At 27.3% G+C, this 72,089-nt stretch overlaps 4 protein-coding genes across 4 annotated transcripts; 1 reads left to right on the top strand and 3 right to left on the bottom strand.

Annotated features, from left to right (window-relative positions):
• Window positions 1–24,144: 24,144 nt before the first annotated feature.
• On the bottom strand, window positions 24,145–25,517 carry LOC145836733 (kelch-like protein 31). The gene is made up of 2 exons (XM_082944511.1): window positions 25,490–25,517; window positions 24,145–25,100 (listed from the first exon to the last, which is right to left on the bottom strand). The coding sequence occupies exons 1-2, from the start codon at window positions 25,515–25,517 to the stop codon at window positions 24,145–24,147; spliced, it is 984 nt and encodes a 327-aa protein (XP_082800637.1).
• Window positions 25,518–35,695: 10,178 nt separating this feature from the next.
• Window positions 35,696–36,637, top strand: LOC145836732 (ubiquitin carboxyl-terminal hydrolase 17-like protein D). Its single transcript, XM_082944510.1, has one exon. The coding sequence runs from the start codon at window positions 35,696–35,698 to the stop codon at window positions 36,635–36,637; it is 942 nt and encodes a 313-aa protein (XP_082800636.1).
• Window positions 36,638–38,912: 2,275 nt separating this feature from the next.
• Window positions 38,913–39,746, bottom strand: LOC145836731 (trypsin-like). Its single transcript, XM_082944509.1, has one exon. The coding sequence runs from the start codon at window positions 39,744–39,746 to the stop codon at window positions 38,913–38,915; it is 834 nt and encodes a 277-aa protein (XP_082800635.1).
• Window positions 39,747–45,363: 5,617 nt separating this feature from the next.
• On the bottom strand, window positions 45,364–47,583 carry LOC145836730 (cullin-3-like). Its single transcript, XM_082944508.1, has one exon. The coding sequence runs from the start codon at window positions 47,581–47,583 to the stop codon at window positions 45,364–45,366; it is 2,220 nt and encodes a 739-aa protein (XP_082800634.1).
• Window positions 47,584–72,089: the final 24,506 nt, after the last annotated feature.

The following is a 72,089-nucleotide window of genomic DNA, read 5'->3' as shown; positions in this document are numbered from 1 at the left end:
ATTTTTCTACAACTATGAAGCTCATAAAGTATCATTTGTTTATAAGCAGTTTATAAAAGCTTGTTTAAACTTAAAATTAAATATTTAAAACCATTTTAAAATACTTAAATTATGGTTAAAAGTTTACTTAATTATGCGGTTTTACAACAGTATTCTTTGAACATATGCTAACATTTTACCTATTCTAAAAACTAGAAAATAAACTAAAACGAAAGTTATTTAGAAGTTTTAATTTAAAAGTTGCAAATTTCACGTTTAATAAGAATGTATTTGTAATGTTTTTTGTTCAGTAAAGTTTAAACATTCTAAACAGTGGTTCTTAAGCTAAAAAGAAACTGTGCATATTAAACTGCTGAAAAAACCTAAATATTATTTAGTGAGCTGCAAATGGTAGAATAAAGTAAACACTTTTAATTTGCTTTATTAGGAATCTAGTAAAACTTCTGAGCTTCAACTTGATTGTTCCTTTAGGTGATAGTTATTTTTTACGTCAGACCTTAAATAAACTGAAGCTAGAATTTAAAAATGTTTTAGTCCGTCAATTACTATTTTATTGAACTTGTTTTTTATTTATCTTATTTTTACAATAATGTTTTATTTGTGTGGCTTATGTCTTACAAACTAATTAAATAAAAAGACTTTCAGTTTTTACCGAAACAAAATACTATTTTAATATGCCTAATAAGATAAAAACTATGTAGTTAGTTTAATTTTATGATTTTTTATCATATGATAGCAAATAGCTTATCACCAGTGTTTATAAAAGATGTTAAAACGAAAAATACTTTACTAAAAACTGTATCGTTTGACAGAACATGCACAGTGCATGACCACAAACGACTAACTGGATTGATCCTGAGGTATAAATAAGTCATAAGACATTTTAGAATCATCCCGTTTTATTTTTTAGGAGTTGATTTTCTTAATAAAGAATGATCAACATTAAGAGTTTTGCTACGACTTAACAAAATTAACTTAACCTGTCGACAACTAAATCTTAAAATTTTATAGGTAAATAAATCACTGATTAAACTTAAAGGTTATAATTTGAAATTTTATAATATCAATACTATCAGAACTTTTTGTTTACAAAAATTATCATTAACAAGCTTTGAAGAAAATAGAATATTAAAAGTTTTTGTAAAAAAGTTATTTTTAAACGTCCTTTTTAATAAGTATTCCACCTGTTTTTAATGCTTATAACAATAGCATTACAACGACTTTAGTTTTTCATAAAGTTAAAATATTAACTTTAAATTTTATTATTTTTTTATTTTTACTGATCAACATTTTTTGATATAATTATACAAGCCTAAAAAATTTTAAGGCAATACATAGTTTTCAAAACGTTATATAAAAAGTGACCTACAAAAACAAAAATTTGTTAACTTTGAAGAAATTTTATAGACAAAACTATACATCAAAAAGATTAAAAAACATTTTTATTTATGTATGGGTATTTAAAGGCAAAATAAACATTATTGCATAATTAGGCTCTATCAAACTAAGAAAATAATTCAACAAAGCTTCGTTTTTTGACGTGCTCAAAATAAATTTAATAAACATCTTCTTACAATTGTAAAAACAACAAGAATTTTTTTTTAATATTGATAAAGTTAAAATTATCAGCAATTAGATAGTTTTACATAAATACACCGACATACCTTATTTTTAAACATTTTATACATGTAGGGTTTTTTTTAATTTTTTACATATTTTACATATAATTTTTTAAAGAATATATTAAAGTTGTTTAGTCATGAAGAAAGCAAGCTGAATAGTTCTAGATTAATTTGTTTTGCCCAAATACAACAAACTGCATCTGATATGGCACTAAAAAGGTAAGTTAAAAACAAAATATATATTATTATTATTTATAAATTAAAAATAGTCTTGCTTTTTATAAAGTACCAGTTGTTTTTGATAGTTTAGTTGTTCATTATGTAGAGTTCAATTTAGATTAATACTTTAGTTTGACTTTTACTCATTTTGATTACAATTAATCTGTTTTTTGATGGGTTCTTGACGTCAACTTAGTTTTACAAAATATGTTTTAAACCGTTTATATTTTTTTTACTGGCACTTAACTGTGTTTAACAAAGACTAAACAATAAAACAATAAACTGATTTAGTGAGAGTAATTATTACTGCTGTAGAAATAAAACAGTGTGACAAAATTTAGGGTTAAAAATGAACATAATAATTAACGATTAAGAAGTAAGCTAAAATTTATTATAAATTAAGTTCGTTGATTTTTATTAGTATAGTACTATTGAAGACACTTTTATTGTTTATCCAATCTTTATTCTATACAGTATTTATAATAAAAATACTTAATCATTTTTTAAGCTATCACATAATACAAAACATTAAGTTTAGAGTGCACTTAAATACTACTTTTTAATTTCATATAATCTTTTGACAATAGCCATGTTTCAATAGACATTAATTTGAATAAAGTGTCGTTTAAAAATGATTAAAAGTAATAAAATTAAATTATAAAAACGTTGTTTAGATCTTTTGAACTACTTATTATATACTGATCAATTGTTTGAAAATCAAATAGTTGAAATAAATAAATTGAGTATTGTGTAGCTTTACGCCAAACAAATTGACAATAGTTTTAAGCAAGTAAATTCTTTCATTAACGTGAAAAATAAATTTTTATTGATGCTCAACAACATTTAGGTTATAATTTTTTGTATTTCTTTATGGGAGTTACTAAAACATTTTTTTTGTTTCATGTTATGTTCACTTAGATAAAGAACTATAAGCAACAGAGTTTATATTCTTAATAAAAAGTGTATAAAGCTTTATTATTTTTTTTTTTGATATCTTTTGTTTACTTTGTTAATTAAGTATAGTTAAAACAAATTAAAGATAAATTCAACAATAAAACTATACAAACGACGTGCTGCTTTTTATTTGTTTTATTAGTTTTATTTTTTAGTTTTTAACAATATAAAATATTTCTTCTTACTTAAATATTTATTTGTTTTTCATTGACTACTTAATTACTATATAAGGTTAAAAACCTTTTTTTTTGATGCTACCTTAATAACTGATGAAGTAGCAAAAATATATTTTATTAGACTGACTTATAAGTGAAATCATGTCTATGAAATAGTTTACTTAATTTTCATATAGTATTAAATCTTTCCGACATGATGTTTTTACAAACCTAGTAAAATTTAAATGGTATCATACTATTTAGCTTTTAGACAATAATAAGCTAATTCAAATTAATTTTAATTAAGTTTGAAGATTTAAAAAATAACATTTTTTTATTTAGAATTTAAAACAGCTGTTAGTGCCAAAACTTTTTTCAGAATTAAACGTTTTAATTGTAAGTTTTAAAGTTTTTGATGAGTTTACTGTTGTCTACAGAACAAATTTTATTAAACCCCAATAACCTTTCAAGAAGCAAAATTTCAGTTTTTGTTTTGCTCAAAGATTTTATTTCAGCATAAAAAATTCTGAAAAAAGTTTTGACTTGTTCAATTAATAAGTGTTTTTATTTATTAGAATTGTTGCATAAATAGTTGTAACGACCTGTTCATTTGTAGATAACATTTACTTTGTTTTAATTAACTATAAACAACGTAATAAAACATAACTATAAGCATTTTGCTTAAATTGAAACGTTTTATTTATTTACCTAATAAAAAATTAAATAAACTATTTAGCTTTAATTCTGAAAGTAAATAATATAATTAATTGATTATTTGCCTAAGTTTAGATTTTTTTTAACTTCAAAATTTAACTAAAACAAAACAACACGTATCAAAAAAAATCCATCAGTTGTTGTTTTACACTGAAAAACATTTAGAAAAAAGAAGTTTTGTTAACTTATTTAAAGAAATACCATGGAATTCAGTAATTCTGTAAAACAAGGTTAGAATATAATATAACTTAAATAAAGAGTATGGTAGCTTATATGATTGTAAACTGAATTTACTTCTAAAGTTTTGTATATGCACACAAGTATTATTTTAAGTAGAATATATTTGACTTACTTTAGATATAAATTTAGTACAAAATGCTTATATTTATTGTTTAACAATTTAAAATTTAATTCAATCGACCACATAAAATCAATTTGTTATACGAATGTTACCATTTAGACTAGAGAGTTTTTATATTTAAATAGAAATACTTTATATTATTAAATTATAAACAAGCTATATTTAACTTTTACTTGATTTCAACAGTTTTATTTAAGTTAGGTTAAAGTAAACTACCACTGGCTTTATTAAAGTATACAGAGTTGTATCTCTTAAGTAGTATTTTAATTAGTTTTTTTTAAAGTTAAACAAATGTAAGTTCAATTTCTAAATAAGGTATTCTCTAAGCAGATTTCCTAATAACCTGCCTAGCGTTAAGTTTACGTATGGTTTATAACATATGTTTATAAAATATGAAACAGGTTTTCCGTTCTGTTTTTATTTATTCGAAATCCTTTAAACTTTTTAAATAACAGGAATCACAAAATCTGACGCGAAAAACATCATGCGGCGCTTGAAAGCGAACAAGACGTTGCCGAAAGAAGAAAAGCAATTTGAAATCTGCAAGCATTTTGAAAAGAATATTGATGCCGACAACGCGGCGTTCTACTACCGCTTATCCCACCTTTTCAACCTGCCGAGGCTGTCGGAAATCGCGCTGCTTTTCATCGAGCGCTGCTTCCCAATGGTCGCCGGCTCTCAAAACTTTTTGGAACTGGACTTGGCTTGCGTGGAAAAGATACTTCTCAGCTCGGAGCTGCACGTCGATTCAGAGCTGCAGGTGTTCGATGCGGCAGAAGCGTGGCTCGCCCACAAACCGGCTGAACGCGGTGAGCACGCGCGATCGATTTTGCAAAGCGTTCGTCTTTCCGTGTTGTCAGTTGCAGCTTTGAACTTCATCCTGAACAAAAACTCATTTTTTTCAACCAATGACGAGTGCGTAAGTTTTATAAAAAAAGTTTTAAAAGATAAAAACAGCAGCCGTTCAGACAAACCCACGATCGAGGGCAGGTGTTGCAACCAGAGCAATTTTGGCATTTTAGTCTGCGGAGGCAGCAAAGCTTATTTGGACTTGTACGACGCTATGAGAGATGTTCGCATGATCGCAGCAAACAACTCGTTTGCCGTCACAACCCTACCGCCTCTAATCGAAGAAAGAAATCTGAGGAAAGCGGTAGCTTGTGTAAACCGCGAAGTTTACGTTTTTGGCGGGATTGATAAGGATGATGTTTGCATAACGTCCGTTGAAAAGTATTCGTTTGCCGCCAACGCTTGGAGTGTGGTGGCCGACATGAACGAAAAAGTCCGCGGCTTTTGCGTCACTTCATTCATGGGCAGCATCTACGTTATAGGGGGAGACCATGAAAACCGAGACGAAAGCAACTCTTGCACCGAGTTCAACACGAAAAGTCACGATTTCAGGAAAGTTTGCAGCACCAACGAACCGAGAGTTTTATCAGCGTGCGCAGTCTTTGAAGGCAGGATCGTCGTTTGCGGCGGGAATAAACGACGTTTAACGAACACTGCTGAGGTCTTCGATCACGTGGACAACTCGTGGACCTACCTGCCTGTCATGAACAAAGGAAAATGCTTACACAGTTTGGTCGTCGGCCAAAACAGGCTGTTCGTTATCGATACAACCTTATTCTCAAGTGAAGTCTACGATTCGGTTTGCAAAAAGTTTGTTATGCTCGGAGATCCTCCGATATTTGATATGTTTGCTCTTAAGGCCGCCGACGCTGTTTCGTGCGGAAACAAACTTTTATTTTTTTTCAAACGTCAAAAAAAATTTGTAGTTCTTGACTTTGAAACCGAAAAATGGTCGATGGAGTCTTGTGCAGTCTTTGAAGAACTGGGAGGATTTTCTTGTGCCAAAGTACCTTTGTTATCTTTATAAATATTTTTTCCAAAAGTGTTTCAAAATGCCTATTATTACACCTACTTCAGCGTAAAAATTTTCGATTCAAAAGCTTCTTTGTTCTGAAGAGTTAAATAAATACTTCATTATTTATAACGGTAATTAGTTAGCTAATGTTGCTTTTGTAGTGTACTTGCAAATCTATCATATTTAGTTAAACTTTACTCGAAGTCAAATATTTAATTGCAAGGCAAATTATCATGCCAATACAACGATCCAAATCGTAAACAGCCTTATAAAATTTAAGCAGTTATTTGTTTTAATTGTCTAATTGTAACATTGAAAATTAGTCCATAGAAGATAAAATAGGTTGATCAATGCTTCATGCGTACAAAAATTAAATACCTACAGGTTTAATCAAAAAGTTAAATATAAGTTATTTTATATTTCAAATAGTCTTATAATAAGGAAATTCATAACGTATAAATTATTGATAGTTCGATTTTTCCGTGTTTAGGCAAGCAATGAGTATATATTTTTTTGATAGTATTTAATAGCTATGTTTTTTCATTAGACACATGTCTTAAGTATATTACAGTATTAAAAATATCAACCTCAAATACTCCTCAAATAAAATCTTTAGTTTTATTTTCAGTTTATTTATTTCTTAATAACAATCTTCCATAATGTAACATTTTATTAGCTGGCTTGCAGTTGTGATGTATGTATTTTCTTAGAAGTTTATTGTTAAGCCGACTTTTTATAGCTTTTTATTAGTAGGCTTTATTTTTATTTTTATCAATATACTAATAAATATTTTTAAATATTTTTCTTGATTATTTAAGAATGTTCTAAAAATAGTTTTTTTGCACAATTTTTTTTATTAAATAGTTGACAATATCATTTTTTGTAGTTTGTTTATAATAACTACTATACATTTATTAGTTATACTTATTTTTATTGATCTAAAAATAGCTATATCATTTAAACCCTGTTTTGTAAAAATCAAAAACAAAACAGCTAAAGTAGGTATTGCTGGTTAGGAATGTTTCTTTTAATAATATTAAATTTCTCAATAATAGTATTTATATTATTTTTTAAAATTAAGCTAAAATAATTAATGAAATTCAAATAATGAAAAAAATATTTCATGGAATGATAATAAATTATTAAGCTTCTTCTAGAATTCGAATAGTTTTAAAATTTTTATAAAAAAAATAATTTATGTGTAGTTTTAAGATCGAGTTATTAAAATGAAGCGTATCAGATCAAAGTATTTTAATACATTTATTAAGTAAAATATATTTATTAAGATAATAAACTAATTAAGTAAAATAAGTTCGAAGTAACTGTTTCAAAAAATACTAAAATATGACAAAGTTAAACAATTAAAAAAAGTTTAAGTTTCATTAGAATTACTTATACTTGCAGCAATGTAAACTTAGTAAACAAAAATTGTTTTTACTACGTACAGTAAACTTTATATCTTTAAAAATGAATATATTCAATGAAACGAAAGTATCTGTTTTATTTACGAAAAAAATATCAATCTCTTTAATATACAATACAACAGTGATAACAAAACCTCATTGCACATAATTTAAATAATATCACACAGAAGTTAAAATAGACCAAGTTTATAACTGTTATTACAATTTATTACATCTTTGTAAAATAGTTAAAAGTATACTTTTTCAATTTAATTCATCTGTTTGTATTTGTTATCATGTAGATTGGACGATTAGCTTACAACTTACAATGAGTTCAACAAAAAATTTCTAGGTGTTCGTAGAAATATTTTAGAAGACAAATAGTCGTAGGTCTTACTAATAAAAAATCAAAAAGTACGTGACTTTATAATCTTCAATAATCTTGATGCAGACTAAACTTTACCTCCGTTCAGTTGTTTGTTTTTTGAAAGATAGTCATCATAAATTAGTTTACCAATTGAGTTTAAAAGTATTCATAAATACTTATTAAACTAAATGAGAACATCATGGTTTAACAAAGCAAGAATTCAACAATTATACGAAGGTTTTATCAGCTTGATTGAAATATATGTAAACTTTAACACTAAACATAGAAAATATCTGTCCCATATAAGAAACAAGTACAAGTTTAAACAAAGGAAGTCCAATAAATTGCTTTGAAGAATACAGAATCAAAACTTTAAAAATATCTATCAATATAACCGGAAAATATCATTTATTCAAGCTTAAAAGGTACAAAAAAGTTTTAATTTTATAAATGTTAACCTAACTTTCTACTGTGATCAACAGTCAACTATTTAAACATTATATTGTCCAAGTCATCAAAACCTTTCAAAGTATTAAAAATAATATTTTACAAACCATTAAAACCAACTGTAGCTAACTATGGCAATGCAAAAAAAAAGCTAAATTTTAATCAAAGATATTCAATCAATTATTTTTTAATTGCTGTTAAATTAAACACATGAATGTTTATTATCAAGCTGCATGTGCATTTCAATTGTCTTTTTTATAAAATTTTATTATTAAAATGATTTGTAAGTTTTTTGTAATGTTAAATTTCACTCAATAAACAGTTGATTGTAAAATAAAAAGCTACAATATCAGCGTTGTATACAGTTTAAATAAGCACATGTAAAGTTTAACAGAAAATACATTGCATTAAGAATAATGAGAAAATATTTAAAAAAAATTCAAAACTCGTGCTTGATTTGGATTTTTGAACAAAGTAAATTTTCCTTGTTCTCATAAAGTTTCACTTAATTACGAAGTACAAGAAAATAAAACTAAAGTACAAACAAAAAATCTTTGATATTTTTAATGATAAGTAGCATCGAACAATTTCGTTACTATCATAATAGAATTTCATATATAAAAAATAAGAGAAAGAAACAAGCAGTTAGAGTTTATTGCTTAACTTTTGTTTTAAAACATGTTGTTGTTATTAAACACAACCAAACCTGGGTTAGTACTTAGCTGTTATATTTAACACAAAATAATATCAAGTCGTAAACAAAAACATTTCACTAAAAAAGTATAAATTACGAAAAATTGTAACTTTTATTAACATTTTATAATGACAGACTGAAAAGAAGTTGTATATAATATCTTCTTTTTAAGAATTATTTTATTTTAATTCTTTACTGAAAGCTAAAATAAATAAAAACCTACATGTATATGTCCATTTAAATTTTTGTTTCCGAAAGAATATTTTATGATGAAAAGAAGTTAAAATAATAAAGCAGAGTTTTCATTATTTTAGTGCTTATTTATGCTAGCTGTGTTTATTATAAAATATAAAATTATTTTATTTGGTTTATAGTATTTGAAATTAACTTGAGTTGAATCACAAAACTGAATTATGTCAATTTTAAACAGTTTAAAAATATTTTTAGCAAATTTTTTTTGGTTTACAGTGATAACATTATACAAAGTTTGAAAAAATCTTGTTTTGTAATTCTTAAAACTTAAAAGAGTGAACAAATAAGTATTCAGTTATATGAAAAACATACGGTAGATTTTTTGTATTGTATCAATTTTTACATTAAAAGTTAGAGTCCCTTATAAGATAACAAAAGCCACATTTAAACAAACTCCAGAAAAAAAATAATCAATAACAATAAGACAACTAAATATAACAAATGAGAACTTGAAAACTTTGTACAGAAACTTGTGATTTTCCGCAAGTTCTGTTAAACAGCTGAATTGATTTTGCTTAACTTTGAAAACTAATTCAGATTTTTATCTAGATAATAATTAAATGTTTAATAAACACGATGATAAAAAGAAAAATGTTCTTAAAATTAACATGAAACTTGATTAAGAAATAAAACTTTATTAATTATCATCTATGAACATGCTTGAACATCTTTTTGTTTTATCTCATATTGTAATCTTTCTCTTTGCGAGTATTATTAATGTGTAATCAGCAGATTTAAGGGAACTTTAAACTTTTTTTCTAGGTTTTTGCTTTTATTTTTATCAATAACTGTACCTAGCCAAAACATGTCTGGAAGAAAAGATTTCCGTGCAAGTTAGAAATAATTTTTTACAAAATTTTAATGATAAATTTATTTGAATATATAGAAAAACGTTTGCAAATAAAAATCTAAGTTTGTAGTGAAAATTAACTTGAAAGATTCAAGTGGCATCTTTTGTAAGCAAAATTTTCCAATGGTTAAAACTTAATTATAATTTCATAGTCATTATAAAATAGTTTGATTACTATTAAAGTAAAACTAACTTTTAAAACATAAGTTATTAATTTATATATGGTATTTAAGTGATACGATATGGTTAATAAAATTTAGAACTATTAAGCGAAATAGCAGTGTGATATAAGCTTCTTTTATGTTTCCTACCTACTGTTAATGATATTTTATATTATAATCAAAAACATCATGTTGTTAAAAATAAAACAGTATTTCAAATGATTTATAAATTTTTCTTTACGCTCGAGACAATATATTTTCAAAAAAGTTCTACGTTTGCTTTTAGTTTTTAAGGAATAAAACTATTACAGTAGAAAAATAAACACACCAGCGCTGATGTTTTTGAAAATAACAATGGTAGTTTCCCTAAAATGAAAATACTAACATGACTTTTTACTTGCCTTCACATTTCACAACTAAATTGCTGGTTTTAAAACGAGATTACCTTGAGTGTAAGAAAAATTATAGACAAAAAACACACCATGTACAACGCAAATATACCAAACAAAAACAAAAGGAAATAATAATCAACTTGTAATAGATTTGTACAACTTTTAAGTACACTGAGTCAAATAAACAAAAATGTATGCAAAAAACAGAATGCCGATAAATTGACTCCACACTTGTTGTATAATATTTTATCCGAACCTTTTTGCTTTTAAAATTAATTCCTTTTTTATTTTCTAGTCTGTAAAAAAATATAAAAAAGTTAAAAGCAGTTTATCATAATTTTCTCTAAAATATTTATAATATGAAACTGAAATGTTATACATTTTTTCAAAAGTTTAATAGTTAAATTCTTTAATTAAAAAAAGCAATTTTACTTTTAAACTTAAAACTCTGAGTTATTTTTGAACATCACTAATAAATAACCAGGGGGAGTTAGTTTTGGAGAAAAACCAACAAAGCATAATTGCTTAAGAGGTAAGAAGTTTATTTATTCTAAATAAAAAATGCTAACAATTGTAAATACATTGTTCAGTTTGAAAATGTAGTGTAAAAACACTGTAGTATGAAGTTTTTTACACCATTTAAACACTTGAAAAGTTTTTAGCTTTAAAATATTTAGACATGTTTTTCAAAGAAAATAAACAAAACAGTTATATTGACGTTTAAAGTTAATTTGATTAAAAGGGTTTTAAATAAGTAATGACTTCATCATAAGCATAATAAACATACATGGTTGCCACAGATCGAGTTGAAAAAGTTTACTGACTTTTATAAATAAAATTTCTAATTAAAACCGATTTAGAAATACATAACCAAAGACATGAAATTATGAAAAGTTTTTCATTTTATATTTGTACAAGTTAAAGCAACAGTTATTTTGCAAAAGACTTTTATTTTTAAACATCATTAGCAAAATGCAGTTTTGATTGATGATAAACTTTCTTATTAACAGTAAGTTTATATAAAACATCCTGAACTTTTTTTGAAAATCTCTGTTGTTTGCTGACTTTTCTTCTTTTTTTTCGTTTTTTCCTGACTTTGTGGCAACCCTGCACATAATAAGTGTTAGGAATAGCATTTCCTAAAATATTTATTCAACAAACTGTTTTTTACACAATTCATTTAAATAATCTTATACTATATAGGAGTTTCTTACAATGACGAATTTGATAAGAAAAACTGTAATTACTATAAATGCCTCATACACATAATGAAGGCATTTAGGTCTTATTCATCAATGAAAAATTGTTAGTATTTTAATAAAAGTTTTTAGTTATATTTTTTATTAGATATAATTTTTTAAAGAGGATACTTTTTTGATAAGCTTAGATATTCATATAAAAATAATTTTACTTACATAAAAAAACATACAAAAATGTCTAAATTATCTTATTTAAATATGTTTTTAGTTTAAATACTTTATTACAAACATTCGAAATATTAAATACAAAATCAATAATATAAGTATAAATAAATCTTTTTCAATTTATTGTGAATTTAAAAAAACTGAGAATATATTATATAAATATATAGTTAAGCTAGTATAAAATAAATAATTACTAAGCATATATTTGGTTGACTGAATTTTGTTTTTTAGTCGAAGAAGTAAAAAATGGAGTCAGAGTAAACATTTTTTTCAAGTGAGCTCTAGTATAAGTTTTAGACAGTACTTTGTTTATAAATCTTCTAAGATAGTTTTAATGCTATAATTATTTGATTTTGAGGATAAACAAGCAATCAATCAATTTCTATTTAAAAAGTTCTTTTTTTTAAACAAGTATATATTGAAAAATTATAAAATTAACTTCTGTAAAGATAAAAAACAGACTTAAGTAGATTTTATACTTACATACAAGTTTAAAATTATTACTCTTTCAAAAAATACATACACATTATATTCAAAACTTTCTAACTTTAGATAAAAATTTATAAATTGTTTTTTTTTGAATTATGCAACAAACACTTTGCGAAATTCTAAGGTTTTTGTTGAATAACTTAAGTGGAGAGTTTGTTGTTACTTTTTTAAACTTCCGAAAAAATGGAAAAAAAAAAGCCTCAATATAATTCATATGATAAAATTCACAACAATTGAATTTTTTTAATTAATTGAAAACACTCGTTTTATTTTAGGTAAAAAGAAGCAACTTATGGTAAAAGAATGTTCATATGTTTTATATCTTAAGCGTATGGATTTTATAAAATAAGTAATCTATTATACTATTAGTCTTAATTGCAACCTAATTAAACTTTTTAATTTTAGCAAATTCGAAGACATAATGGTAAAAAAGGTTATAGAAATGTGCATTAAACAGACAAAGCATTTTATGTAAGTGATTTCTTTATATTAGCTTATTTCAACATAGCTCATTAGTTTTTGATAACTTAAGTTGCTAACATGATCATGTACAAAAAAAAAACTTCTAGCCCAAAAACTTTTTAGTATAGTACTAATGGTAAATTGTTATTTCTTTACTAGTGTTTTATATTCTTTTTACTGTGTAAAAGATTTACTTTGTTCAAAAAAGACTTAATAGCCAAATATGTAAGATTGACTAATTTTCATCTTATATTAAGTTATGACATTTTAACAGGATTGCCAAAAGTTTTCAAAAAAGTTCTAGGTTTTTTGATTTTCTTCTAAGCTTTAAAAAAAAACAATTAATTTTTCAATTTTTAGTCTGACATTAAATTTTAAGTAAAAAAAAGAAATATTGAAAACTTACTTTAATGCTAGGCCATAAGGAGGGACCAACATTTTTTTACAAAAAATAACTTTGGCTCGTATTTGAAAGTTTAGAGTATATACTATAAGATAATATTTTACAGAATAAAAATTTCAATTAACTTTTGAGATATAACAGTCTTGTAAAAAAGAACGATACAACTATATGGAACATAAAAATTTCAAGACCAATGTTTCTAGAATTTTGAAAAATTCATTAAAATATATCTTCCCCTTCAATTTTAAAGCAATTTACTTCAAACTTTCATTAATTGTTCTTTTTGATATTACAAACAACTTGTAAGAAGCGGATCAAAAAACTTAAAATAAAAAAGTCTTGAGTAAAACTTTATAAAAATTGTTTTATTACATAAACATAAAAATCTGTTTCCTACAACTTGTTCAAAATTTATGAGAAGTTTAAAACTACATCACAAATACTAATGGAGTAGAAAGATTTTATATCTATGATCGCTTGTATCTTAAAAGTTATTTTGAATTTTTTTAAACGGTAAAACACAACCGGTAGCTTAGCTTTTTATGTAAAAAAATAAATTTCAAGAAACTGATTTACAAATCTAATATAAATTTTATTATTTTACTTGTAAAAATTACTTATAACTTCAGGTTTTTGTTCAATGTTACATGTTTTTCCAGGTTAAATGTCAACCCTGACTTAAATCATTTATGTTGTATGAATTTTAAATCATTGAAATATTTTAGTCAGGAATTTAAATCCAAATCAAGTGACCAGAAGTTAAACTTGAAAGCTATGTGGGAGTTCTTTTTTGTAAAAGATATAATAGATGAAAGGGAAAAAGCATTTTTGCTACCTTGCGTTAGTGCCGCAGAAAGCATCCGTAAAATTAATTCGAAGTTAGAAAACTTCTTCAACGAAAATTTCAAAGAAAATAATGATGAACTTGTAGCAGAAGCTTTGATCAGCGTTAGTCATACTTTGTTAAATTTTCTTCTTAACGTTCTTGTAAAAAGTTTTGATGTGTTATTTAATACTCCAACTTTATTCAAACCTTAGTCATATTAAAAAAAAACCTCAAACAATAAGTTTTAAAAGTAATAAAATCATTTTACTTGGAAACTCGTACGACTAGTACAAAAAAGGAGCTTTATGGCGAACATACGTAAAATTTAATAAATTCCTTCATCATACTTAAACATCTTTGTATTGTAAAACTAATCAAACAGGGCATGTGCAAAGCAGTGGTTTATAAAAAATATGAAGATTGCTTAAACGGAAAAGGTGAATTAAATAGGTTGGAATATTTTAAAAACTATAACACAGCACATGGTCTCGGGTTGACAGAAATTTGCAACTCCGACCTCAGCCAGCTTTTTGCTGTTTTGAAGCGATTGATTGCTGATACAAAGGAAATGGAAAAGATCTTACAGCTGGAGAGAATTTTCGAAAAAGCTCAGCCAGTAAGTTTGGTACTACATAAGAAGACAAAATTATTCTTTCAACAAATACAAAATTATAATAACAAATGTTTCAATCGTATACTGCATTCGAAATTTTAAACATTTATTTAATGATAATAGTTTCATTTATATTGAACTTTAGCTGAGAAACATCGCTTGCCACGAAGTAACAGCCAGTCAACAAGACTTTGTAAGATCAACAGAACTTTTAATATCAACACTTTTTTCTGAAAGAAAAAGCTGCACTTATTTTCAAAATGAAGTCGATGATCTAATAAAGCTTTATTTCCAGGTGATTTCTTTATTTTATATTTTTGCATAACTAATGAGAAACAAGTTTACCTCGACAGTAAAAAAATTAGTTTATTTTAACAAGTCAGAATCGCACTAGCTGAAACTATTTGTTTAGGTAAAGTATGAAGAAATTCCACAAGCTATCTTAAATGAAGGATTTAAAGACAACTTCGTACTGACCATACCGACAAGAAGTTCAAATCGGTGGCTTTTAGAAGGAGCTGAAAATAGCAAAGATGTTTTGCTGAAGTTTATGAGCAAAAACTAACACTTAAAAGAAATATTTTTACGTGGATATTTAATAGGCTATGATAAAAAACTGTTAGTTTTGTTAAAGTGTACATAGCTATTAGCTACTGAGTTTAACTATTATTTGAGATGAGTATTAATTCTGTATCTTAAAACTTACTCAAGTTACCATTATTTAATTTTAAACTCATATTTAGAAAACAACTTTTAAAAGATAAAAAATATACATTTATAATCTTTTATTTTTATAAAGTTTCATAAACATATTAATTAAAATTACAGAGACTTAAAAGAAAAAAAATCTTTTCGGAATCCGTTAGTCTTCTTAAGATCTTTATATTTTTCTACTGCACTTAAAAATTTGATCATTTATTTACAATAATCATATAGATTACCTTAACAACTTTTTTTTTCTATTAATAAAAGTTTTGTTTTTACTTTATTGAAAACTATTAATTTACATACAATTAAAGAATTATTCTAGTTTGCAATACCACACAGTAATTAAATTAAGTTTTTACCAATCTTTTTTTTAATGTTTTACAAAATAAAAATATAACTTGTTCCATTCTTTTATACTTTGATCTAATAAAATACGTGTATTAGAAACAAGTAGAGCAACTACTTGAGTAGTAAAAGTTACTTATAGTTTTTTTCAGTGATAGTCAACTTATAACTTTCAACTTGTTAACGACTGAAGAGGTTAATGCAATCAAGTATAAGGTCTTTGTTGTATATGAGTAAGTTTTATTTGTGTTTTTTTTGTTAGAAATAAAAATTGTTTCAAAAAAGATTTAAGTTAATTGTAAAAATTACTAAATAAATTACATAATAACCATTCTTATTAAATAATTATTTCTAGTTGTTTCTGTGTTTAGAAAATTAAATAGCTTAACTTACATTATATGAATAACGAAGTAATATATAAAATATAATAAAACGTTTTTCAATTTTGTTTTAAAATATGATATATTTTACAGTTTTTTTCACAGTTTTATAGCTGTTAAGCTAATTGTTATTTTTAATATGTTACTTTCTTTAAATTAAGAACACAGATGTTTCAATTAAAAAATACATAATAGGTAATTATCATTGGTTAAATGTTTTAAAATTTTGTTTCCTTTCAGATTTATTTGTACTTCAATAATGAATGAAACGCAAAACACAGAAGCTGAAGTATGTAAACTTTAACATTTTTATTTCAATTTTGAGTTACATATTTAATACAACAATTGTTATATAACAACTCACATAATAGTTAGTGTTAAAATGTGTAAAATGTACAAAATAAAATTTACTTTTAATAGGGCAAATTTAGTACATACAAAATTGCACTTACCTTAAAAGATGAATTGAAAGTTGACCTGGATGAGACTCTTACACACCTGAACTCTCTGCAAAAAGTAGATGTTTTGAAATAAGCTTTGTAGAGTTTAAAAAATTAGTGAGTTCTAACAACGAAGGAATTACATTTACTTTTACATGTGATTTGAAAAGTTTAAATTAAACTGATAGTATTGAATTCTTATAATTTTTTACTTACTTTCCTTTCTATAATGAAACTTTACAGTCATAATAGGCTGCTTGAATTTTTATTTTTGTTTTGATAAAGTAAATTATTTAGTGTGTTTGCTGTTGTTCTATTGTTTAAGAATATAGAGTAAGTAACATATAATAACAAAGTGTAAGTACCAATGAAGTTGCTTATTGAATAACTTTTAGCTAAAAACTAATCGACTGATTAAGTCTTTTCTTTCCCCTAAAAGGGGGGATGTTAAACAATCAAATTCTTAAAATTGTTAATATTATGAATTATCTCAATTAACAAATAATTTCTCAAAACATTTTTTCACTACTTTCATCTTATCAATTAGATCTGGATGAACTTTTTTTAATTTATAATACTTTTCGAGATATGTCAAAAGAAGTTTAAAAACATGCTAAAATATGTCTATTTTTGATAAATTGAATTTTATGTCTTAATAATTAATTTCTTCAATTTGTTTTCTTACCACCAAAATCTGGTTTATTAGACATACGTGAAAGCTTTTTCTTTCTAATTAATTTTTTTGAGATTTCCCCTCTCACCTTTTTCTTTAGATTTGAATTGTCATGTAACTTAAAAAGAGATACTTTCTAAAACAGTGCCTAGTCAGTAGGTCCTTTGCAACCAGTTAATCATACTGCTAGAACAACTAAAAATTTTAGCACTAACAGAAACTTTTCAAAGTAAACATTTTTTTACAAAGTAACCATTCTCATTTATCTAGATGCGACATTTTAGTAAAAAAAAATACATAGGAGATGTAAATAGTCAATTCAAAAAAGTTACCAAAATATTAGACGGCTTTTTAAATTATCTGGAGTTAAATATAGATACAAACAAAATAAATTGCAAGCAACAGAAATACTTCAGTGTAATTAGGTGCATGAGAGAAGTAAGATACTTTTAATTTGTTTTTATCGTTACTAAACACTTTTCTAAAATTTCTCTAATAATTCAAGTATTTTAAACTTTAAAATGTTTTTAAATTAGTATTTTTTGCAGTAAAGTTTATCTTTATTGAGCTAGAAAATTGAAAAACTATTTTTGAGTGCGTAAAATAGCACTAAAAAATTTATTTTAATACGATGTACTTTAACAGTTTTGGAATAGAAGAGTCAACCATTTAAACTACAGTGTTTTCAGTCCGACAATCGACATAGCCTATAAGCAGTACATCCTTAGAAATGATTTTCTGCAATCTGACAGCAACAACATACAAACCAAAAGAGTGTTCTACAGTTTCGGATTGCATTGCGGTGTAGCAGACTGCACTAAACATCTCAGTGAAAAAGTAAACCATTTTTGGGTATCTTTTTATAATTTGCACTATAAGTAAATTAATAAAATTTCGACAGAAAACAGCCTCAATAAATTTCAATACAAATTTACAAATTTTACAGTCAGCTAAATTTGAAAGCTGGCTAGTTGATTTAACCGATTCGCTGTACGCTGGACCAGATATAAGTAACCCACCAAAAGTTAGCTACTGCTATTTACACTTTTTCGACCAAACTGTTTTTTAAATTCAATACTTTCATGAACTTATTTATGCTGATTGGTTTTCGAATTCCGTCAATTAAAAGTTTCAAAACAGTTTGTTGAGAAATTGTGACAATTTTAAGAACTTAATCTTATTAACAGACTAATCCATCGTGCCTAGTTGGAATGTTGTTCAGTGAAGATGAAAATAACATGCAACAACCAGTCGAGAATCGTATTTCTGTTAAATATGGAAAAAAAATAAAAAGTTGTGAAGTTGACGCAAACTGGAACAACAGAGAAAAACTGTTGGTCACAGTAAAGTAAGTTGCATTTTAATAACCTAACTAATCTTATTAATAATAATCTTACTGAGATAATTGTTAATTAAAGTAAAGTGTTTGCACCGCACAAAATTTAATGTCAAATATTAATGTTACTGCAGCAGTTACTTACATGTATTACAGAACAAAAAAAAACAGGTTCAAGGTTTATTGCGAAGCTAAAAAGGCAATAGATGAATTTGAAAGAAGTTTGAATCCTCTACTAGGAGCTCGGTCAATTACTTGGATCGCTAACACAAACGTTAATAAAAACTTATTTTGATGCATTTTTATGCTTGCATTCCTACTAACGAAGTGCTTAACAAGCTTTTTAAACACTTAGCTTTAAAATGTTAACACTTTAATATAAAATTAAGTGCTACAATCTTGTTCTTTAAAACTTTTATTTTTTTTAACTTTGTTGGTAGTTTAAAACAACAATTTCTAGCTTAAGCTGAATATAACATAACTAAAACCCAAGGTAGCCTCAAAAAGTAAATAACCATTATTTTTATAAATAAAAAATGTTATACAAATATAAAATAGACCAAAAGAAACGAGAGTTACGTATAGATTATAATGATCTTTTTTACTTTTATTTACAGATGATGAAAGAAGGTTTGGAAGAGGTTGAAAACAAAACACTGCATTTGTTTGTTCCTAAAAAGTTTAGTGTAACTATAAAAGAAATAAAATATTTCTACAAAGCACAATTTGTTTACCACGGCCGAAATCAAACCAACATATATTATCTTGTGTAAGTTATAAATCTAGTCTTGAATGTTCTTCGATTTTTCAAAATTAAAGTTCTGTAAAGCTAACTCATTGACAAATGAATACAAAACACTGGTGAAGTTATTTTTTTAATTTTTGGTTATTACAATAAACTGCAAATTCATCTTTTCAAAGTAAACCATATAATGATTAAACATTTTAAAATTTTAAGTACAAAACAAGCGGTTGAAGTAGTTAAATAAAACCTTATAAATAAAAACAGTTTTAATAACCGTTACAACGCTGAAACGGCCTTAAACAACCCTAGAGGTGAAGACAAAATCTTTTGGGCAAAAAGTAAAACCCTCATCAAACAAATTAATCAGAAATGTAAAGATTTTAAAAGCATACAGCTCGAAGTAAGTTTACTTAAATTAAACAAGGCTGCAAAAATTTGTTATTTATTTAGACTATTGGTATAAGTAGAGTCTATACTAAAGACCCTTACATCGTTTAGTGGTAAAAAAAAAATTCTAAAGATTTTTTTTAATTTTTTAGAGTGTTTTTGTAGGAGTAATACTAAAATAATAGCAAGGCGAAAAGAAAAGGGCAATAAAAATAATTAAAGATCAAGAGGCGTGTAACAAAATTTACGCTGAAAAAATTAAAAGTCGAAAGAAGTATTTCGATGAATTTGGACAACAGAAAAAAAAGGTTTTGTAATTTATAAAAAAATAAATATACTTTTGAAGTAGTAATGAGTAACAGTTATAAATGCATGAGTGTTTAAGAAAGTATAAACGAAAAAATATTTATTAGGAGAACAATGAAAATTATTGGTTAAAAAAAGACACTAATAAGCTATGGCAATTTAAAAAGTATTAATGAAATGGCATCGCTCACGGTGGAGAGATGCATAAGGAGAGATTCTTTCATTGTTTGAACATTGAGAAAATATAAAAAAGTTAACCGCAATGCATTCCTGATGAAAATTTGAATCAAATATGTTACCCATTTTAAGTAGCAATCAATTGGATGCTGATGCAAAATTTTGTGTTTAATTTAGCAACGGATATTTATCACCTAGAATTTGAGCGGGACATTCAATTCAAACCTTCCTGCAGACAGTTTTTATCAACATGTAGTTCTAGTGATCAAAATTATTATTGTTATAAAGCGTTTTACCTAATCAATAGTTATTTCTTATGATTGTTTTTGATTTTTAATTTAAGTATAAAATTCTTATATTAATCTATACATTTCTTAACTGCCTTTCACTTAAGCTCCATCTAATTGTTTAGCTTATAATTCTTTTTAAAGTTGTTTCTGAAATAACTTTTGTATTATCGGTACAGTTTTTTATCTTATTTTTGTATGTATCCTTTATTTACAATAAAACGGTCGTTTTTTAATTGTTATGCTTATTTTTTATAAAGTAGTGTTTTGTTATGTAATATTTAGTTATGAGTAGTTTAAAACCCCTTTAAGTATTCTTACAGAAACTTTTTACAAAGTTTTAATATTTGTTTTCCTAAGTTATTCAGTATTTGAACTAAAATCAAAAATAAGTTTATTCGTACAGTGGGCCAGAGTCTGAACTAGAAATAGAGTATAAATCTTGAATAAAATAAATGGTTGTAATTCTTTAGAAAATACTTTTCAATGCAGCCTGAAATTACACCAATAGAACTTTTTTATTAGATTTTTTAAATCCTTAAATAAAGCACGATAAAAGACTTTAAATAGTAATTTCTTAAACTTTATAGCTGTATTAATAGATTTATTTAAAATTGTGAAATGTTACATATAAAACTTAAATTTTTTAAATGTTTGTGTTGTAACAGCTTGTAATATTTTTATCTATTAGATGATAAACATAAAGTTTTAATAATAATAATACAAGAACTGTTTCATTTCATATTTATCAACCTTTAAAAAAAGAAAGTGTATGAAATGTTTTTGAAGAATTAATTAGGTAAAAGGTCTAAAAAATTAAAAATAATTATTACTTTGAGTTAGCTGGAGATGTTTTAACATTTTTTTCTAATTTATTAAGTCTCAGGTTTTTTAAATACAATCATATATCTCCAGCTTGTATCCAAAAGACCTTATTTTATTTAGTTTTACTAGATTTTAACTTAACAAGTGAAAACAAACACTCTTTTTGTTATAAAATTGCACCTTTTTAAAGCGTTTTCATTTTTAAAATTTAGAAGATTAAGTGTTTTATTGACATGTGTTACAAAATGAACTAATAAAAATGCGACGTGTGTAGAGTCTGATGAAAGTCTGTTCGTATTCGTTCAAGCATGTCTTCCAACTAAAGACTTCCATTTTTAGTCAAATTTTTAGTTGTGAGATTGCCTGTCTGAAGTCATCTCCTTATAGTCAAAAGAAATTATATGTATGTATTAATTATGTAGAAACTTTTTACAGAAAAAATAAATCATTTTAAAATATTTAAAAAAATTTTGCAGATTAGAATTATGTATTAAATGTTATTTAGAATAAAAAGACTTGTTTATTTGGCTTAGTTATTTGGTGGCTAGTTGTAAGAAAGAAAACAAACAACTAAATTTCATATTATACTATGTCGTCAAAAAGTACGCACTACCCGTGCTAAGTACGCACTTTTTGGTCGGGTTCAATTTGCGTACTTGTAGTCTACTGTACTTGAACACACCACAGGCATCAATAATTTAACAATATCACTAAGTCTGTGGTAAACAATTACAACAATATAACATTCTATAAAACAATATGTAAATAAGTATTCTTTTTTGAAACTTAAAGGCTTGTTAACTTTTTATTTCTTACAAAATCATTTACACTCTTATAGTTGTTTTTAGTTTTACAATATTTTAAAATAGAAACTTAAAGATTAAAAGTTTTGTTTTCTTTGTTAATGAAACATCTAATCATTATTATAACTATTTTCAAACTGGATATATTATCTTATTTTAAAAACTTTATTAGAAAAGCACTTTAACATTGTTTAATGAAAATGAGTTAACAAATTTATTTTTTAATTAACTACCTTTTTTTTATTTTAAAACTTTTACTATCAAAAAACATTAATAATCATTAGTATAACTTTAATATCGACGCTAGTAATTGGGGAACGGGTCAAATATGTATGAAGGGACACTCTTGCACGAAGACTTTTTAACACAAAGGGACATTTTTGAACAAGAATATTTATGTACAAAGAGTCAATTTAGCATGAGGGGTCTCTTTTGCACGAAGACACTTTTGTATGAGAGTAAAAAACAAATAAAATCAAATGAAAAAAATTATAAGAAAAAAGAGAGAAAGTAAAAAAATAGTAATAAAGAAACAAAAAAGATAAAAACAAGTTACCAACCGAGAGTAAGGATTAGGGGTAGCAGTGAAAGAAAAAAGAAAAATAAAGAAAAAATAAAAACTTAATAAAAATTATTAATAAAAAACAAATAACATTAAAATGGTTAAAGAAAAATTCAAAAAAAAACAATAAAAAAATTACCAACTGAGGGTAAGGGTTAGGGGTAATAGTGATAGAGATAGCATTTAAAAACATATTTTACATTAAAAATATAAAATAAACCTAATTTATGCAATATTAAAAATTATTAATTTTTTTTTGAAATTTTTAGAACTCTAAAATGCGTAACTAAACGAGAGTGCGTAACGTCACGAGTGCGTAAAGATGTGAAAGGTTACTTTACATTACAACTGCAAGCCAGCTATTAAAAAGTTACATTATGGGATATTGTTATTTAGAACTTAACAAAGTTAAAATTGAGTTTTTTATATGATGGGTATTTTAGGTTCATATTTTCAACACTACAATGTAGTGCAGGCAAATATGCAATAAAAAATAACATAGCTCTATAACTCAATATGAGAAAATAAAAATTTAATTCAATGCTTGCCTAAACACAGAAAAAACCAAACTATCAATAATTCATACGTTATGAATTTCCTTAATATAAGACTATTTGAAATATAAAATAACTTATATTTAACTTTTTGATTAAACCTGTAGGTATTTAATTTTTGTACGCATGAAACATTGATCAACCTATTTTATCTTCTATGGACTAATTTTAAATGTTACAATTAGACAATTAACACAAATAACTGCTTAAATTTTATAAGGCTGTTTACGATTTGGATCGTTGTATTGACATGATAATCTGCCTTGCAATTAAATACTTGACTTCGAGTAAAGTTTAACTAAATATGATAGATTTGCATGTACACTACAAAAGCAACATTAGATAACTAATTACCGTTATAAATAATGATGTATCTACTTAACTCTTCAGAACAAAGAAGCTTTTGAATTGAAAATTTTTACGCTGAAGTAGGTGTAATCATAGGCATTTTGAAACACTTTTGGAACAATTATGATTTTTTATAAAGATAACAGAGGTACTTTGGTACAAGAAAATCCTCCCAGTTCTTCAAAGACTCCACAAGACTCCATCGACTATTTTTCGGTTTCAAAGTCAAGAACTACAAAGTTTTTTTGACGTTTGAAAAAAAATAAAAGTTTGTTTCCGCACGAAACAGCGTCGGCGGCAGTAAGAGCAAACATATCAAATATCGGAGGATCTCCGAGCATAACAAACTTTTTGCAAACCGAATCGTAGACTTCACTTGAGAATAAGGTTGTATCGATAACGAACAGCCTGTTTTGGCCGACGACCAAACTGTGTAAGCATCTTCCTTTGTTCATGACAGGCAGGTAGGTCCACGAGTTGTCCACGTGATCGAAGACCTCAGCAGTGTTCGTGAAACGTCGTTTATGCCCGCCGCAAACGACGATCCTGCCTTCAAAGACTGCGCACGCCGATAAAACTCTCGGTTCGTTGGTGCTTCAAACTTTCCTGAAATCGTGACTTTTCGTGTTGAACTCGGTGCAAGAGTTGCTTTCGTCTCGGTTTTCATGGTCTCCCCCTATAACGTAGATGCTGCCCATGAATGAAGTGACGCAAAAGCCGCGGACTTTTTCGTTCATGTCGGCAACCACACTCCAAGCGTTGGCGGCAAACGAATACTTTTCAACGGACGTTATGCAAGCATCATCCTTATCAATCCCGCAAAAAACGTAAACTTCGCGGTTTACACAAGCTACCGCTTTCCTCAGATTTCTTTCTTCGATTAGAGGCGGTAGGGTTGTGACGGCAAACGAGTTGTTTGCTGCGATCATGCGAACATCTCTCATAGCGTCGTACAAGTCCAGATAAGCTTTGCTGCCTCCGCAGACTAAAATGCCAAAATTGCTCTGGTTGCAACACCTGCCCTCGATCCTAGGCTTGTCTGAACGGCTGCTGTTTTTATCTTTTATAACTTTTTTTATAAAACTTACGCAATCGTCATTGGTTGAAAAAAATGAGTTTTTGTTCAGGATGAAGTTCAAAGCTGCAACTGACAACAAGGAAAGGCGAACGCTTTGCAAAATCGATCGCGCGTGCTCACCGCGTTCAGCCGGTTTGTGGGCGAGCCACGCTTCTGCCGCACCGAACACCTGCAGCTCTGAATCGACGTGCAGCTCCGAGCTGAGAAGTATCTTTTCCACGCAAGCCAAGTCCAGTTCCAAAAAGTTTTGAGAGCCGGCGACCATTGGGAAGCAGCGCTCGATGAAAAGCAGCGCGAATTCCGACAGCTTCGGCATGTTGAAAAGGTGGGATAAGCGGTAGTAGAACGCTGCGTTGTCGGCATCAATCTTCTTTTCAAAATGCTTGCAGATTTCAAATTGCTTCGCTTCGTTCGGCAACGTCTTGTTTGATTTCAAGCGCTGCATGATGTTTTTCGCCTCAGATTTTGTGATTCCTGTTATTTATGAAGTTAAAAGTTTTACGTTGGGAAAATAATATTTTTAAAAACAGAGCGAAAAATATGTTTCATATCTTATCAAAATATGTTAAAATTCATACGCAAACTTAAAATTAGACTGGTCGCGAAATTAAAAAAAAAAAAAATTCTCTAATCTTGATAGTAACAATCGTAATATAAAAAACATGTTATGTGCTCAATTGAATTAAATTTTAAATGCCTAAACAGTAAATATAAACATTTTGTACTACATTGCAACCAAAACAGGTCAAGTACATACTGCATGACAAAAATGTTTGTATGCATATATAAAACTTAATAATTAAATTTATTTTACATTTATAGAAACTACCATACTTGTTATTTAAGTTATATTCTATTCTCACCTTGTTTAACAGAGTTGCTGGGTTGCATAGTTCTTTCTTTGCAAGAGTTAAAAGAATTATTTTTTCTAATTTTTTTCCTTGTAAACCATTAACTGATGGATTTTGATTTGATTGGTGAAGTTTTGCTGTAGTTAAATATTTTAAGTCTGAAAACGTTGTTATAAAAAACCAACTTTAATTTTAAAAAATCTACATTTGAAAAAATATAAAACTAATTTAATTTTTTTTAATTTAACGTCAGCACAGATTTCAATCACATTTTATAAGAAACATTGGCAATCAAACTTTTGACATCAAAAAAATTTTATATTCCACATCTCTGATTTGAACTGCTAAGTTTGTTGAGTTTTAAAAGTATGAGAAAAGAAACGTTTTAAAACAGGTTCAAGATGAAGATTTAAATATTTTTACCATTTTTGTTGTGCTGAACTTACTTCGAGAAAAAGTAGACATAAAGAGAGAAATATTAAGCAAAGTAAGTTATAGAACACTTTATAATTAATGTGAAAATATAAACTTATGGAATAAAACACGTTTAGTGTTATAAAAAAATATTTTAACTGTCAAAAACTATAAAATAAGTTAATAAAACAAATAAAAAACAGCATGTTGTTTGTATAGTTTTATTATTGGATATATCTTTAACTTGTTTTAACTATACTTATCAGAGATATCAAAAATAAATAAAATAAACAAAAATCATAAAGCTTCATACGCTTTTTATTTAGAATATGAACTTTGTTGCTCATATTTATTTTATAAAACCTACCTAAATTAACATAACCTGAAACAAACAAAAAAAAATAAAAACAATAATTTTAGCAATTTTCATAAAGAAATACAAAAAAATATAACCTAAGTGTTGTTGGGTATCAATTTAATTTCTTTTATACTATTCAATATATTTACTTAAACTATGATCAATTTGTTTGGCGTTAAGCTACACACTACTCAACTTACTTACTTTAACTACTTGATTTTCAAACAATTGTTTAGTATATAATAAGTGGCTCAAAAGATCCAAACAGCGTTTTTATAATTTAATTTTATCAATACTTTTAGTCTTTTTTATACAACACTTTAATCAAATTAATGTCTATTGAAACATGGCTATTGTCAAAAGATTATATGAAATTAAAAAGTAGTATTTAAGAGTACTAAACTCGATGTTTAATATTATGTAATAGTTTAAACAATAATTAAATCTTTTATTATAAACACTGTAAAGAATAAAAACTGGAGGATAAACAATAAAAGTGGTTTTTAATAGTAGTTTACTAATAAAAATCAATGAACTCAAATTGTAAAAATTTTTGGCTTACTTCTTAATCGTTAATTATTATGTTCGTTTTTTACCCTAAATTTTGTCACACTGTTTTATTTGTACAAAAGTAATAATAACTCTCATTAAGTTAGTTTATTATATTATTATTAAGGCTTTAATAAACATATTTAAATGCCAGTATCAAAAAGATAATGATTTAAAACATTATTGAACTGAGTTGAAATCAAGAACAGATTAAAAAATAGATTAGTTGTAATCAAAATAAGTAAAAGTCAAACTAAAGTATTATTTTAAGTTTAACTCTACATAATAAACAACTAAGTTATCAAAAACAACTGGTAATTTATAAAAAAAACTAGTTAGAAAATAATAACTGACGGATTAAAACATTTATAAATTCTAGCTTCAATTTATTTAAGGTCTGACGTAAAAAATAACTATCAACTAAAGGAACAATTAAATGTAAGCTCAGAAATTTCATTAGATTCACAATGAAGGTAATTAAAAGTGTCTACTTTATTCTACCATTTGAAGCTCACGAAATTATAATTTGGTTTTATTTCAGCAGTTTAATATGCACAGATTGTTTTTAGCTTAAGGACCACTGTTTGAAGTATTTAAACTTAGCTGAACGAAGAACACTTCAAATACATTTATTTCTTTAGTTAAAAAATGATTAAACCTTAATTGTAAACTTTTATTACGCTTTATTGAATACATAAAGAAAAATAAGTTTTGCAAAAATACACTAGTTCAGATGCAGGTAGACCCTGAAAAACATCTAAATTTAGTTTTATTGCAAGAAACAAAACTTTTTCCATCATAACTTTTATTAACAATTTCAGCATTTTTGGAATTCACAGTTCCGTCTCGCCAAAAGTACTAAATTTTATAAATTAACTAAAAACAATATAAATAGATAGAAAATAAGTACTTAGTAAAAGACAAAATTGAATAAAACGACAAGTAGTTAACAAAAAAGGATTTTTTAAACAAAAATAAAACACTTAAAACAAAATGGATTATTTGAGTATATTTGTAGTTACTTTTGAACTTTTATTTATAGTTATTACCAGTGGCGTCGCGTGGTATTTTTTTAAGGTGGTGCAGAATTTAAAAAAATATCAATTATTTTAATAAAAATATGTTTTTACTGCCAAGTTTGAAAACAACTGAACTTTTGCTACACCTGAAGATAAGCTTTGCTTTTAAGGGCATAGGGGGGATGAAACAATTTGATCTTATTTTATGTAGTTTTTACTAAGCTACAAGATGCTTTTTACAGATTTTAAAAATTCAGTATATGTTTTAAGATATAGCCGGTCAAAGTCAAAGGCAACAAAAGGTTCATAATGGGAGGCACAAACTAAAACAGTGTTTAAAAAAATGTTTTACCCCCCCCCCCCCCCTTTATGCCCTTAACATCTACTTTAGAATTATTTTACTGAAATTACTTTATACAGTTTTAATTTAACTACAAGTCATCTTTTATCAATATAAAAAGTTCTTAAATTTTTTAGATATGGTAATTCACAGTCAGAGGTACAAATGAATGCTTATTTTTATAATATAAACTCAAACAACAAATAAATCAAATCACTAAAATCATATCTTTTATTTTTTAAGTTGGCCTCAAAATCTTTAGATGTTTTTTTCTTTTAAAAAACAAAAAAAAATTGCTAAATTAGATATTTAAAATACCAAGAAAAATAAAGTTATAACAAAAGTTTTTTTTTTGTATATATAAAAATATATACTGATACTTAAAAATTGAAAACTTCTCTTCAACAAAAGGATAAAGTTTTAAAAAAATTAGGATGAAAAAGTTTAATTAGAAATTGTTTTAAAAATGATGGAGAATATAGGTTTTCAGTAAAATTGTATTTTTTGCTGTTTTGGTTTGCTCCTTGTATAATAAACCATTGTACTCTCTGGCTTTGACTGGTTGTAACTAAAAGTTTAATTGGAAATTGGAAGTTTATTAAAGAGTAACTATTAGCTTTCTGAAAAAGTTAAAATAAGAACAACATGTAAAAAAGTGCCTATACACCCTCCCCCCTTACTCCTCACTAATTTGCACATTTTTTTTTACAAGCATTAACATTTTTATTAACTTTTTTTCTAATTTTAATGTTTTTTGTTGGAGGTTTAAAATTCAATAGTTTTTTAAGGGTATCTTTTCTTTATTTAAATTTTATTTGTTTTTCATTTTGATGACAGTATTTTTCTCAGGAGCTCAACTTTTTTAAGTTTAGTTGTGAGGCTGTTGAACTTTTCAAGAATTTTAAAGATAATTTACAAATGTAACTATGTAACCATTATAGAAGTAAAATTTTGGTTAGTTAGTTTTCATGTGGCCATAGGGGTAAAGCACTTATTTTTTAATTTTAAATAACCTTGTTATTTTCAGAGTGAAAATTAAAACTGCTTTAGTCAGCCTGAATATTTTTCTAATTTGGTCTGTTTTAATTTATCTTGGGTCATCTTGAGTTTTTAACATTTCTAAGTTATCCTGATTATGAGGCAAGGCAACCATGTTTCAACAATTTTATCTAAAATTTTTGCTTTGTTTATGAAAAAATTAAACCAAAAGTTATATAAAGTAGAGGTAGACTAAATTTTCCTAAAATGTTAAACTACTCTAAGTAATCAAAGTTTCTAAATTAAGGCTATTTACTTTATTTAAATATGTGATTGTTTCAATAATACTTTTTTTTATTTAGTATAAATCTAAAATATTTTTCTGTAAGAGTGAACTAGAAGTTTATAATAAACTTCTTAATTCTTTTTTTCAGAACTTGAATTTTATTATTTATTTTATTAACTTTATGAGAACAATAATCAGTTATAGTTAAGTTTATGTATGCAGATTAAAATAAAAAATCAAATTTTTAAGACTTTGGTGATTTAGGGTTTTTAACTTAATTTTCAAAATATGCAATTTATGACAAATCTTTTAATAGAAGTGATCTGTTCAATTTAAAAAATCATGTGGGTACATAAACTCAAGTTTAATCCTTTGCAGTAGCTTGCTTTGTTTTTATTTTATGTTAACAATAGCTTGTAGATGATACTTAAGCAAGTCCTGTTTTAGGGAATTTTCAACTTAGCTTACTTACCGCAAGATATTGATTTTGCGGTAATTCTTGAAGAATTTTTGCTTTTTTGAATTCATTTGCGGCAGTCAGCTAAGAGTTTGCGGCAGTGAAGTGGGCAAAATGGTCGTTTTCAAAATTGAAGTTTTAAAAGAGATTTCGTTCAAAAAAGTAACGAAAACGTTATAGATACTTTTTTTTTTCTTAGAAAATTTCAAGGTGGTGCAGTTGCGGCAGTGCAACACCCCACGCGACGCCCCTGGTTACCACCAAGCTGATTATTTAAATTTTTAAAAAGTTTTTTTATTATTAAAGCTGCTGTAGATATTAGATAATTATAAGAATTGCACGTTTTAACTATTTCAAAACAATTATAAACTTTAACAAAGTTTGTATAAAATGCACAGTTCTCGATATTTTTAAATACCGCACTATAAGTTGGAGTCACATGCTCTTTAATTCTCACGAAAATTTGTCTTTTAATCTCAAAAGTATATTGGTCGTTCAGATTACCTGGACACGTAGACTTGTAGACTAAGTAACTTTGATGCATACCATTTTCTAAGTCCTTTAGAGTAAGATATTTCTTTACTTTTTGTGTATTATATGCAACACGTATTTTTACTTCAATGTCTTCGAACGTAGCTGTTGGTTTTCTGTAAATTGTCGTGATAATCGTGTTGTCTTTTTTGCTTTTTTTGTGTCAAGATATGGTAGCTTACCTTCTTGATAAGTTTGAACTGCAAATTTCACATCTTTGTGCATTTGTTTGAGTTTTTCGTCAAACTGATGTATTCATTTTTTGTTTCTGAAAATGCAGAACACATCATCAACATGTCTGTAATAAATTTAAGGTTTTATTAGTTTAAAACAAACATGTCTTATTTTGAAGTTAGCAATAACAAAGCAAAAAGGTCATAAGATCAATCTACAGAAACCAAGCACGGGCGTGCTTATGAGCTTTAACTCATGTGTACCGCAATCGTGGAAGAAAAATTTAGTTAAAAACCTCTACTACAGAAACAAAAATATCTTCTCAGAAGATCTACAGAACAATGACAGGCAAAAAGTCAAACAACTTTTGATAAAAAACTTTTTCCTTACCATGTTTATGTAACCACATGCAAAAGAAAAACAACTTTGAGTCAGAACTAGATGAAAATACAGATAATAACAAACACTACATTATAATACCATATGTCAGAAAGATATCGGAGAAGTTCTCCAAAAACGTCAAAGCTATCTTCGAAGACATCAAAGTAAAAATACGCATTGCATATAATACACAAAAAGTAAGGAAACATTTTACCCTAAATGACTTAATAAATGGTATGTATCGTAGTTGCTTAGTCTACAAGTTTACGTGTCGAGGTGATCTGAACAACCACTATACTGTTACTAAATTGCACAAGGAGATTAAATTGCACGAAGACATTTTTGCACGAGCAGACAATTTCGCACGGAGATATTTTTGCAGGGGTTAAGTTTTTTTTTAATTTTTTATCAACTCTAATCTTCTATTATTGTTTTTTTTTTTACTATCACTGTTACCTCTAACCCTTACCCTCAGTCAGTAACTTTTATTTGCTTTTTTGTTATTAGTCCATCTTTTAGTTTTTGATTTCCTTTTTTTTAATATATTTTTTCCTGTATTTTTTTATACTCTCGTGCAAAATTGTCTTCGTGCAATTTGATCCCACTGTAAAATTTTCCACTCGTCCAAATATATCTTAGTGCAAAAGTATCTTTGGGCAAAATTGACTCTTCGTGCAGTTTTGACCCGTTCCCCTTTACAAGTACTCATGTTCTAAAATATTTATACAAACTCCTAGAAATTTTTTGTTGAACTCATAGAAAGTTTTAAGCTAATCGTTCAATCTACATGTGGTACTTTGAAGTTTTTTAGAATATTAAAAATATTTTTTTTCGGATAATTTAATTAACATTGATAGCGTCCATTCATTACATTGTACAGTAAATGTTGGGAAAGTCGATGCAGAACAATATTAGCTTTTCTAATGGGTAGCTATCAAATTTTCACGAGCGTACAAATTGCATGAGGGGACAAAATTGCACGAGTGCACAAAATTGCACGAAGATACTTTTACACGAAAACAATTTTGCATAAGGGATAAGATTGCCTGAAGATACTTTTACACGAGCAGACAATTTTGCACGGAGACATTTTTGCACATATTATTTTTTTAATGTTTATTTTTTTACTTAATAATTAATTTTAGTTTCTTTTTTTAACTTACTTTGTTTTTTTATTATCACTGTTACCCCTAACCCTTACTCTCGGTCGGTAAGTTAGTTTTCTTATTATTATAACTTTTTTCATTATTATTTATAGAAATGAAGTTCACTAACTTTTTATTTTTTATTTTCTAATATTTTTTTCGTGTAATAATCTTTATTAGTTATTTTATTATTTTTATATTACTATCACTGTTACCCCTAACCCTTACCCTCGGTCAGTACTTTATTTTAATTTTTTATTTAATTTATTTTTCTGTATTTTTTACTCTCGTACAAAAATGTAACTCGTGCAAAATTGACTCTTGGTGCAAAATCGTCTTCGTGCAACTTTGTTCCCTCGTGCAAATTTGCGCACTCGTGCAAATTTGGCTTCGTGCAATTTATTAACCTTGTGAAATTTTTTCTTCGTGCAATAAAGAACCGTTCTCTTTTTTAATGGATATATAAACAAGTGCTAAAACTTTAATATACAAAACAAATGTATTATGGTCCGGGATATATAATTGTAAAAATTGTAAATAAAAATGGCAAGCCTGCATCGTGGTACAAAACTGCTCTTTCAACTTTGATCATTAAACATCATTTACTAAAAACTAAAAACTTTTCAACAGATAATTTACATGTACTTATAGACTTGATTGAACTTTTTAACTAATGTTTTGAATGTCAAATGTTAAATTAACAAACTGGTTTGTATATTTTACGCAAATTTTAGTTAAGAAGTAACCTGACAGGAATGAAACAACTTGAAATCATCAGTAATTAATCTACAGTATGAAGTTTTTATAGATTTGTGTGAAATTAAAAGTTAACAAGAGACAATTTGAAAGAGGAAATATGCACTTATCTGTTATTTTTTTCAGTTGAAAGACCTAGAAAAAGTAACTATATTAAAAAGATTCAATAGTTTTTTGCTATAAACATTCAATTACACTTTTCTAATGTTCATTAATTATATTTTTAACTCTATCTTTTATTTGTTTTGAAATATGTTTTATAAATTTAGGATTACAGTTTAAGCTGTTTTGTATAGTTTTCTCACCCATTGTGTGATGATATTTTTTTTTTATTTAATTTGTTTTTATTTTTAATTTCTTGTTTTTAACTCCAATATAGGCTAACAATGTATTTTTACCTGTTTAACCCTGAAATTACTATAGTACAGGCTTGCCAAAAAACTTGAAATTTGAAAAATTTTGAAAAAAAAACTGGAATTTTTAAGAAAATTCACTAAAAAGTCTGGTAAATCGTGAAATTTTAAACAACTTATACATGATAAATATAAAAATTTTGATTTGACACAAAAGTCTACTAAATAGATGAATTTTTTTGTCATCCTCAAGTTTTTTTATCAAAAAAAAACATTTTAGGTAGCTTTACAAAGTATATTTTCAATGTGCTTTTAAAAACCTGGAGAAAATTTTGAAAACATGGAGAAAATTTGTCTAAAACATTACTGATAGTAAAATTTTAACAATTTTGGCATCTAAAAAAAATCAATGTGGCTTTATCGTTTAACTATTCATTACACTTGGGTAAAATCATTTTATCATGATGAATTTAAAACTAAACTTTAAGCTTAAAGTTTTATTAACTTCGTTTAGTAAAGGTACTTAAGCGTACAGAACTGATAAAATTCAAAGTTTGAATACAGGTTTAAAGTGTCTCTATAGTAATAACTATAAATTTAGAATTAATAGCATGATCAGTTTTCAGAAAGCTGTAAAAATAAAAACATGAAATTGATAATGAATGAATGTTTAAATTTTTATCATTCTTCTGTAAAACTTGTTCTATGTACGGTATAAAACAAAAGTTTGTTACTAATTAAATATATTAAGTAATTTAATGTTGTTTTTTCTAGTATCAAGGTTGTCATTACCACTCAGGCTGATTTAAAATTTAGAAAAATCCTAATGCTTGTTTGAAGTTTTTTGCAAAGCTCTAGCTTGTTTTTGTAACCTTGAAATCTTTTTTTAGTTTGGTTTTATGTAGATGTAATGGTCATTTAGGATTTTTGTAATCTAGATACAATAGGTAAAATATTTTAGTTTTTGCACACAGTTTAGGAAACTCACAAAACCTTAGTTATACAAAAAAAAAACCTGAAGAAATCAGGAGAACAACAAATAAGGGAAGACTTTAGCTCCTACTTTTTCCTTAGCAGTGACTAATTAGTATTTCTGCAACTTCAGGATGTTTCATCAGAACTGCATTGTAGCAGAAAGCTTTCTTATAAGCCATTTTGTAGCTGAGACAGCTAAGAGTACCAACTTAGAATGTAAAACAATAAACTTAATAATTATCTTTTAAGTAAATTTTATTTGAATTAGTAGGTGAAATGAACAACTATTATCATTCGCTGTATTTCACCAATACTTTTAGAAAACAATATCATTTCCTGTTTTGATTGTTTTAATAGTTTTCTTCCAGTTTGAAAATTAAAAACTAAATCCATATAAAGAATATAAATATTCATTGAAGTGTTTTATTTCCTGTTTTAACCATTTGGATTTTTTGCTTAGGTATTTTTAAAACTTAAAAGAATATTTTTTTGAAACTTTTGTGTGCTTTATAAGTTGATTCCTAGTTTTACATAGTTTATTTATAGATACTTAAATTTTTTTGTGAAACCAAGACTAACTTAGGTTTGTTTCCTGTTTTTTTTTAAGTTCAAGTTCGTGCCTTTTTTATCTAAGAATAATTTTCTATAATTTCATCAAAATAAAAAATTTTAATTGTTTTGTTATATATCAATTTTTTTGTTTACTTTAAATTTGTTTTCTTATTAAAGATTTTGAAACAGTTATTAAGTCATTCAGTTTTGTCATAAACTAGTTCTATAATTATATAGCTTTGTGTATCTCAGGGTTTCTTATGTTCTACCAGGCTGAGTTTTTTGATTTGAAAAGTTGTGTAACACTGAAATATTTTGGTATTGTCATACGCAAATGCCATATCTAAATATTAAATCTAGTTATAATTAAAAAAAAGTTATACAGCACTAAAGGTTATTTTACAGATAAATATGTGCTAAATAGGGTTTAATCTAAAAATTATTATTATATATGAATAGTAAATAGTACAATTTTAAACAATAGAGCAATAATTAAATAGATGAGTACTTTAAGTATACAGTTAATGAGTTTGAAAAATAACTAAAAAGTTTATTGTTACCTTATAAAACTTACCAACAAACGATTGTAAAAAAAGTTTTTTTAAGCAACATTAAATTAAAGTCGTTCCTTTTTAGACCTGATGAACTCAAATCAAGCTACTTCCTTAAAATTATAATAAGTTACTTATATTTTATATAATGTTCTTTTAATTATTCTATTTATTTTAAGTATTTTTTTTTTATTTACTACTTTATTTATGTTGTAGTTAAAACTGAATTAATGTTAAAAAAATCTAAAAAAGCGTAAGTTCTGTAAGACAAGCTTAAAACGATATAAAATTTGATCATACCATTTCAATCATCAGACCACATGACCAAAGTTTTATGTCTTCTAATCTAAATATCAACATTACAAATTTTAGCAAGTAAATATTAATTTATCAAACACCATGAGCGCTTACAACTTTGACACCAAGTGGCCGGAAAGTCTCCGAGGAAGCTGCAGGTTGCCGGGCATAAAAGCGCCCGGACCGACCTGCTACGCCAAGGCCACGCTGCAAGTCATAAACCACACGCCCGAGCTCATCAACCACTTCGTGAAGTCAGCTTGCGAGTGCGGAAAAGAGGACTGCTACCGCTGCCTGATGAAGGCGCACGTTGAGCTGCTCGTTACTTGCCAGCGGAAGAAAGTCGACGTTCAGCCCGAAAAACTGTTGCAAGCGGTATTCAGAGACGGCGGGGAGCTGAAGAAAGGCAAGAAGGGGGACGCCGACGAGCTGCTGATGCACCTGGCGGCCAAGTTGGAGGACGGCAGCAAGAAGAGCGTCATAGAGGAAGTGTTCAACGCCAAGACAGCTACCGTGCTGAAGTGCAAATCGTGCGGTTGGGAGAAGCGGCAGGCGGTGGGGTGCAACCTGACGCTGGACAAGGGTGACGTCACGGAAAAGCTCCGAGAGTGGAGAAAGGAGATAGATTGTGACGTGAAACGAACGTGCGATGAGTGCGGGGAGAAAAGGGACTTTACTGAGAAAAACGTCATCGACGCTTCTCCTCCCGTTTTGAAAATGCGCTTGGTGGACTATTTTGGCGCCAAAAAGACGACCACTTTTCCTGCAAAAATCAACATAGGGCCGTACATGGAGGACGCCAGTGGTCCCGGGACAGTTTACGAGCTGTACACGGTGGTGGTGTTCAGGAGGAACCACTTCTTCGCCCACTGCCAGGATCCGAGCGGGGAGTGGAACACCTACGAGAGCAAAAAGTTTGGGAAGAGCTCGCTCGAAGACGCGCTGAAGAGCGATCCCTACTGCCTGTACTACAGAAGAGTTCCGGGTATGGAACAAGATGTGAGAAGTGACTCGGTCGATGAGGGAGAAAATACAAATCTATAAGAGTTGTAAAAAGTAAACAAAACGGATCAGCATGAGTCAAAAGCTGATTAAAAAGTTTAGTATATCCTGGTTGTTATTAAGTTACAATGTTATTTATATTTTAGTAGTGATTTAGTGTGTAAATTTTCTCTCTCTTTGTTTTTTTTTTTCTCTTTTTGTTTATTCTACATTTTCATCTTAAGTTTTTGTTATGATTGAAAAACTTTAAGTTCACAAATATTTAGTTAAGATGAAAAAAAAACAATTTTACAAATTTTATAACTTTACAACTCTACGTATGGACAATGATCTCAAGTAAACAAATTAATAATTGATATAGATTATTTCTTTACATAGTGTTGTTATAGTAATTAGGCAGTTTGGTCTTTAAATTTGACTAATGTAAGTTATTCAGTAAACTAAGTAATAAGCTATTAACATCAAAGTAAAAACAAAAGTACAAAATTACAAATAATTACCAAAGTATGGTAAATAAAGAATTTAAGGACAATTTGGCAGAGTGTCTGCGTTTTCTAATTAATTCAGATCTCAAGTTATCTTTAAAGAGACCAATATTTTAAGAAAATTTGCCCGCGACCGCAATTTCTTTTAAAAGTCTTAACGATGAACAAAAATTTACATAATATTTATCAAAAACGTGATTAAACATATAATAGTAAAGTTCTATTGTTAAAAATTATTAAATTAAGAACCTAACAGTAACTTTAGACCACGTAAGTTGTTTTTTTAAGTACTGTAACGGGATATAAAGTTTTATCTGATAAACCATTTTGTTAAAATACCAGAATGATACCCGTGCAAATACTGATAAATTATGAATATAGTTAAGGAACTACAGAAAGTTGGGAGAAAAAACGTTTGACGTAATACAACATAGAGACATATACAGGTGTCTAATGAGAAGTCGTCACTTATAGCAGTGAGATTCGAGTAAAGACCTTTCCAGATGTAGTGTTAGAATTAAAATTGGTTATTATTTATATCGTTTGTTGTAATGCTATTTTTTAAGCAGTTTTGTTTTCTTATACATGTTTTATAGTTGAAAAATGAAGTAGTAAAATCCCAATTTTATTTATTCGTTCTTAAAGAATATTTTTCTTAGATTTAATGGTGTTTTAATGTACCCACTTAAAGTATTTATTATAATATGATGTTCTTGGTGTTGTTTTTAGATTGTGTATTTGTTTTTTAGTATAAAACAAACTCCTAACTTACATGCATAGTTTATATAGAGTAGCATATCAAGTATTATTTAGTATCACAAGAAAATAGTAGAAATAGTTATGGTTTACATAGTTATTATTTGTAGTGTAAGTGTAGTGTGTACCATACACCTAACAAGTTTATTATTTAAGTTACCCACATTGCAAATTATAATAACACTTATCTAAGTATTTTTAATTAAAAAATACGCAAACACTTGTTTGGTTACTTCTTATGCATACTAACTTTAAACTTAAAATATGCTTTGATGTAATATACTTACATAACAAAAATTATTGCCAAATCCGCTTCTTGATCTCACTCAAATTACAGTAATTTAAAACGCTTGTAAAATACATATTTTTGAGTAGGGAGCCTAGTATTCCTTTGCTTTTAGTGCGACTTTTTTATTATTTTCCTCAATACACTGATGGATCAGTATTTGCAAGACCCGTTAACTTATTTTTTTTTTTTTTTTGTCTTAAGCTCTTCTTCGACTTAATCATTCTACTTTGTATAGTATAGTGACAAATTAAAAAATAACTTAAATTAAAACTCGAATTAAAAACACACGTTACTCATACCATTTTGCTAAATACTTAAAATACATTGTTTTAAATTATAAACTGTTTAAAACTGTAGTTAAAATTTTTAATATTTTTATGGAGTTGAAATATTTTTAAAAACAGTTTAAGAATCATTATCACAAGTCACAATTTATCAATAAATTTGACTTAGAAATACACTTATTGTTAAAAATTAAGCACATTGTTCAAAATTTATGTTACTCGTTTTAAGCATAATTTATAAAAAGCAAACTGTTTAGGTTATTCTTAAAATAGTTATTTAATAGAATAATACTTGATTTATCATTTAAGAACTTTAAACTATACATAAACTCACACAGTGTTTACATTTGTATTTATTTTACACGAAGATGATTTTTAATGCAATTGCTTTTTGCAAGACTTTTTGTTAAGAAAGCACATAGTTGATAATTCATACCTGTAAAAGTTTATAAAATCTTTAGCCTAATTCATTTCTACAACTTTGGCTATCACATGACGAGCAGCTAATCGTGCAATCCCCAAAAAAACATCTGTTCAGTGAAATACTGAGTCTCGTCGATCCACTTCCTGAAATTTTCAAGTCTCATGAAATACGCAAAGTCAACTCCTATATTTGTCCCCCTGAAAACTCCGAACAGCTTCCAACTTCCGTCCGAGTCCTTGCACAGCAGGGGGCTGCCCGAGTCCCCGTGCAGCGGGTACACCCCGTTCCTGTCCTGCAGATTGAAGCCAATGTGGTGGTTGGTTACGCCGCTGACCCGCAAGTATCCCACTTTCAACTTCAGCGACTGGTCGAAGCTCTGCTTTGTTATTGGGTTTAATCGGGTATTCCCCCATCCCATGAATAGGCACTGGTCTCCTGGCGACGGGAGCTCGCGGTCCCCATAGCCGCGCATGGCCGGCAGATCGATAGGCCTGATGCGGTCGTTGACGGTGATTGGTTGTCTGAAGAAGAGCAGGCTCAGGTCGTGGTTATGGCGGTTGGCGTCGAAGTTCGGGTGGCGGATTATCGCGTCCGGTATCATTTCCACCCTGTTAGGGCGTATGCCCCAATAATCGGGTACCCACCAATTGTCCCCGGCCACCACTTTGACGTCGTAGTTCCGCCTCGCTTCTCTGTCCCAGATGCAGTGGGCGGCGGTGATGACCCATCTGTTTCCGAACCTGTTTCCTCCGATCACGCTTCCTCCGCACATGCATCTACTTCCCCGGCACCTCGACCTGTGAATCTGCACCGCGAACGGAAAGAATGCCTTATCCTTTGCCTCCATCCCCCCCATCATCTGTCCTCTGGTGGAGCGGAGCAAGCAAAATAGAAGAAGTATGCAAAGTTTCATTTCAACCGGTTACTTTTAAAACAGAAAATAAAAAGTTTTTCATTCATTTTCTTCAGCCTTTAAATATGGCTATTTTTATATATTATGACGTAACATATGTACTTGAATAAATAAAAATTGTTGTCTAAATAGTGAAATACATTGAAATTTAACTCACCTTAATTTAATTCACTCAAGTTAGTAGCAGTGAGTAGGCAATCTTAATTGAGTAACGGGCCAAGTTTTTTTGAATACGTTCTATTTAGAAAGTATTCGCGGGCAGAAGATATTTAAAATTATTGTAGTAATCACTAAACAGACATTTTATAATTTAAAAACTTAAACTTCATTTCGCTTTTTTTTATTTAGCATAAACCTCCGAATGAAAGAAAATAAAATTGTTAATTTTTATTGTCATACATGAGCAATTTTAAAGTTAAGTAATAACATAGAATTTTCACTATAGCTTTGCTTAAACTAAACTTATGTATACAGAAAAAATGAGTCAAAATATGTTTTAACTAAAAAAAATAGCTAAAAAAAACTTTACAAACTGATAGCTATCATAATTGTTAATATTAGTTTTTGTGCTGGAAAGTAACAATGTTAGAGTTGTAAATAGAATGTTATTTTTTATCTTTTCAGGGGCACCTTAAAAGATAAAAAATAGTAAAAAACTATTTCACAAAGAATAATTTTACACTCTATATCACTTTAACGCTTACTACTACACCAAGTGAACAAAAGATAAGACAACAACTAAATTATATTTAAGTTATATCAATCAAAGTCTTTCAGAATACTTTTTCAGACATTTTAAAGTTTGAAAAATAACAAGAAATTTATGAAAAATAAAAATTTGTTTTCATAATGTAAATCATGATTTCTCAAATTGGGCAATGTGATCGATTCTGGCTGAGAGGATGATATAAGTAGTAATTGGGCGAAAAGGTAAATGGGTAATTAACTACTAAAAGGGGCGGTCGTGTTATCATTTTTTAATTCAGCTTAGGGGCATTTATAAAATGACTTTGAACCCTAATTTAAATAGAAATTATATTTAAATAGAACCAAAACTTTTTTTATATCAGTTCAAACATTAAAGAAAGCTTTTGTTATGCTTCAAATTATTAAAAACCTGTTTTATTTTGTAATTTCAGCCAGAAGCATCGGTATCGTTGTGTCATATTAGATTAACTTAAACGTAATTGAGCTTAAAATTTTCGATTCTGTATAGTTTTTGCGGCGCGTTTTTCAACTCAATGTCTATATATTAGTTTAAAACTGGATGTTAAGAAATTAAAGTTAATTTTCACTTAATACATGTCATACAATATAAATACATGCATTTGCGCCTCTATATTCTTAAGCAATTAATATGTTTGTAACTACTTTTTGTTAAACGCTATAGAGTATAGAAAATAATTTGCTCATAAACTCGAAAAAAAAACATGGTTTAATTCAGGTGTCAAAAATAAGTTTGCTACAATAAAGATGATAAAATCAATGAAAACATTTAAAAATCCAAAGTTTAGTTTGCTTATCAGATACCAACAACTTCAGTAAACTAAGAAAATTCCTGCAAGTACTTGCTTAATCCATATAAAATCAGATAAGGGTGTTAGCCAACAAAACTAAAACAATGATTTATTTAATTTTTCACATTTTGTCGTATTGAGTAAACTTTTTAGTACAATTTATAAAAGGTTAAAAAGTTTCAACTAGTGTCAGTTATTACCATATGAATAAAATAAAGTAAAGAAAATAAAAAGAAAATTCTGTATAAAACATACTAGTAAAGCTAGTAAAGGGTAACAGCAAAACTAAAAAATAATTACTTTAATTTTTAAAAGTTAACCCTCAAACTTTTTTGATTTAGTATAGTTCAGCTAAACTGAAACTTTTATTAGTAAATTTTTAGTTCTATTGCTTTATTAGAAACTAAATTGATTCTTTTTGATAATGATCGTATTTTTTTTAATTTTAACTAAACTCTTTATATAAATAGCTTCTTATAGAAAAAAAATTCTTAGTATTATATTTCTTAGAGGTATTGACTTCAAAATTATTTTTGACAAATATACGGGCTTTTGCTATGTTTTACTGGAAGTCGAAACACTCAATGTTTAAAACTGTATTTGAAAAAATTAAAAATAGCTAACGTAAACTGCTATAAACTTTATAGTTTTAAAGAGTATCCAAAACTATTATTATAGTCTTTCTTTTAAAATAAATAACTATAAGGAGCGTTTAACATATTTAAAAGTAATACATAGAATTGTATTTCAAACACAAAGCAATTCCCAACTATGTACGTTTTAGTAATGCATACAAGTTTATAAAAGATTATCAAAAAAATTTAAGAAATTAGTTAAGAATAAACATTCAGAGGTTTTAAGTAATTTTAGATTATATTTTAAGTAAACTTAGTTTATAACTTTACAATTTTACTTATGTACGATGATCTCAAGTAAACAAACTTAAAAGTGACAAAAATTTTTTCTTTACATAGTATTGTTTTAGTAACCAGCAGTTAACAATTTTAGTTAAAATAAAGACCAATATAAGTTATCAAGTTTAAACTAAGTAATAAGTTATTAACATCAAAGTAAAAAACAAGAAAAACAAAGTACAAAATGAATTTATATCATTTTTAAATGTTATATAAGCTAATATATTTAACTCGTTAGAGGTAGATTCGCTTTGGTATAATTTCCCCAAATAATATTAACTTAATGTTTGAAATGAAATAAAGCTAGTTAAAATTGTAAATAGAGTTTTAGTTTTTATTATAACACAGCTACTAAACAAGCTTAGAGACAGTTTTATCTCTAAAAATGTTTGTTTCATAGTATAGAGCTTCTTGCCAGTACTTAAACAGACAAGTAGTTCTAAACGAGACAAAAGAATTTAATTGAATTGATATTTGAAACAAACATAGGATATTAAATTTTTTAGTAATAATTTTTCAAGTATATCGTTTTTTTTCAAAACTGCGACTGTTATGTATTTTATATTTTTTTAAATTTAGAGTTCAACGTTGTCGCACATTTAAATGATTACTTTTGCTCATAACATGAATAACGATAAAAATAGTCATATAAGACTTTAATTAAGATTAAAGTAGTAACACAGTAATGTTTTTCTTTGTAACTTTTACTAAAATAGTTCAGTGTTTCTGTGTTTAAAAGAATTATTTAAAATAGTTTTAGTTTACTAACTTTTAAGTCTTTTACTTTTTTTTTGTAAAAATCTTACGTTTTATTTATTACTAACCTTGCACATAAAATAAAAAAATCGTTTTATAAGTTTAAAACAAAAACTAAACCATTTTAAATATTATAGCTGTGATTTACGTTTTTTGTTTTGATTATAAACGCCATTTAAAATGTGGCTTGTTAAAAAAAAGGCAAAAGTGTTGTAAAAAAGGTTCTATGCACCAAAGACTTTATTTGCTTTATATATACTTATAACTTTTTACTTAAAAGTAGAAGTTTGAAAACTATAGTTAGCCTCTTTTTAAAGTTTAAAACTAAGTTGTATTTACACTCGCTTTCTTTATCTAGATAAAAGTACTTATTTATTCTATTAATATTAAATTAACTATAAGATGGTTTTTATTTATGTTCAATGCAACTTTGGTCTAAGTCAGAAATAAATTGCAATAAGTAATTTACAGCTATAAAATGTCTTTGTGATTTTTTTTTACAAAATGTATTAAAAATAGCTTATATTATTAAAGTTACAAACAGTGGTTTTATATTTTCGGTCTCACAAAACAAAACACTCATATTAAAACTGTTAGAACGGGAAAGTTATTAGAAAAATTTTTAAAGTAAATTATACTGCATAGAGTAACAAAACTTGCAGCTGCAAATACTTTGAAATAAATTTTGCAGCATCGGTTCAAAAACAGTTGGTACTTTTAAAGAAGATTATTGTTTCTGACCAATGTATTTTATTTCAGTAAACTATTTTTATGTTTAAGTAATAAAGTAAAAATGAAATAACAACAAAATTTGCTTTATGGCATACAACCAACTGATTACAACTTAAACTTGGCAACTTTTATTATACCACCGTCTTTAACGATCTTTTTGTATAACACTGTTAATTTGTGTTTGTAATATTTTTGTGTTATACAGCAGGGGTTGGTAGCCTTTTATATATTCAGAGCCGATTTCATAGAAACAGTTGTTTGTGCACGTTAAAACAAAGTCCGCCTCGGGAAATCTAGTGACTTCCACTGGCTGCAATTGTCAAAAAAAAAATTGCAGTCATCTCCAAAAAAAATAATTCTTTTAAACTGCAAAAAGTTACGAAACATTAGAAATTAAACACTAGTTTTTTTGTTCTTATATAAAGAGCAAAACTGTAAGTTTTACTAAAAAATTTTTTGATTTTTTTTTAAAGGCACGTTTTAAGCTGAAAGTTACAACGTAGGCAGCATTTTTTGCTTTGCTGGCCGCATGATACGCTGATGTACGTGATGAACTGAGTCCAGGATTAAGACCCAGATCCGGCCGGATCAAGATTTATTAGATCCAGATCTTGGCTGAACATTACTTTAAAAATAGATGCGGATCTGGCCGGATCCTAATTTTCTTAATCGGTTAGATCCATACTTTTTAGCCTTAAAAATAGTCCATTAGAAACTTTTATAAAAAAAAATAAAAAAATAAGTTGTCCTATATACAACAATTTATTCGTAGGATGCGTATACTTATTGATTTGAAAAAAAAATGTTTAAACTCTTAGATTTCGTATAAAACTAAATTATTGATTTTGTAACATTAAGTTCCTATATACACTTTTAATTATTTTTTAAATCCATGAATCACATGATTTCAAGACCTCATTTTAGCTTAAACTAACTAAACTAGACTTTTTCAAAAACAATAAAAACTTATCTATTATTAGTAAATCTTCATAAATTGCGGAATGTGTAAAAGTTAACCTATATCTAAGTTGCAAGTATAATTATAGCCATACATGCACTGATTGATTACTAGTTGTCAATTCAATGTCTTTAACATAAAGTCTTTATTTATATTCTAAAACAATTTTTTTTTAATTATGCATGTTTTTTGTATAACACATCTCACTTGTTTTTATTTCTTGCCCTTAAATAAAAATAATTAACATCAAGTTTTTAAACTATAATTCATTTTAGTTTTTTGTATATGGAATCTACACAAGCTTTTAAATATTATTTTTATTTATAGTTATATTGCTATGTCTTGAAACTTTATGTTTTTGAAGCTATAGAACCAATTTATTCTAATATACTTATAAGACCCTTTTAAAAATCTATAACTTGTGCTCGCTAGAAAATTAAAAACTGTGCTAAAAGCTATTAAGATTTCTAAATTGTTATCTGTTTAATACAAATTAAAACTAGTTAGATTCTAAAGCTGAACCGTGTTAAAATTTTAATACTTATGACTTGAGGTAAAAAGAAAGTTACGTTTTGGAGAAAACTTACTTTATATAAGTTATTATTATTTTTCAAACACAGTCAAAAATAGACAAAAACTATTTGTAAGCTGAAACAAATAAACAACTCAGATGGCATAAAAGTACAGAGATGGCAATTATAAAACAGCTACATGGTTCACAACAAGCGCCAAACTGAAACCTACGACACGTACAAGTACTTGCTGCTGTCTTTCGCGTCCCTTGCAACGTACTCCTGCTCGATCAGCTCCTCCAAGCACTTCTTCACTTCCCCCACCTCTGGCTTGAACTTCCCCTCCAGCTCTTTCAACACTTCCGCGATCAACGCGCTCCCCTCCAAACGCCGCCTCCTCTTCATCACTCGCACCACCGCCGCCTTCATCGACTCCTTGCGGCAGACCGCGTGCTTCTTCAGCATCTTCCCGTCTTCCTTCTTCTTCTCGCCGGGCAACTTCGTCGGTGGCACCTTTATTTTTCTGCGCGGGTTCTCAAAAAGGTCGTTCACCTCGAAAGCGTCATGGGGAGATACTTCCTCTTCCGAAGACACTTTCAACAGAACGTTGGCGCCTTTCTTGCCGGAAGCCAGCGACCGAAAAACGCTGACCAGCATCTCGGTCGGCATCTTCGTCTCCATGGCGACGTCCTTCACGGTCCACTGGCTCCTGGCGTTGAAGAGCATCAGCACAGCCATCTGAAAGTTGTCCACTTGCAGCAGCTTGTCTTCTTTTCCTGGGGTGAGAAAAGCAACTTCCGCCGAGCCGCGCCGGTAGCACAGCCTGAGGTTCCGGTTCTCGTTGTAGTTTCGCCTGTAGAACTCGTTGACTTCACCGAAAGACCTCGTTACTGCCGGCGGCATGTTAATCGCTGGAGTTGTTTTCACGGGCCACGCGCAAGCAGTCAGTATTTGAACTTTCGTCTCGAACTCGCTTTCCACTCTGAGTTCTTCGTTGAACTTCCTGCTGAACTCGAGGTCCTTGAACATGCTCTCGAACTTCCTCGTGTACTCCGCGCCGCAGCACCCCTTCATCCTTGCCACCACCAGCTTCTCATTGGCGACCGAGCGCTTCGAATCGAGGAGCCTCTTGCCGAGTTGCCGGTGGTAGACGAGGCTGAAGAAGTCCTTGTCGCCGATCACCCTGAAAAAATTCGTAAACTTCTCCACGTTGCTCGACTGCTCCCCTTCCCTTCCTTTCAGCACGCGGTCGATGAAAATGGACAGGCTCTCCGCCACTTGCCTGCCGCTCACAAGCTTCGCGAACTCCGCTTTGATCAGCTTGTTGGTGCTCGTCAGCCAGCGCTTTTTGAACACTTTGTTTACTGTGTGCATAAAGGTGTTTTTGAGATTTAAAAGGATGGCAATAAGCGGATCAGGGTTCTTTATGTCAAAGTTGTCTACTATTCGTTTGCTTTTGCTGGCAAAATGAGATACGAAAACTTTTTGAATCGTACCGACAGCGTGGTTGTTACCAACAAAAGGCTTACAAAAAGTCACGATTTTTATTTTATTTTTACTTTCCAGTAACACAGCCAGGCCGGAGGTTTCGTTGTTTACAATCGTTTCAAACTGATCGCTGATGAAGATACGTTTTACGATCTCATCAAACTTTTCTTTGGTACTTTTCGATACAAAGTTTGTTTCCTTCTCTTGTTTCTGAAACTTTAGAAACTGAACGACATATTCGTAAGAAGTCATTTTAGCCACGTTTTCCCGGGAGACTTTCTCGCAAAACTGCTCCGCGTGCTCCAGGTAAAAGCGCTCGAAAACGTCGAGGTACAAGCTCTCCCCTCGCTCGTTGCGCATCTCCGACAGCATGCTGTTGAACGCTCGCAGGGACTCGACGTCGACAGCAACTCCTCGCCTGCGCTTTTCAACCGACTTTTTGAACACTTTTTTGATGCTCTTCAGCATTTCTTCTTCCAACACAATCTCGCTCACGAACGTTTTCAAGCCGAGGTCGCAAACTTTCGGCTTCTTGCCGCTTTGCAAAACTTCATCGACTTTAGCCAACAGTGAACCGAATTTTTCCATTGAAGCCTTGTAGTTCAGCCAGGTGCTGACAAACACCGGAAACAAGTTTTTCCTTTTCACGCTCTTAAGTTTCGGCAAGAGGTTGGTTTGGGCGTGCGCACGCGTTTGTGTTTCAAACATCTCGTAGACTGACTCCGCGTAGTTGTACATGATGCTTTTGCTGATGTCTGCCGTGGTGGTGGGAAATTTACTTGGAAAGTCTTCGAAGTTTGTTTCCAGCAGCCATTTAGTCGCTTCGTTTAGTCTTTTTAATATAAGGCTTTTTTGATTGACTTCAAAATTAAGCTGTTTTGAAATCCAGATTTCCTTGCTAAAATCGGAAATAGTTCCACTGTTTAATATCTTGAAGAGTTTTTCTTGGTCAAAGTCCATTTTTGTAAGTTTTAATTAAAATATATCTAATAAAGAAGTAGCATATAAAATTTTAAAGCTTTTATTAAGTACGAAACTATTTGATTATATTCATTAAGCAAGATCTAAAAACAATACTTATATTTTACCGTTTTATTTAAGAGTTACTACAACAATTAAACAGAATTTGGTTACACACACTGGCTAATTTGTAAACCCAAGATAGTCACTGTCAGTTTGACTGTTTTCCAAACGCAAAAAATATTTAAGTTATAAAAAATTTTATACTGATTGTTAGTATTTAAATAAAGAACATACCTCAACACTTTTTAAACGTTTAATAATTAAAATGCATTTTAAAGATATTTACGCGTTTTTTGTATAAGTTGGAAAAATACGTAGTGACAATAAGTTAGGAAAAATAAGTAAAATATCTATTTATTTATAAATAAAATAAACACATTAAGTATAATGTCGTTTATAATAAGAGATGAGTAGTTTAAAACTTAATTAGGCAAGTAAAACGTTTTTAAACATGTTTATTATCCCTACAAGCTAAAATTTGTCAGGCAAATTTAATTTTTGTTTATGAAAAAATACAATTGAACTTAAATTTCTGAGCTTTTTAAACAACTAGACTATCATATAAAAAAAAATTTATTTATTTGACTAATATAAAATGTAGATCTGGGTTTACACCATTAAAAAAGTAAGAACTAAGGATAAAATTTATAAACTTGATGACATTTCTAGAAGAAAAATACTTAGATATATTAAAAAAAAAGTTTTGAAGAAGCTATGTCTTATTTATTTTAATTAACTTTTTGTCATAAGATATTTAAGAGTTTTATGTAAAAAATGATAGTTTTATTTAAACCTAAAACCTAACTATATACATTGTTTATTGAACAACAAAAAAACTCAAAACATTTGGTCCTAGGACCTGGTGTACAAAAAACCTTTTGGTTATCGAGTCGCACACCACTTTGATACCTTTTAACGTCTTGTCCGGGACCTGTAACAACAACTTATATCATTTCTAGATAGTATAAGCAAATCAATTAATTCTACAAAAAGACAAGACACTAAGTTTTGTATACTAAATATATTTCAAGCAACACTCATTAGTAGAGTACAAAGCTAACAAGACATTACAAATTTATAGAGTCACAAACTTGTTTTGTTAATATTTAAGTTCGTAAAATGTTATCTCATATTAGCTTTGTACTCTACTGATGAGAGTTGCTTTAAATTATTTAGTGTGTGTCTTGTTTATCTTATTGTAAAATTATTTTGTTTATATATATTGTTTATTGAAAAATAAAAAAGCGCTCAAAAAATTTAGTCTAAGGACCTGGTGTACAAAAAAAGCTTTTGGTGATCAAGTCGTATACCAAATGCATTTATAATTTCTTACAAGCTATAAAATTTAATTTTTTTTTATATTAACTTTTAAACCTTAAAAATTAAAACAATCAATAAAATGAAATAAATGAAAAAAAAATTAACGAAGTTTAACTAAGTTATGTGTTTACTTAAAAAAGTTTTATTCATAATGTACTCAAAAACTTGTCTAATAAGATGAAAATTAAAAACAGTTTAAGCCGGAACCTAAAAAATAAAAGTAGAAGTTAGGAACATTTTTTAAATAGAAAAATTAACTTTAACCTTATTTATAAACAAGATAAAAAACACTAGTAGCAGATATGAAAATACTTGAAATATAGGTCAAAACTTTTTTTTAAAGAAAGTAAATTTGTAAATAGCTGAAATGTTTTGACATATAACATATAAATAAGTTAAATTTTTTCATTATTTATGCTAAAAGTTTGATTTTTCTTTAAATTGATTGATAACTTAACGAAATTTATATTTGAATTGATAAATAAAATATATTATATAAATTTTATAACTTTTCAAGAAGACAATTTAACCATAAACTCAACATAACTTTTATAAAAAACAATATAAGAATAAGTACGGTAACATTTACACAATATGCACTTGATGAGAAAAAAATTAACAAAATAACAATAACAATGAAAAACATTAAAACAAAAAAACCCTCTTTTAAAAGTTTAATTTTTTTTATGAATAATTTTCTAAGCCCAAAAATGTAAATGTAAAGAAGCGAATATTGTTTGCAAACATTAATGAGAAATATTTTGTTAGGTTTCTTCAGACTATTAGATTAATTTATTATAAGCTAACTTGAGACAGTAACCTTAACTTACCATTTATTTATACACTTAACTCTCTGTTTAATAGTAAATATTTTACTAAGTTTTTATATTGGCACACAAGAGAAAAAAAATGTATACAAAAAAGTTTGTAAATATTCTGAAGTAAGTTCAAAATAGTAATCTTGATAAGTAATTTAAAGAACAGCCAGACAGAAAATGCTGCACTTTAGACTGAGCCATTATTATTGTAACCAAGCATATCAACTTTTGAACTAGTTTTTGGGTATTAGATGTAAATAATCATTAGCTCTTTAAGCATAAGTAAATAAACAATTAGCAATAACCACTTATGACCTTGATAATTACTAACCAATAAATAGTTTTTGAGTTTATCCTGGAATTTTTCAAAATGACTTGGATTTTTAAAGATAATGGTATATTAATCAATAGTTATACTATACTAATTGAAACAGTTTAACCAATAAAAAATTTTACCATTACCCTGACTTTAAGTTTAAATTTTTGATTTATTAGATTAGCTTTAGAAAAAGGGTATGAAGTAATAACTAAAATATTTATTTTTTAAGAAAAACACTAGATAATATGATGGAAATAATTTATATTAAAACATTTTGAACCTTAAAAATAACATAATATTAAGAAAGGTAAAAAATTAACAATACAAATGAAGTAAAATGTTTAAAAAGGAAATTTTAGTATAAATTAAAGTTAAACAAACTAAAAACACTAGTTATTTCAACAATATTGTTTATCTGTCAAGTGATTTAAATAGAAAAGTTAAATAAGAATTTAAAGAAAAAATTATAATTTAAAAATGTTCATATCTAAGTTAAGAAACAAGTATGTAAAAAGTTTACTTTTAAAGCACTTTAAGTAATATAATGAATTAAAAGTTAATTTACCTTGAATTTTTAAAAAACCATGTTATGACCATTTTGTTAATCCAGAAAACTTGAAATTTAAAATTTTAAACATTTACTTCAATTTTGCACTTTAGGCAGGGTTAAAATTTTACTAAAAACTTTAAAAAAAGCCACTTTAATTGTACTAAATAATTTAATTATGTAGTATAATTTAGAAAATAATGTTTAAATATACAAATTTAATTATTAAATAATTGACAATTTTTAACTAAAGCATATCAACTAGTTTTTGAAGTATTGCATGGTGTTATGACAAAACTTATAACAATACTATTATTTTCTTGAAAAATTACAGTTTTTGCTATGAATTAAGTTCTGTTTAATTATATAATATTTCAATTTACTTTTCAAAGTACGAAGAAGATTTAATTTTAGTAAATAAATTAATAGTTTTTAAAAACCTGACATTTCTTAAATTATTCATGTTAGTCAATGAAATTTTTAAATATTACAAAAGTTTTTCATGTTTATTTGTATTTTAGAAAAAATAGAGCCTTCTTTAATTTATACTATATATCTAAATAGATTAAAAGCTATAACATAAAATTCAATATTTAATAGTTTGAAGTAATAACAGTTCTTTTTTATATATAGGAAAGTTCAAATGTTATCAATAAATAATAATTTTTTAAACGTATTCATAAACTGAAATTGGCTACATAACAATTCAAGGTCTGAAAAGTTAAGTTTAGACAATATAGCTTACATAAAATTGTAGGTACGGTGAAATAGTACTTTAAACCTACACTATAACCCATAATAAATGATATGATTAACCTAACTAATACTGGTAACAAATTACTTAAGGCTTCTCTATACAAAAAAGGCGTGACAATAAATGACATTTTGTATTAAAGAACAATTGAATACACTAACAAATATAAAGAAGCATGTACAATATGAAACACTTTAAATGTGATCAAATTTTTTACAAAAAAATTAAATCAAACAGGAATATACTTTAAGAATGTATAATCAAATTGGAATTCAAATAAAAAAATAAATTTTATAATTTTAAATATTATTTATAAAACAACTGAACAACAAACATTTAAAGTAGTAGTAAAGTCCAAATGTGGAACTACATCTGGAAAATTTTGACTAGAACTCACTGCAACCACACTGTGGCTAGTTTATAATATAACTAATATATTAAAATTGTAAGCTTGCACCAGATCAACTTACTTTCTGGTTAAGTGATTTTATAGTATTTGATGTTCAACTAAATAAAACAGCAGTGAAAGGTATTCTCTTACAACAGTTCAAGTTCTTATTAAAAAAAATTAAGAAACAAGTAATGCTTACATAAGTTGCTATAAAGCACAAAATCTTTGTAGAAAAAAATATTTATTGATATTTGACTATCTAGCCTTGAAGGCGTAAACTGAAGTCATAATAAAAAAAGTTCTAGTCTTAATTCTATAAAAATCCCTTTTAGCTCTAAAATAGCTTTTTGCTTTAACTTTATATACTAAGTTACTGAGAATTTTATAAGATTAAGTGAAAACAAACTACGTTCATTTAATTATTCTTCTTTTCTTAGCTTTAAAAAATTATTTACTTGAAAGCTTAAACAAATTATAGTCTGTTCAAAAGCAGTAACGGTATTTCTTGTATATCAAATTTGTTAAACTTTTAAAGCTTTTTATGATTCGATAATAACACTTATCAAAAGTGTTCTAGGCTAGGGGTAGAAAACGTTTATAGTTGGCGTTTTAGATGTAGAAAAGTTTATTCCTTGGCAGGCCGAAGCATTTTGCATCCATTTAATTGAAATTAATTACTCAAGCATGAAAATTTTAGTTAGTGTTTATGAAGTATTCAGAATTCGTTAATCATGGTAACTTAACACAGGCCGAATTAGTACTGTTTTAGTATTAAATTTTACAAATACAATTATTTCATTAACAAAAATTACTAGAATGTGATATTTTGAGTCAAAAAATACAAAAAATTATATAAAATTTTTCCGAGTCATCTACTTATGGAATACTTTTAAGAGTATCACATTAATGTTATTTATTTTGTTAATTAACTGACATAAAAACATCAATACACCTTTTAAAATTCAATAAACTAATAAACATTATTTACATATTTTTGAGATATGAAAGAAACAGAACAACATGTTACTTTTAAAATAAGTTGATGAAACACTTGTCGCTGGTCAAATGAAGTTAACTTACAAATGAAGTTGAGTTTAAAATCTGGTTGTAGGTTGGTTTGGGGAAATCTCAGTAAAGACTGCAGGCGGACTGGAATATTGATTAGGTTGGAAAGTAGCATAATTCGCTGATGTTTCAGGTCGATAAAGTTTGTTAAGAAACGTATGTCGACCCGAACAAAACAGGTGGCTTTTGGTCATCATATTGAAGTTAACGAACCTTTGCTTGCTCCATAACGGATAAAATTTATCAAAAAAATACATGAAATATTTAATAATATTACTAAAAGCTACAAAGTATATGAATGTATTTGAAATCTCTTATCAACTTATTAAAAATATATAAGCCTAGGTAACAAACTATTTAGGATTAAAACTTGAATACTTTCAGTTTAAAAGTATCAAACATTTGTGTAGGAACTTATGGAAATTAAATAAACACTGCATTTTAATTAGTGATGTACCGGACCCACAATTTCGGGTCCGGCCGGACACGGATCCGGACTTTTTTTTCAAATTACAATCCGGCCGGAACCGGATTCGGACTTTTTTTTTCAATTTAGAATCCGGCCGGAACCGGATCCGGACTTTTTTTTCAATTTAGAATCCGGCCGGATCCGGATATCAGACAAAAATGGCATATCCGGCCGGACCCGGACCCGGATAGTGAGTCCGGTACATCACTAGTATAAACTAGCCTGAGTGAGAATGAGGTTTTTAAAAACTGAAAAAAAAAGAACTTCAATCTAATAATGAGTAGAACAGCTAGCCACAAGGTTTACAAATTTAGGTGTTATTTACAGTTAAAAATCTGAAATCAAGTTCTTGAACAAAATACACTAGAAAGTTACAAAATATTGAAAACTGGATCAGCTCAAACTCATTCAAAGTCTAAAAAAACTAGTCTGAGTTTTTATAAAAACCTAAACTAGCCTGAGGCAGTCTAAGATTTTTTTAAATTCCCAAAAATTTTAAACTAGTAGGGTTGCCACTGTTTTAAGTCAATAAAACTAGCTAGAGTGAGTATAAACAAGCCTGAGTCAGAATGAGGTTTTTAAAAACTGAAAAAATTACTTTAATCTAATAATCAGAAGAACAGCTAGCAAAGGTTGACAATTTGGTAGTAAAGTTGTGGACTGATTGTGGTACACTTAACTTATTAATACTACCCATCATAATTAAATCCTACCTCATTTAAATAATATCTAACAAATACTATATTCTAACTGAGACTACTTTCTATAATCAGACACGACAGTTTTGAGTGATGAATGTTTTATATAAAACACAACAAGAAATACTTGCATATACAAAATTATTAATTACTTTGGTAACACTTTAAAAACTGGAAGCTATTTAAATCTATATCAAAAGACTTAAAACAATAAACTAAAAATTAAATAAAACTTTTATTAAACAAGAAACTGTAAAATTTTTAATAAACTATTAAACTATAAACCTGACTTAGATATTTAAACAATTAAACACCAGTTGAAATATTCACCTTTAAAACAAAACACTACTTACAATAAGCATTCACAAAAAAGTTCAAGATATTTTGTTGCTTCAAGCTGCACACCAAACTAACTAACTGCTTACATATAAACTGTCTGTCATGTTCTGATGTTTTGTTGCATCAGTGATTAGTTTGAAACATTTCGTCATATGATTCTCATTGGCTCGTACATTCAACCGTATTAACTCTAAATATTCTCTGAGCTCAACTTTAAAGAATAAATAATGCAAATAATCATTCCAAAGTTTTCAATTTTACAACATATGTAAAGAGTTGCATTTCTGAAATGTTTATTTCATAGTTTAAATGTAAACAAATGTAAATTAGTCACGTGTACAAAATGAGCCAATCACGGTAGATGTTTAATTTTAAGTGACGAAAATGACTCTTACTAGTTTAAAGAGGGTTTGTTTTTGAAAAAATACTTTTCAGTATGCTCTTTTTTACTAACTAGATCCGGGTATGGCCGGATCTCTATTAGGATCCGGCCGGACCCGGATCCGTACTTTTTTTTTCAAATTAGAATCCGGCCGAAACCGGATCCGGACTTTTTTTTTCAAATTGGAATCCTGCCGGAACCGGATCCGGACTTTTTTTTCAAATCAGTATCCGGCCGGATCCGGATATCAGACAAAAATGGCAATATCCGGCCGGACCCGGACCCGGATAGTGAGTCCGGTACATCACTAATTTAAATCTATTGTTAAAAAAAACTATGCGTTTAGATTACTTGTATGAAAGAACTAAAAGTAAAATATATAATATTATTAAATTAAATAGTAAATTAGTTTTTTATCAGGATAAACATATCAAGTAAATAGATTTTCAAACTAAATTTAATTTCTCTAATGAAAACGTTACAGGACGAAAAATCAGTTCATAAACTATCAAATTTTACAATAAAAAGCAAATCTTAACCTTCACAAAGTTTACAACGATAATTGCATAAAAAAGTAGCTTCAAGAAGCCAGTGAGATGTTTGTGGATCATCAAAATTTTTAACAAGTTTTTTTTTTAATTTTGAAGTTTATTCGAAGTAGACTTAGTAAGGACTGTAGGTTATTATCAGTTATCAGTTAGATGAACCTCACTTTTGTTCATGCTCATGATCGAGAATGTTTGTTATGAAATATTGTTGACCTAAACAAAACAAGTAACTACATAGCCTTCTTTTCAAATTTAGCAACCCTTGACTTGTTAAGTACTCAACAAGGGGCGCGTTTTGACTGGTTTCCTGTTTCCTGTGAACCCCCTGAAAAAAAAATCTTAGAATATCACTAAAAACGTTGTTTATTGACTTTGTTTTGGTTATTAGATAAACTTTGAATAATGGTTGTTGAATTTATAACACTAAAAGATTAAAAAGTTTCCTTAACAAAAAATGCTCGTTTATGCCCAGCTGAAATAAAATTTAAATAAAATTTTAATCGTGATGTGATAATAGGTAAAAGTTTTAAAGTAGCATTTTTTTTCTAAGAAATTTTTTTTTAAGATGCCCTTAGTTTTCATTATAAATTGCTAATTAGTGTAAATACTTTTTGATTATTTTTTTTTTTGAACTAGTAAGTACAATTTTACTTAAAAAATGTCCAATATAATCACTAAAGTTTAATTTTATTTTGTTTGTTATATATAATAACGTTGTGTCTGTACTTAAACATTTATGTTATTTCTTTATGTGTCAACCAACTGGGTTTAAACCTTGAAAAGTTCAATTCAGAGAGTTTTCAAAATCATCTTTAGACAACTACACCACCTGGCAATTTAATCTTTTATCATTTAATGTTATTTTAATATTTTTATTTAAGTTGTTTTATTTTTGTATATCTGTTGGCCACAAAGTTGACTCTTACTTTTTTGAAATTTTCAACGAACTTTAAACCATCATTAGAATACCTGCACCATCGGGCAAACATTTAAATAAAATATAAAGGTATTTTTATTTAATTGTGTAAGTCTAAACATTTTTTTTAGTGAAATTTCAATTTTTATAGATTAAATTACTTGACAAAAAAAGTTATTATAAATAGATATATAAATGTAAAAAGTTAAAAATTTTAAACAAAAGTTTGTAAGAACTCTATCTATACTAACATTTAAATCAAAATTAAAATTTTCTTTAAATTTTATTGAAATATTTTGAACTTACAAATTGTATATCAAAATTTAAATCTGTTATTTAAAACAAAAATATTACAGACATAACTAACATACTCTATAAAAAATTAACTTTTCTATAAGGAAACAATATCATAAAATAGTTATAACTAGAATAAAATTTTTTAAAGATATTTTAATTTAGTTGTATAAGTCTAAACATTCTTTTTAGTTAAATTTAAATTTTTATAGATTAAATTACTTGAAATAATATTTTTATTGTAAATAGATATATAAATGTAAAGAGTTTAAAATTTAAAAGAAAATTTTGTTATAACTCCGTCTATACTAACATTTAGTTTAAAATTGAAATTCTCTTTATATAAATTTATTGTAGTTTTAATTTATTTATAGTACTGTTTCCTAATAAAAAAGTTAATTTTTATTGAATAAGTTAGTTATTTCTGTAATATTTTTGTTTTAAATAACATATTTGAATTTTGATATACAATTTGTAAGTTCATAACTTTTTTTTAGTTCTTATAGTTTTAATTTATCTAAATTTAATACAGTATAATAAATAAAATAATATAATGCTTTTCTATTACTACTTATATGATTTTTATTTCTAAACAGAAAAAAAGCATTTTAATCAAGAGTTTTTCGGCTAAATATTGCGTACTTAAATGGCAGTGCATACCTAAGAAATGCGTACTTAAGCGGCAAATTAAGAACAAAATTGTGAACCCCCTTTAAAAAAAAGTATAGACACGCCCCTGGTACACAATAAGTCTCTTTAGTAAGTTATAGAAGTACATGGAAGACTTGGGGACAAAATAATTATAAAATATTAACAGCTGGACGGAACTTTGAACAAAAATAGATTTGAAGTCAAATTATAATTTAATTTTAATGCTTTTGAAGAATTTGTGGGTTTTGCTAAGCATACAACGATAAAACGTTTAAATTGATGGAATTTAAAAAGATTATTAGCTAGAAATGATCGGCTTACGATAAATTTAATAAAATCTTTAAAACTATTAAAATGTATATGAAAATATAGTTTAAAGTACTTTTCTAAAATAGTAAATTATTTTCTTACGTACACATGTGCATACTAAAATTCAAGTTCTAAATATTAAGTGAAGTTTAAATTAATTTATTTCATAACACTTTTTGGTAGACATAATTTCTATAACTTAGTAAGTTATAAAGAATTTAAGAAAAACTACACTGTGCTCATTTTGTAAGTTTGTTATTTCATCCTTCATAAGAAAGGTTATTAGAATGAAAAAGTCAATAAAAAATGTTATAAAACATCTAGATTTTCAACTTTGAGTTTACTTATTTGCGAACCTATTGTATTGATTTTTAAAACAATCAATTAATACAAAATTACAATAGTCCGGTCAATAATTTTATTTGAAGCTAATAAATGAAAAAAATCAATAACAAAATATACATGACAGCTCACATTTCTGTCAATTTATTTGTTCCTTTGATCTAAATAAAACAACATAAAGTACTTAAATACATTAAATAAGATTGTTTTCATTATGTACCAACATTTCTTTTAACAATTTTAGAATTGAGCTTGAAAACGCCAAGTTAAAAATTCTCCCTAACTCTAAAAACCAACAACAAAATATTGTTCTAAAAAGCAAATCTGAGAGCGACCAAGTAGACGGGGGTGACCAGTTTTTCGCCCACCAAGTACTCGTCGCAGCACTGCAGCCCTTTCGGGTCTCCCACCACCCTCGCGCACAAGTACTCGTTGTTTCGAACCACCGGAGGAGAACCTCTCACCGGAGCGCCGCCTTCGCGTCCCGAGTACCGATCTTTCTGACTGATATTCCTGGCCGTTCTGTCGAAACCGCGGCAAGGCTGCGGCGGGCTTATGACGTTACAGAGCACCGCGTAGACGACCTCGTTGTCGTAGCCGACGCAGTCGCACTTGAACCGGGAGTCCCCGGAAAAGTAACTGACGGCGGCGAGTGCCGAGTTGCTCAGCAGCACCTGGCCGTCCCCGCAGTTGGCCAGATTGTTGCCGGTGAATCCCCGCCTGAGAAAATCTTCCACCCCGTTCTTCTGCATTCCGTAGTAGAGCTGCATGGTGTCTGCGCGCGATCCCCTCATGAAAGGGTGCAGCTTGTACACTCCGAGCACGTCCGGTTTCCACCTGTTGTCTTTGATGCGCCTGACGGAACGGACGGCTTCGACGGCGCACTTGCGCTCCCGCTTGCCCGCCCTCTCCAAGCCGTACCTGAAGCCGGGGTCGTTCTTGCTTTCCAGTTTGCATCCGTCGCACGAAGTTTTGCACCGCCACGACCTGCACTCATCGACACTTTTTCTTGTCAAGTTAAACATTTTGAACCTGTTGTGAACATTAACGTTGTTTTTTGAGTTGATCGATAATTTTTTTTGTATTTCTGTACCACATTTATCGCAATTAAAAGATTCAATTTATGGTTTTGTAATCACTGATGTATGCTTAACAAGTTTTAAGTTAATTGAAATAATTATCTCTGTTATTACAAAGTTTCAGGCTTAAATATGTTCTTTTAAACTATTTGATTAAGAAAGGTAATGAAATTCACAAAAAAAAATGTTTACTGTAAATCTACCTTAATAGAAGTTATTAATTTTCTTTTTTTTTATTCAACGATTGTCACTTAAGCTAACACTGTTTCTCCTAAAAGGATATTCAAAGCTTTTCAAATAACAATGAAAGTGATAACAAATAACTTTTTTTGTTTTTTTTTTAGAACTTAAGCTATTTTTTTCCTTGTATTACTAATACCTTATAAATTAAGAACACATTTTTAAATTTTTGCAGTGTGAAATTTTTTAAACAATTTGTGTTAAAAAAAAACATGAAAAAGAAGACTTTAATAAATTATTTCAAGTACGAAATAAGTTCTAATTTAAAAAAAAATGTGAGTTTTACAATAGGTAACCGTCGTCAACCATTTAAGTGTCTGATGATGAATTAGATATTTAAAATCAAGTTACTTAGTTTATTTAAGAAAAAATTGTTAGAATGATAGATATAGTTTAAGTTTGATTTTCTTAATTTAAAGATAAGAGTATGATGTACTTTAATAGTTAAGAAATAAAAGTATTATAAACTAAATTATATGCAGTTTAGATATCATTAGCGTACAATTAATTTTTAATATAAAATTATAAATGCTGCTTTAGTTTTAATTTTCTGTACATCTTTAAGTGTTTAAATAAAAAACATAAATTTTTATATTTCTTGAGCTTTATGAATCTCGATGACCGTGAAGCTATTTTACAAATCAAGCCCTTTAAAAATTTTTTGAGCTTAACTTTTTTATCAAGTTTGTCCTCAATAAACAACTAAATGTAAGCAAAATTTTTTGTTTTTCAAACTTTCTTTTTACTGATTTTAAATTTTAAAGCATAAAAATGTATTTTTTCTTTTATTTAGTACAACAACTTTTTCTTAACTATCTGGCCTGAAACAAAGTTTAGCTGTTTAGTTTTTACTGCACATAAACAAGTATACTCTATTTATAAAACTTAAACTTTGAAAAAATGTTTTTCTAATGTTAACAATTTATATTTAAAGCAGTCCTAATTTTAACAACTATAGATAAACTATTGAAATAATAAATAACTAATATTGACTATTCTGTAAGTAACTTTAATCCTTATTTACTGTTTTTTTGCTAAGTAATTAATATTAACTCTTATTGTTAAGTTTATGATAAAGCAAAAAATCAATTAGTTATAATTAATTGTTTTGATAAAAGTGCTTTATTATCAATTGCTGTGTTTATTTAAACACAAATAATTTTTAATAGTATTCACTAAAAGTATTACTGTTTTAATTACATCTTGTTTAAGTAACTCTTCGTAGATTTAAAACAAGTTTAGCATTGTAAAAAAACTTGATATACTTAAAACAAAACAGTACACTTAATAAAATGTTTATTGGTTAAAAAACATTTTATTTCTAAAACTAAGTACTTTCAATTAAAAGAAGTGCAAATTTGAAAATGTTGTAACTGATATCGCAACAAATGCACAAAGATTTTAACTTTTTGTAAACAAAATTTCTACACTTAAACTTTTAAACTAGCAAATAAGTTTTCAGAAAAAGAACATCTACCTTTTTTCTTTAGACTTTTTCTTAAATGAACTAATAAATTAATAAAAAGTTGTATATTTTTATAGTTGTAAGTGCCATATATTCATTTAAACTTCTTTATTTTTGTTTTATAAGTTTATGTAGAGTGGATGCATACAAAAATTGATAAATTTTTTGTTCACCTTTAAGTTTTTAAATAAAAAAAGTAAATGTTTGTATTTCTTGAGCTTTATGAATCTCGTTTACCATGAAGCTATTTTACAAATCATGTCTATACTGAAAGTAATCATTGGTAAAAGTACATATGTATGTAATAGTTTCTTTAAAATTACCATCAATTTTATGAAAAATATCAAAAACTTTATTTTAAGACTTTTGAATTTAAATGTACATACTTAATATTAAAATAACCAAAAAAATACTTAGATCTTTTTAACAACTAAAACTAAATTGTTGGGATTAAAAAAAATTAATTAATAAACCTAAATAAGTTCTATATAAAATGTTACACTATATTTTTACTAGTATTAATTTATTTAAGTTACTTACAGCAATATAACTAAAATATAGCTTAGCTGAAATATAGTAAATTAAACATGTTTTCGAAAGGTTTAAATTTTACTAGTAGCTGATATATATCTAGACAAATATTTAATTTTATTCTTTAAAGTTCGAATCGCTTATCTACAAGTATGTATAAAGTCATATTTTTATCGACAACTGAAGCTAATTAAAACTTTTTTTAATTTTGTAATGTGAGCTGAAAAGTTCATTTAATGTCAAAAAGTGAAAAATTAAATAAATCATGGTGTTAGTTTTGTTGGCTAATACACTTATCTAATCTTATATGGGTTAAACAAATATTTACATGCATTTACTGAGTTTACGTAACCTTTTGATCAGAATGCATATACTGAAAGCTAAACTTTGATTTTTCGAATGCTTTTTGCTGTGTTTTTATTTTTATATGCAAAAAATACCTTTAAAACGTGAATCAAAGATTTATTTTGAATTTGATAGCAATCAGTTCCTAGTTTCTTTTTCATTAAAAAATATGTCAGTCGTTAATACTGCTAAATACTGCTTACTTCATATATATTCTTATTAGACTCAATGTTTGATAAAAAAACGCTTGTTGTTACACGATAACTTTTAAATTATAAATTATTATTATTACAAAAATGTAATAGGCTTCGAAAGGTTAAAACAAAACATGTGTAAAAAATCTAATATAACATAAAAAACTGAAATTTTTCGGTAAAAATTACAAACATTTTTTACCAAAAATTTTCTTTTTAAAACCCTTTTAAGTTTAATTTTGTGAATAGTTTTCAAGTTGACATTAGAAAAAGTACTTAGTTAGTTTGGTGAAAATTCAGTTTTTACCTAAATATGATAATAAAGTATTAAATACTATTAAAGTTCACAGTGTTTTTTCTAACCGTAGAAAAAAACTTACAAGATAGCTGTTCTACACAAAGAAACTGTTATCAAATGATTACCTAAAAAATATTTTAAAATCCTATATATATTTTTAATACCAATATATTTAACTTGATCGTTTTTTTTAGACGTGGTTCTCCGGTTTTTTGATACTTAATAAAAACAAAAAAAAAACATCAAGTTCGTTAGGTACCAGTGTAAAAGAAAAATTATTTTGATTTTTTTATCTATTCAGAAGTATTAAGATGGTATTATTTACAGAATCAAAAAAATTTTGCCTCTAACGGATGAATTATATTATTTTAGTTAAGATTTCAATTTAAAATAAACTTATCTCAAAAGTTCTAAAAGTTTATTCTTAGATAATTTTTTAAATTGTTTTGATAACGTTTTAAAACTTTTATGCGTTACTAAGACGTAAAAACTGGCAAATAATTTTTATACTTAATACACAGAATGAAATATTATATTTCAAAACTGCAAATGTTCTGTAAACTTATTAATAAATCAGATCAGGATTTCAGGAAACAAATCAGGAGCGTCGTGTGGAGGGTGTTCCATCTAATAAAATTTAAAAAATTGTTATAATGTTAAAAAACTTTTTGAAATTTCAACTTTTAAATAATACTTTATTTACAAGCGGTTTTTTGTAGAAATATTACTTTTATCTTTATAAACTAGTTTTAAATTATATCAAATTACAGGGTTTGATGAAAACTTGTAATTTTTTTGCCCCTAAAAAGTACCACGCGTCACCACTGAAATATGCCATAATAACAACTTTGGATACTCTTAAATAACGTAAACAGATAAAACTAGCTTTTTTTTTTTTGTTGAAATACATTGTTTAACAAAAATAATTTTTACTTTGCGGAAAACTTTATAAAAAACTGTTAAATTGTTGAAAATTTTTTTTAATGAATGTTTTTAAGACATTTAGTGTTAAGAAATTTTTTTTATTAAAAGTTATATATAAAAATGGTTTATTTTAAACTCTATAAAGTACATTAAAATAAAATCGTTAGCAAAAAAGTATTATTTTCGTTTTTAATAAAGTAATAAAACTAATATGTACTTCATAAGTGTTTTATTTTAGCTATACAATACTTTCAACAAAAAATTTCATGGTAAAGTTTTAACAAACATTTTAAGAAATTTATGTTTTTCTTTATAGCAATTAGTAACTTAATTTTGATACTATACATAACTTTTTATACTTTTTCTTTATTCATTTACATCATAATAATTGAAACTATTTCAAACATTTTTAACTTTTGAATTGTAAATTAAAAAGCTTATTAAATATGACAAAGGTGGAAAAAGAAAATAGTGAAACGATTTATTTTTGTTTACTTTAACACCCTTAACTTGGTATGCATTAAGCAAATAGTTGCACGGATCAACTAAGTTTGTGTAACCTACTTTATCGGACTTTATATACAGCAAGCTAAACTTTGATTTTGGAAACGATTTTCATTGTGCTTATAAATTCTATTCTATCAAGTGCCTTTTAAAGGTGAATTAATGATGAAGTATTTTGATTTAAGTAACAACCAGCTCTTTATTTCTTACTGTTTTTTTATAAACCGAAATTAAAATTAATTTAGTCATTACTACCTCATAAACAATCGTTAATACTGCTGAAGTCCATATACATGCATACTTGACTCAATTTTTGATAAAGAAACGCTTATTGTTACACGAGAAACACAAAATCAAATAAAGAATAAAAATAAGTATAATAAATATAACTAATAAATAGTACTTCAAACTGTTATTTAGACCAGTTATGTATTTCTACATCGTAGCACAGAAAGGTGGTTGTATTATCACAAATTATATTGAATTTTTCCGATTTTAACATTGATATAAGACAAATTTGTTCTAAACATTGTTGAATTTTAGTAGTTTTTAAAGAAACGAAGTTGTTACACGTAGAATTAAAGACTTAACATGATTCTGCTCCCAATAACAAAAAGTTTGTACTTGTTAGAAAACGAAGTGTGATCGTATCTTCACTCAATCATGTTTGGCATTGATATTCATATGTCAGCTACATGATCATATGCCTCAACAGTGTTTAATTCCTCACCACTATCATTACATCCGCATGAAACAGCAATTATTCCTTTATATACAGTACTAGCTACCACTGCTCTAGCATTAATCATTCTTGCATTTCTTTAGTTTGTTAATATTTTTATCAAATTCGAAGCAAGAGTTAGTAGAACAACCGTTTTCGAAAACTTCAATTATAAAAATTGATCCATAAAACAACAACCACAAAAAAATATTCGAGCATTTTAGTTATATATTCTCATGTTTTAATCATCCATGTGTATTTCTCAACAAGTACAATAAATTGACGTTTAGCTCCAAGACCTCCAAATACATAAACTGTTCCTTTACAATAAAGTGATTTGTGATAAAATCATATTATTTTCTTAGAATCAAATTCTTTGTCATTTTTAAAGTTTTTAGAATTGATTTGTTTGGTGCCATCAACCATTAGAAGAACGTTTAGTAATGAACCTTATCTTAATAATATGTTATACATACTTGTACTACAAAACCCACTAGTCGTGTTATTGACCAGAAAGTTATTGTTTTTCAAAGCATTTGTCAGTATTGCAACACAATCAACAACGTTACTTAAGGTCATATCATTGTTTTTATACTGTTTAAAGCATTGTTTGTCAATAACTTGAGGCGAACATTCAATAAAAGCCTTCTTGCAAACTTGCTTCTTCCTTGAAAGTCATAACTGATCTAGCTATCAGCTGCTCTTATTACTTCCATTTCAGAATCAATATTATGTTCAGAACTGGAAAAAGTTTTATAATAAAGGCAAACTTAAGATTTTAAAGCTATTTTTTTTCACAAACTATTTGAAAACAGCGTTTAACGTAGCATTTAGCCTGTTTTGAAAGGTCAGTGAAATTAAAAATACTGGTAATTCGGTAAAACGTATTCACGTTTTTGTTTCTGACTTTCTTTTCGATTTACTTGAAGTCTGTGTTTTCTACGTCGTTTGTTAACAATTTATTTTTATGCTTTTAAGATCTATATAAACTGGTTTTCACCTAATTTCCCTAAATAAAAAAATCTAAATTAAAGCTAAAAGTAACCTAAAACTGAGTTACTATGTTTTTCACCTGAACTGGTGACCTATCGGATCCACAAAACTAGGGTCCATCCAGAACCGAAACTGGATTTATTTTTAACTGAGATCCGATCGAATCCAGGTCGGATCCATTTTCAAAAGTTTGTGTCTGGCTCGAACCAGATATGGAACGTTGATCACTACTTTAAAATATTTTGTTAATAATAATAATAAATAATAAAAAAACTTATTCGTTGGTTAAAACAAATTTTTATGGCAACTAAACATATGTAAGTCTTATAAATTTAAAACTATTAAGCTTCTGTTAAACAGTTGAAGAGTCTATCAAACGCCTTAACTGTTATTATTTTGTTATATTTAAAAATTTAGACTTTATAAGTCTTCCTTCCATGAGGTTTTAAACGATATCAGAAAATAAATAATCTATAAATAAACAAAGTAATTGCGTACATTTGATAAAAGTTAAATTAAGACTTTATATTATGTTAGACATTATTGTCGTATGATATTTACGAATTTTAATAAAGTTGCTCAAACTTTTTTGTTTAAGCTTATTTAGAAATTTGCATTAAATATTTTTTTTTAATACAGTTTAAAATGTAAAGTATGTAATTGAAAATCTTGATTATCATTAATAGTTATTTGTTGACATTATTTGATATTTTATGAGGATTTCCTAAAGAGATGCTCTTACTCAAAGTATCGTTAGTCATATCTGTTGAGTTATAAAAATTGTAAAATAACAATATTTTGATAATTTTAGTACTTAACAGAATTGTCTGTTTGTTGTCTGTTTTATGCAGAAGTATTTTCATTTTCTTTTTTTAAATGTATTTTGTTATTAAAAGTGATGGGTCTAACATTTTAAAAAATCTTTTTTAGTTATAAAAAGATAAAAAATTATATTATCAAACATTTTATGCATTGAATTTAGGCATTTTTATAAGTATATTGTTAATTTTTAATGTATTTGTTAAATCGTTAATAAAACAAATACTTTTCTAATCATAAAAGTGCTATAATTTTGATAAAACACTCAATATTATGTTTAGTATTACCTGTTATACTGAATAAAAACTAGTACATTACTAACGTTTTATCATTTCAGTTTTAAAACAAACTCTCCTTTTTTTTAAATTGTGTGTTACTAACAAAGTTTGTGTTCTTAAATAAATCATATACATACTTTTTATAGCAGCAGAGTCCTAAACTACGTACAAACAAAAAGTAGTCATTGTTAAAGTAATGAAGTATTAACTATGAATATACTTGACTTTTATTATTAACCATAAAAAATATATTGATAAAATTAATTTCTTAATTTGTTTTAAAAAACTTTTTACAACCTGCCTTAATTTTATACAAAACTGAGAGCAGCATTATTTCTTTTAATGTTGTAGTTCTTTTTATTAAGTTTTTGTTTTACTACTCTGCGATGGTCACGTATAAAAAAAATCTAACTTACTCGGATTTATACCAAAACTTTACCTATAAAGTAAGCAAATTTAGTTTTACTATAAATATTATCGGTTATATTAATCCTTTCAAAAATTATAACATTTTTGTTGATTTACAAATTCCTTATTAAACTATAGTTTAACATAAATCGTAAGAAGTTATATTTTTATGTTTGGTTAAACACTAATCGATACATCTTGTATATGTTTAAAAGTTTTTACCATCATAAGACCTAGTTAGACATAATAAGATGCTTAAACACTTTATTGCGTCATAAAATTAAATTCATTTCATTAGTTTATACTTTAAATTTGAAATGTATAATGAAATCGTATAAAATTAGGCTATCTTTAAACATTTATTTAAAACCCGACAAATCTTTCTTTAATTAGTCAATGGATGTTCCAAAAAACTAAAATCAATTTACTTAAAATATAAAACCTTTGATGTTAGAGTTAACTTTTTTACTAAAGTATTAGAGAAAAGTTGGTCTAACAAAAAAACCAAACTAAAAATAAAGATATAGTTTTTAAAACTAACTATAATGTTATCAATACATTAAATGCGAATAAATAAATAACTTTTAAATGTCGTATTAAATTCTTTTGTCAGATAGTAACCTTGTATGATCTTTTCAATGTTTGAGATGTTTTAATGTACTTAGTTTTAACGTTATATTTTGAACTATCAACATTTTAATAGTTTTTTTTTAACAGATTCTAAAAGTACAAAATCGTATGACCAAATTTAAATTTATAGTTAAAAGGCTAAAATAGAAAAACAATTTATCACTATACCACATAAATTTTCTTTGTTGTAGAAATAAAACTACAAATTTGTGATAAAACATATTTAATGTTATATGACAATACTTAAATTAACGAATGACTCCTAATGTTTATATTTAATTACTTATACTAAATTAACTAAAACTGTAAATATTTTTTAAAAGTAAGTCGGATAAAATGTATAATAGTTTAATGTTAAATTCACCGCGTGGATAATAGTTTTCAAATATATACTATTATGTATTTGTTTATAAAAACAAAATAAAACTATGTGTTCTAAAGGTACTATATTTGTTTTACAAAACTATATATAATAAAAGCTTTGAAAAATTTATATTATGTAAATAAGTAATAGTAACTTTTAACGCATAAATCGTTGTTCATCAAGTTCTTTTTGCTAAGTTTAAATAATACTTCACGTTAATGCACTGCACTATTAAAAATAATTCAAATAATTAATAACTAAAGTTTTTATATTCTTTGAAATAGATTTAATTTACTTACATGTAAATCTCTAAAAGTAGTAAGACCAAAACTTCATACTATTAAGAAAATATATTTTTTATAAATGAAGTATTAGTGTTTTTATTTTGTTGTTAAGACAATGTGCAAAGAATTTTTCTAAAAAGTTTATACACTAATTTTGTTAGTATTTTTTTTTTGATGCTAAACAGTATAAGTTATCTATACTGATTATTAACGATTCTGTACTTTATCAAAAACCACTTTATTTATTTTTGTTTGTATATATATTAGAACTCTGCTGCTACAAAAATAATTTTGTTAATTATTTAAACATATATGCTTTCTTAGTTAGCATGAGAGTTTATTTTGAACTCGGAATGATAAATATTCAAGACTATATCGGTTTTTATTTATTGTTATAAGCAAAACTATACTTAATTATAGTACTTTACTTATCAAAGTTATAGCACTTTTATGACCAAAGCTTTTTTAATTCACTAACAACTAAACAATATTTTTTAAAAATAATTTATACTTATCTGTTGTACGCAGAAATATTTTCTTTTGTTTTGTGAATTATTTTTTTATTTACAAAAATTATTGATCTACCATATTTAAATACCTTTCGACTTCAAAAACATCAAGAATTATTTTATTAGAAGTGTTATAAATAGAATATTCAAAACATTTATTTTTATATCATTATAGATTTCTAATATTCTACCATGCATAAAGTTCCCGACATGTCAAGTGTAGAGAGGCATCCGAGGACTTCTATTAGATCGGATGATTGTGGACTTTGCGAGAACAGACTCACTCTTTTGTGTGTTCACTGCGAAGTCAAAAAGAAAGATCCTTGTGAAATATCCGTTGGAAAGTGCGGGCATGCTTTTCACAGTCACTGTGTTCACAATTGGTTGAAGATGTTTAGTATGTGCCTCACTTGTAAGAAAGATTGGGAGCTTAGCCATACTGTCCGTCGATAAAAACGAAACAATGTAACTGATTTAATAAGCCCTTAATGTTTTGTTTTATTACTCGTTGATTATATAAATTCTTAAGCCAACTTTATCATGATTAACAATGCCTACGTTTAAAAAAAAGTGAATTAAGTTTTGTTGTAAATCGTATATTAAACGTTGTTTTACTACAAATATTCTTAAGTGATGTAATATTTCAACTCAAATATTTGTTTATTTTTATAAGTTGTAAAAATTGTTGCTATGCCATTTGTATAAACTGCATCGCCTATGGTATATTATTTTATAAATAAAAAATGTCATTATATTTGTTTAAAAAATAGTTTATCCCAAAATAATCCTGGTTTTTATGTGATAATTCTGAATTCAGAAAGTTTTATAAATTTTATATTTAAGTATTTTTAATAAAAAAAGAGATAAGTTGTCTATACTATATTATTTGTTGAAGCAAAATAACAAAAAGGTCAAAACTCTATTTTTATAAGTTTATTTGTAGGTTTATTCAACTAGCTAAAGAATTTAAAGTCAAATAAAATTATCGAAGGACTATGTGTCTAGAATTACTTTTTGGTCATGGACGGAGCTACATACTTGACTATTCTATGCTAAAAAGTATCTTTACAACAAAAAGTTGTAATATAAAAAAAAATATAACAAACTTTAATGGAAAAACAAAGCCAAATTAAATTAAAATGAGAATTGATAAATAAGTGAAATCTGCTTCAAATATGCTGTTTATAAAGCTTATTATAATTGAGTTGTATCCAATAAAATGTAAAACATTCTCACAACCTTATTAAGAAATATTAAAAGATATGTGTATTTATATTATTCAAAATTAGGAAGTTTAAGCTTATTACCTATTTAAAAGTTTATTTTAGTTACATAACATGTATGACTTTAAGGAGGTAATTTCTTAAACTATTTAATAACACAAAGTTTGAATTAGTTTAAAATATAAATTCTGTAAACCATTAAGTTAATTTTACTTCAGTACGTTTTTATATAACGGTGTCAAACAAAAAACTTTTTAGTTTATTTGTTTATTAGATTTCGTTTCTTATTCATACGTATAACGCTACTGATAATCTTCAAGTTTTTAAGTACTAGTTTAAACTAAACTTGTTTGTTTTTAATGAATACTAGTGATTTCATTTATTTATACTAGTGGTTTTAAAAAGTAGCTTGTTTTTAGTTTTTACAAATTTGTAAAACTAAACTATAAAAAATACTATTAAGTTACTCGTTCACTTAGTGCAAAAATCAGTATTGAAAAAAATGTATACCGGCCGCATGTCTTGAAAAATAATTGTAATTAATAGTATAAAAATCTATTCAATCCAAATTGTCTTAAAATAAGCAACAAAAGAAGTCTAGTAAATTTTTGTTGTCTAATATGTAATAAGATTGTTTCTACATTAAGTTTTTAGCTTAAAAGTACCTCGCGGGCCGTACACAGTGGCTTTAGGGCCGCAGTTTTCCGATTCCCTGTTTAAATACTAAAAAAAGCACGACATAATTTCAGGACCTTGAATTAGCATAGTTTATTTAACTTATTTAAACAACTCTCAAACATTTAGTTTTATCTACGCTGCTTTTGAATTAAATATGTTTTAACGAACTACTTCAATTTTTTATCTATATTTTTGTACATAGTTACATTCAACTCAAATTAAAATTAGGGAAAACAAAAAGCAAGTAATATTAGTTTTATGTTAAATGATATATCATACTAGTCGAAATGAAGTTGACATACTTTTTGTACTAGTGCTTAGAGTTTCATTAGTTTTATTAAAAAAAAAAAAGTTAATTGCTTAAGCTACAGCATACTTAGATAACTAACAATGCTTTTATAAAGAAAAGTTAACTATAGTTGAAGTACTAAAAAAACGTTTAATTTTACCAGAATATCCATAATAATTATATTAACATAAGTTTGAGTTAGATTTTAATAAACAAACTAAATCACTTGGCTCTTATTTTATCAATAGTATTTAATTCAAGGCAGAATTAAACTGGAACGAGTACAATAAACAAAACTAAATATGAGTAAAAGAGCTAAATTAAGATTTAAGTTTTCAAAACTAAAAAAGTTCATAAGCAAACCAGTTTTGACATAGTGAAAAACCAAACAGCATTTAACATGAATTTATAACTAACTACACAATACATATACTCAAACTTGCGCATTGAAACCATGATTTATTCAGCCCTATACAAATTTTAAGCATGATTTTAATGAGCTCAACATTTGAAGGAGTGTCTTGTTACAAACGAAGACGATCCTTTGTACCCACGAGGTTCACGCTCCTCACATATTTCTCACGTTGACAAGGGGGTTCAATCAATTTAGTTGCGGTTGATGGGGTTAAATGGTTATCTTTCGTAGTTAGTGGCGTTATGCTTTTAAAATTGAAGGTCCTACCAACTCTATACGCAGGAGCTGCTTCTAATTTAGGAATATAACGTTCGTTTTTAACAGATGTTTTTGCTGTTTTTATTTTAGGTGTTACTACATATTTTGGTTTGTCAATTTGGTTGTAAGCTTTCTTTCTTTTATCATCACCTTTTATGAAATCTCTATCATATAAATTCAGTCTACATTTCAAATCTGGAAAACAACTTTTTGCTGAAGGTTGAAACTTTAGAGTAGGGCGTTTTACTCTGCTAGAATATAAACGAGCGCTTTCCCTGTGGTGTATAAAATTGTGAACTTGCAAATTATAATTTGTTGCAAAAGCATTAGCGAACTTACCATTCTTGCAGCTGTGTTTTTCACAGAGAAAGTGGTTTTCTAAAGAGTGCATACGCAGACTTTCGTAGTCTTTGAAAAAGCAGTTGCTTTAATCAACAGATTTTTGGTCGTTACCTCTGTCGCAAATATGACAAACGAAGTGGAATTTAAGCATGTGCTTGAACAAATAATCTTCGTCGTAACATGGTTGCCGGCATATCTGGCACTGAGGGTGCCCACTGTGAGATGTGTTTTCACCTTCGCGTTTGTGTTTGTCAAGATCTTTTTTGGTGTAATAACTAATTTCATTGAACAACTTATTACCATGGATTAGACACAAGAAACAGTAATAAAGTTTATGTTGCTCTTCCATGTGTTGTATGGTTTGCCAAATTGTTTTGTCGGGAATTCTGTCAACGCAAATGGGACATTTGGTAGCTAATACTTCATAAAAGTTTCTTTTCAAATTTACTGAAGTAAAAAAGTAAGCAGCTTTGCAGTATCTACGCTCTTT

This window comes from Thalia democratica, chromosome 5 (genome assembly GCF_965202585.1).
Source record: "Thalia democratica chromosome 5, ktThaDemo2.hap1.1, whole genome shotgun sequence".
Taxonomy (NCBI): domain Eukaryota; kingdom Metazoa; phylum Chordata; class Thaliacea; order Salpida; family Salpidae; genus Thalia; species Thalia democratica.
Note: the sequence above shows the minus strand (reverse complement) of the source record. Positions and strands in the feature narration are given on the sequence as shown.

Bases quoted from the DNA above. Each gene is read 5' to 3' on its own strand.
- LOC145836731 (XM_082944509.1), bottom strand. From the start codon at position 39,746: ATGAAACTTTGCATACTTCTTCTATTTTGCTTGCTCCGCTCCACCAGA.
- LOC145836733 (XM_082944511.1), bottom strand. From the start codon at position 25,517: ATGCAACCCAGCAACTCTGTTAAACAAG. The intron at 25,101-25,489 runs GTGAGAATAGAA...CATAAATAACAG, and splicing joins CAGCAACTCTGTTAAACAAG to GAATCACAAAATCTGAGGCG.
- LOC145836730 (XM_082944508.1), bottom strand. From the start codon at position 47,583: ATGGACTTTGACCAAGAAAAACTCTTCAAGATATTAAACAGTGGAACT.
- LOC145836732 (XM_082944510.1), top strand. From the start codon at position 35,696: ATGAGCGCTTACAACTTTGACACCAAGTGGCCGGAAAGTCTCCGAGGA.